This window comes from Saccopteryx leptura, chromosome 5, assembly GCF_036850995.1.
Source record: "Saccopteryx leptura isolate mSacLep1 chromosome 5, mSacLep1_pri_phased_curated, whole genome shotgun sequence".
Classification (NCBI taxonomy): Eukaryota; Metazoa; Chordata; class Mammalia; order Chiroptera; family Emballonuridae; genus Saccopteryx; species Saccopteryx leptura.
In genome coordinates, this window is record NC_089507.1 from 30,687,799 (window position 1) to 30,759,887 (window position 72,089).

General features: G+C 44.5%; 1 protein-coding gene across 2 annotated transcripts; it reads right to left on the reverse strand.

The window, feature by feature from the left end:
* Positions 1-4,159: 4,159 nt before the first annotated feature.
* Positions 4,160-37,722, reverse strand: BEND4 (BEN domain containing 4). Of its 2 annotated transcripts, none has more exons than XM_066384864.1 (5): positions 37,052-37,722; positions 27,743-28,309; positions 16,458-16,549; positions 9,934-10,174; positions 4,160-5,882 (listed from the first exon to the last, which is right to left on the reverse strand). In XM_066384864.1, the coding sequence occupies exons 1-5, from the start codon at positions 37,533-37,535 to the stop codon at positions 5,665-5,667; spliced, it is 1,602 nt and encodes a 533-aa protein (XP_066240961.1). In that variant the 5' UTR covers positions 37,536-37,722; the 3' UTR covers positions 4,160-5,664. The 2 variants fall into 2 exon arrangements, with proteins under 2 accessions (XP_066240961.1, XP_066240962.1); XM_066384865.1 differs by having other exon boundaries at positions 5,825-5,882; positions 10,005-10,174.
* Between the last annotated feature and the right edge of the window lie 34,367 nt (positions 37,723-72,089).

The window sequence follows — 72,089 nt, forward strand, 5'->3', positions numbered from 1 at the left end:
ATGCTCTTGAACTTAAACACACCCAGAGATGTTAAAGCCACGACTACAGGAAAGAATCAACAGACTACTGTATTTTCCTACAAAATCTTCACAACGGTTTTCATAGTGACACCAAAAATTAAAACCCTCTCTTCCAAACCAGATTCCTTAAGCCTAAGGCTACAACAAATGTGAAAAGTGAACACTGGCTAACTGATGCTATTTCTAACATCTAGGAGTGCCCCTCCCCAAATATTACTTCACTCAATTTAAATTTTGCTTTTATAGACCTGTATTTTTGTACTGGGGACCTATACTATAAATCTGAACAAATAATACATTTGAATTTATTCACTACTTTAAAAAACTTCCTACTCTTTATTGTAGGATTTTAAATAAGTGAAGCCTTATGCAGAAACCTTGGAAATTCCCAGAGGATATGTGGTTTATATGCTCCTAAGTGTCAACACACTTTAAAGGTGGTTTTAAGTAACACAAATATCAACTTTCCTTCAATGGCATAAATAAAACAAATCCATTCCAAAGTGTTGATGGGTTTTGAGAATTTTGCTCTGACTACAGGGAGAACTGAGCTACTCATTCTGCTTACTAAGCCTACATTGATCTATTAGCTGAGTATCTTGGGCAGTGTCCTTTATCAATCAAATAGGAATAACAACAGTAACAGCTTCAGAAAGTGATTGGAAAGTGCTCAGCAAAGTAACTGGCACACAAAAACTCAATGAATATTAGCTACAATTACTGCTGGTGTCCTCAGTGGTTTGGATGAGCCTGAATAGTTTTCCAACAATGGCCAAGACCGATGTGGCCACTTGGATTGGTGCAAGTATTCAAAGAATGAATAAGTTTTGAATAAGTCTCACTAGCAGATATATTTTCATTGCAATTTGGGGAACTGTGATTTAGTGAAAGCCTAGCCCCTAAATTAGCCAGCAATGGATTAGCAGAAGAAAAGTTAACCTGGTTCCTCTTACCACAAATATTGGTAATTTAGTGCTTTCAATACCCAAACTGATTAAGCTGGTCGTTAGATGAGCCAAGTCCAGTCCTTTCACTATTTCTTACAATTGAATATACTGTGGATAAAAGTGGTCTCCCATGTGTAAATATATCAGTTAGTTTGGAATTTTACATATCAAAGAAGGCAAATATTGATGGGTTATTTTTGCACTCCATGTAGTCTGATATCAATTCTTCATTCTCCTCTAAAAAAACAACATACAAATAGAAGAACCAATGCCATTGTCTAACAATGCAAGTAACTTTGCAGAGGGCCATCAGCTGGGTGACATTTTCTTAATTATTCCAAGAAAAGTGGTTATATTTCCAGTACTTACACCACTGAAAAAAGCCATCACTATGTTTACAAAAATGTATCATAATGATACACACTGCTGTTTAGACACGTTTACATTAGAATTCTGACTTGAGCATTCTATTTGACATTTTGCCACACAGTTTTGGTTAAGTGTCGCCATGTTACAGATGTCAGCCAGACTTGCACCATATGTGCAAAATCATTTTCTATTACAGTGCTAAACATTTGTATACGAGCTGTCAAAAAGCACATAGATCTGTACTGTGAAATGACACAGCACCAAATGAGAAAGCTATACATTTAAATCTTTTCTAAAAATGAAGTTATTTTAGGTTTTTTTAACTGATAGAAATCTAAGAAAAAAACTAAGGAGGTAGTCAGTGGGTATTACGTTTAGGTTCTAGAACATTTAATAAATGATCGAATCCAAATGAAGGCAATATTATGTTAGCTTTTCTGAAAATAGTGCACATTTCATTTTACTTGATGCTCCATCCATATTCTGATAGCAAGAGAAGGGAAGAAAACCATTAAAGGTGTGAGAAAAATGTAGAGATCATGAACTTGTAGATTCCCAAGTTTGGAATATTGTCCAGATTTTGAGAAAACATCTGGTATGACAAGAACAGTTACTGGACTGCAGGAACCATTCTATCAATATTGAACGCAGGGAGTAGTTAGATCAAGTACATTGTAATAATGGGTAACTCCCTATAATCCTAATGAAGGTATTTCTTAAGTCAATGTTTTTATGACCGAGGAAGGGCTAAGAAAGACCCAGAATATTAAATCACCACTTGCTCTACAGCTGTGAAGTAGCTACCTGTCTCGTTCGATTTCCCTACCAAAGGAGATGACAGCCATTTCCTGCAGATGCTCTAATATTATCCTCTACATTCCTAGTGACACCTTATGGAACACAAACAGTGACCATGACCGAAACCCTGTGGTGAAAATGAGGAACAAAAGAGTGATGTCCACAGGCTGGATGATGTATTTTCAAGTAAAAAGGGATGGTATGAACTTTCATGTTTAGTTTATTCTCAAAGCACTTAGCATTGAAGTTCACTGTAAGATTCTGAAGTGTGCACTTTCAAAGACAGTGAGAAATGTGACTTTAATAACTACTTGTAGACGACAGCTTCCCTCCAAGACTCCTGGCCTACGTCCTCCAGTGCAGCTCGCTGAAGGCTTGGCCTGTGAAAGCAGGTACGCTTTCTGTGACTGATTTTAATTTGGGAAAACTCAGGACACAACTTCTGACCGCTGGGATAAGGCCCACAGTTGGTCACTGACAAGAACAGCAGGCTCAGTGCCCAGTGAGGACCGGTCCTGCAGCCCAGCCCCGGCAGCAGAGCCCGGCTGCAGCCGAGCTGAAGTACATCCATCTATGTACACCGATGCTCAGTTAACTCAAGGAAGAGCCCAAAAGTGGAGTCTAAGTTTCTCGTTGTTAAGAGCAATTTGGCCAATTCCAGGCAAAGATGTAGATAAGTAAACCAAGAAAATAAGCCACATCTTCAGGTCTCCAGAGCTGCGACAGCAGCCAGTCTCCTTAGCTGTGAGCGTCTAACCTTCCCCCGCACACAGCCCACACTGGTCTCACCAGGAAATAAGGGAATGGTCTCTGCAAGCCCCGATTTAAAAACCAGGTGACCACGCAGGCTTCCCCATGAACCAGGGAAGACAGCCGCCTTCAAGGCGAAGCTCAGGTGGCGGCGTGGGACATGCACTAAGGACAGAGCGAGTGCCTAAGCTGACCCCAGGTGTGCGGTCCGCCCCGGGAGGCCAGGCTGAGGAAGATGCACGGATAACGGTGAAGAGTGTAACAAATCTCTGACCTGGGGGTGCGGGGACCTCCGGTAGTAGGTCCTAGTTCTAGGGGAGGCGCTAGAGCTGGCTGCGTGATGCTCAGTCATCCTTCTGGGCCAACATGAAGTTCCAGTGTTTTTGCAACGTGTGAAATACTGAAAAACAACTGACAAAGAAATAATTCACCTGGAAAGGAAGTGAGAGCAGAGAGACCAGGTGGGCCTTCGGAGCCGAGTCTGTGTAGGACCAGGTGGCTCGGGTGGCAGAGCTCCTCCCGGCAGCCTGCAGGGCGGGAACTGGCTCCTGGCTTGGCGCCAGCCCTAACCGGGGCCAACCCGCGCCTGCGCAGTGCGTCAGCGCCCTCGGCGAAGGCCAGCCCAGCTCCGATGAGCACAGACCGAGACGAAGCCTGGATGCGACAGATGTGCAATTCTCAAGATCAGAGAAAACCACTTAAAAAAATTGAAAGGCTTTTTTGTTGTTTTTGTTTTTAAAAGCAGTGGTCAAATACTGCTGCTATATAAAAACAAAAAAAAACAAAAAAGGACGTATTCAGCAGTCTGGATAGCTCAAATGCAATGCAAAAAGAAAAAAAACAACCAGAAGACAAAGTTAGATGGAGTAAGATGGATAGACAGGTGAGGTGATTGTGATCTTTTTTTTCCAGCCAAGATTTTAGGTCACCAAAGAATCTTATATAAGATATTGATTTCCTAGACCACTAAGACTCTTAAACAAGTATCCTTTTCCTTGAAGAGTCAAACACATTAGTCTCACAGTTCCCATAAGCAACACTGCGCTTGCCCTTACCTTTGCTTTAGAAAAGAAAAACTCAAAATTTTAGCTAACTTAGCCCTAACAGGATCAAAATATTACTTTTCCACACACCATTTATTTAACATACCTGACATATAAACATTAAACTTTTCAATGGCTGAAACATTGATCTAATAATTATTCAGAAAAGAAAAGGACCGATACTGCTCACAAAAACTAGGGGGTATTTTATCGTTTCCCACTCATTTTTGAAATACCCCCTAATTTTTATTAGTATATTTCTAGGCCTGTGCATATACATAGTTGGTGTTAATTACTGTATGTAAAGGATAATTATTTTACTTAGACCAAAAAAAAAAAACAACTTTCATAAATGGATGTTCATAAACTTTAAATGAATTTCCAACCAATTTTCAAAATCCTTAGTTATGTATGTAGATGACATTAACAGCCTTCAATAAACACTGCCCTTTTAGCCCTTTGTTTGTAAAGGATGGAGCAATCTGGATTAGTCTGATAGAGGAAGCTTCTCCCAACACCCTAACCTGAAGCCATCAGAAATAAATTCTGGCATCTCTAAAGCATTTGTGGTTCCAAAGACACTACTAATTTCACACACGGAACTCAGCAAATGAAACCAGGGAGAGTGGGTGTAGTAACATTCAAAGCAGGCACACAATTGGGACGAAACATTTTCATCGGTGACGAGAAAACAGAAGTTGTATGCAAATTCTAAAGATAACTAAGCACAGAAAGAACTTCACATTTCTGAGAAATGACAGACCAGCCCATTGCACGGCTGTCAGAACAGCCTTGAAGCTGGGTGCACACAATCCCGGCACATCTGGTCAATTCAGTGAAGTACCATCAGTCACACCACTTGTCTGGTCTTCAGTGCACTAAACAACTAGCTGACTGAAATGCTCATTGTTTAACCCATCGCTCTGACATTGTGTCAACAAAGCCTGATTTAAGGTTATGGGAACCGTGGATATATGAACCCACAAAATCAAGCATTTAACAATGATTCTGGACCTCTGGATGTTTCCTGACTGACATAATGAAACCTACTACTGTCTGTAAACGCCAGAGACTACACAGTGCCTTCCTCATCCACACGGTGGGATTTTCTCGGGGGGTAAAAATAACAGAACCGCAGCTGACTTCCACTTAATCACTGTCTAGAGGTGGCCTCTGTTCTCTGGTATCCATTTAATAACAGGTTCTGTCAATGTAGACACAGCATATGATGTCACCTACTCTATGTCTTTGCTGAGAAGCATGAATTCAAATCTTTGGAAAACGTAAGGATGACTTATTTGAATTGAAATCAGAGAGCGCTGTTCCTTGTCCCTTTAACTAACTCCCTTCCCCCCGTCGCAGGAACACTAACCCAACCTTCCAGCGGTGCGCAGGGAGCAGAGCTTACTTGAAGATTTCAGACAGGTGAACAGAAGTGTGCCTGTATTTTTTTCTCCACCCTCACCATCTAGCTAGTAATCTTTGAAAATCAACTGTAGTTTTTTCTTTTCACAATATAATATTCTGAAAATCTGTGGTAGACTCCACAGACTTCCCAAATAACCCTAAAATGAATTTCTATTTGGCAACGGTGGCAGTGGGTCAAGAGAGTTAAGACTGAGGATGTGTCAAGCCTGACAGAAGGCCATGCTGTGGACTCTAAAGGGATGGAACCAGGACATTCACAAGTGGAACTCATGAGAGGACTGGTGGTTACAATGGAGAGGTTCTGTCCACTAATCCCCAGACCCGTCCTGAGAATTCTTATTGAAGACGTCATCCTGGGAAGCCTGGTGATCGATCCCTTCATAAAACGAGCCTCCATTGTGCAGGAAAGTCCCCACGGCCCGCCCCTGCCGGGCGTGGCCCACAGCATCGCTGAACACTTTGTTTATCTGCTCCTCCGAGGGCATCCACCAGTCGGGGTTGGAGGTGCAGTGCATCCTAATGAATTCTGTGGGAATACACACAATAAAAAAAAAAGAGGAAAAACAGCTGGTTTTTGCAGAAGATTGCAAGAAAGGCTGCTTAAACTTTAACAAAAGCTCTGTAAGAAAAGCTTTATGAGAACTTTAATGCGATGCCATGATGATGTCACGCATTAGACCCAACCGATTCCATATACATTTTCTACCCATGCGCAAGAAAGAATCAAAGTTGTGTAAGGGAGAGAGAGGGTTATCCTTCTAAGAAACGTTTGCTATATTAAAGTCAAAGGTAAACTTGATCTGTAAGACATGGGAGGCGCCATGCTTTGTAAAAGTGAGCAAGTTATGTTTTCAAAATCCCTGTTGTTACTGCCTCACATTTTTAGAACGTTATCTCCAGATGCAAAGCAAATATCATTCGCATGGTATTCTTCAACCAGCTATTAATTTGTAGATTAAGTGCAATAAAATAACAAAAATCTCAACGAGTGAGAAATAGCCTCAATTTTAGTTCAGGAGAGGTTTGCACATTCTTACAGTGTTACACTATAGTCTTATATTCGTTTCTGTAATTGTGGTGTCTGTAATACGCACTGACAAATATTTTTCAAGTGAGATTTCCTCTAAATATTTAATTCACCAGAAAGTAGTTAGCGTGCCTGGAAGAGTGAATATATAAAAAATAGCTAAGAATCCAATGAAACAAACTTGGCTTCTTTTGGACCGAGCCCAAAGTAACCCTTCCTCTGTCTCGTCAGGGGTGAGGGCACATCCATCATTCCTGTGTAGCTCTATTAATATGAACAGCTGTAAGATGAAGTGAGCATTCTGAGAAAGGTTCTAAGTCAAACTGTTTTTTGCACAGCTGACTGACAGTTCAGACGACTGCTGTGTTCACACCGTTCCCGCTACAGAACAGTTCTGATGGGGCGACCAGGTCTGCCTGAAATTTCTTTGTGAAATCCACGCTTCCACCTGCCCTCTGGGAGAAGCTAACGCTTCCAAGCACCTGGACAGAGAAAGCTCGTGAGCGGACCTGTGCCCACCTCAGTCGAGGCCAGCTTAGAGAGAAGCAGGGTCACTCCAAGAGGGGTGGGCATCCCTGTCAGCTTCGTGCCTGAGGTGAGACCCTCACTCGCCTCCCGAGACCCAGCCCTGGTGGCCTTCCTGGGGGAAAGCATGCTGTTTATCCAGCTCCCCACTCTGCCACACTGCCATAAAGCTGACGGCTTATCCTGGGGGACAAGCCTGGGGAGCACTAAGGGACAAGCACCAAACCCAGGTCACGGTCACTAGTAATGCTGGGCAGAGAGAAAGGAGATATTCTGGGACCTCAAGGGCTCAAATGGTTCCTGCTCTTTTACTTGTGGTTGCAGCCAATCGCCACTGTCCTCCCCTCCGCTCCCGCCAGACTACTAATGAGCTCCAGGAGTCGGAGCTTTTTCCTGCCCCTCTTCTGTCCTCCTCGGGGCCCGGCTGTATGCTAGGTAGTCCGTCCTTGTTTAAGTAATGTCCCCATCTTTGTCCAGATTCCTCTCTCACAGGAACACAAGGAAATGGGAACACTCAAAGTGTCAATAGGCGGAACTACAGGCTAAAGGAGGATGCTGCTGCTACCCTGTGCTCCGTGAGAACCCACTGCGGTGACACCCACTCCAGCCTCCCCCGCCTCCGTGTCTACTGAGGGGACAGGACTTCCCTAATGCTGTGATGGACTATGCAAAGCTAAGAGCAGAGCTCATTCTGTTAAACAGACATGAAGCGTCTTCACAGGTCCTCCTACCTCCAGGGTCATGGGTCAGCCCAGGGTTGGGTTCTATTCCCTGGAACACCCTGCTTTCCATCACTAAGACCTGACGGTCTGAGGCTCCCTCAGCCACTGTGATCTCACTCACCAAAACCAGGACACCCATCCCGGGAGTCGCCTGGCCTAAAAGCTTCCGGGAGGGAGTCCCAGCTAGGTCACAGGAAGGCCCCAGGATTTCACCCTTTGGGACAGACGTGTAAATGTTCTAACCAGCTGCCCTGGACAGACAAACACCTCGCTTGCCTACATCCTCTCCAGTGGAGGCCGGTCCCTGGGTCCCCAGGATCCCCATGACCTTGTGCCCAGAGGACACACGGGCTAGAGGAGGCAGGTGCTGCTCAGGCAGCCTGGACAGCATTAGTGTCACGCGGGTCTGGCAGCATTCTCAGGGCTGTGACACTGGGGCTTTGGGATGTTTGTTAATGGCTCAGTCTCATGGATTTACTAGTTAAAATGTAAAGTGTTTAATAAGAATTTCTGGGCCCTGGCCAATTGGCTCAGTGGTAGAGCATTGGCCTGGTGTGTGAAAGTCCCAGGTTCAATACCTGGCCAGGGCACACAGGAGAAGCGCCCATCTGCTTCTCCACCCCCTCTCCCTCTCCTTCCTCTCTGTCTCTCTCTTCCCCTCCCGCAGCCAAGGCTCCACTGGAGCAAAGTTGGCCCAGGCGCTGAGGATGGCTCCATGGCCTCCGCCTCAGGCACTAGAATGGCTCCGGCTGCAACTGGAACAATGCTCCAGATGGACAGAACATTGCCCTCTAGTGGATTTGCTGGGTGGATCCCAGTTGGGCGCATGCGGGAGTCTGTCTCTCTGCCTCCCCGCTTCTCACTTCCGAAAAACACACACACACACACACACAAAAGGAAGAATTTCTGGAAAGGGACATCACTGTGTAGCCCCTTATCCTGAGTCCCTTAGAAGCCTCGTGGCAACTCCTGGAGTCCACATCAGGGGAGCTTCCAAGCCCACCACTGCCTTTGGTATTCTTGGTGAGTAACTCCGTCAGCTGTGATGATGTTGGAAAATAAAGGACACCAAGGCTAGTTGGCTTAGGAAGACCCTGAAAATTTCCATCATACCCACTCTGAGCAAGTAGACTTCTCAGACTGGCCAACAGGGGGTGCTCCAGAGCACCTGCATCTAGTTCATAGTGGTGTTTCCATTCTGGGTGGTTTTCTGAAGTATAGCCCACTGGCATCAGGATGACATGGGGCGGTCCTGAGACAGTAATGCCCGCCTCCCAGCCCTACTGCAGACCAGCTGAGTCAGAAGCTCAGGGGGGCGTGAGGAGTCTCGGCTGCTAAGTCCTGCCCAGATGCACTGCAGGCACACTGACAATCACTGTGGGCACCCCTTAAGGAGCATAGGAGTGCGTGTCCTGTGTGATACCCAGGGCCTGATCACTGTGGCTTCCTCACCAGAAAGCATTCTCACCTATGTTCAGGGTAAATCACTATTAAATCTTCCCAACCAGTAAAATTACTACTGAACTAGACAGGTTAATAGCTGAGCTCTCTGAAAGGAACTTTTTCAGGTGACAATGGTGTTCTTCTGGCACTCTAATGCTCCTAGCCGTCCAGGTCTGCCTGCCGGAAGCCGCTGGAGGAAATGGATAGCCACCCCCCCACCCCTACCCCCACCCCCCGCGCCCCCACCTGGCCTGGCTCACCTGCAAACTCATCGGCTGCCGACACTGAGGAAATAGTATTTATCACCTAGGCAGTGCTTTTAATACAACAATTTCTTTTTAAACTAATAGAATAAAGTCTGACTAGGCTAGTAATACTAAGGCGCTAAGGAAAATGAATTCTAAGTAAATTTAAGGAGTTGGGTCAAGTATTCTTGAGAAGGAAGCTAGACTGGACAGGGGCGGGGGTGGGCCACAGGCTGCAGAGGAAAATGGGCTGGATCACTGCACTAAAGATGACAAAATCCCATGCCTTCCCTTCCTCCGTGCACTTCCCGACCCTCCAGTTTGCTGGAGGCGGCCTCCTCCGGCAGCGCGGAAAGCCTGCGTTTGAAGCGTGAGCATGAGGTGCGATGCGATGCTTATGTGGCGCTCAGGACGCCATGGCTAAAGCAGAGGAGGGACTTTCAAAAGAACTTCTCGATACCAAGTAGATGGGCCACACGAAGCCTATACGGTCTCAGTGAAAAAAATAAAAAATAAACCAAAACACAGTCAAGGCTGAACAGTCGCACGGGGAGCCACAGCCAATGCGGTGAAATGAGATCACAGATGGCGACACTGAGCGGAAGGATGCAGTACCTCGGAGGCATGTTACTTTAACTGGATCCAGAGGGCGCCTCTCAGGACCTGTCTCTCCCGACTGCACTGACCTTTTCCTTTTCCCAAGGCCGCACGAGTACTTAAGCTCATCGGTGGTGAAAACAAATCTGATGAGGTATCGCAGGAGCCGCCTCCCGTCTTTCTTTGAAGAATTTACAGCCTCGTCCCACTGTTTGCTCGTTATGTAGACAGGATAGTTGTTCAGCAGCTGCTTGCTTCCCTGGAAGAGAGAAACGTTCCTCATTACCTCCTCAGCCAGCCCGCCAGGAGCCCGGGCCATCTCCATTTCAAAGGCTAGCCTGCTTTCTAACCGAGTGGCTCTGTGCTGACAATGAACCAGGTATGAGGAGCACAAGTAATTGTTCACACTCAGAACGGACACTGTTCAAATTACATTTGCATTTTCTATAACAAGAGCCAATGAGGTATAATGAACACCATTGAGAGAGGAGCTATTTATAACTTGCATTTTAACAGGTAGGTTAAAATGTGTCAAGATCCAATGACAGGGAACACTATTTAAATATAACCCGTAACTTTCCTTTTCGATCTATTAAAATATGCAGAAATGACTTTGAAGAGCGTGATCAAATAGGTCTCTTCATCCTTTGGCTGGCAGTACGTCCTTTTAGAAATGATGCCGGTGGTCTATTTTCATGGAGTAATACCTGTGTCTATGCACCTAACACTGGATAGCCATTGATTACACTCCAGTGGAAACAACATTAAAAAGGAAATTTTTAAAAAGGGGGGATTGTGGAAACTGAAAAAAAAAAAAAAAAAAGCTACATTCATAATGATGCAAAACAGTTTTCCTCAAATGACAGCTTTTGCAAATGCCACTGTCAACTCAAAATTTTTCTTACTTTTCACCTTCATAATTTATGTCTGCTATAAAATTCCCAAGCTAAATAGCTGCAGTGGGACTAATTAAGGGGATTTCTGTAACATTTATAAGTCATGTTTAGTCAAGTTCTGGTTGTCCATAAAATTCTACAGTCCAGGACAATTAATTAACCCATGATCTCAGTTTTAATGTACTCTTTCTCCAGTAATTAAGGTGTACAGAATAAAGAAGGGAAAACATAGTTTTACAACTCTGAATTTACTACACGTTATAAATTTGGCAATGTTCGGGTCTATTAGGGTTTTATTTCAAAAAGTGTTCTGTTTGGTTAAGCACTGAGAAAGGCAGTTGGTACAGAAGCCACTGGGACGTAGGCAGCCAGAGTGGCTAGGAATCTGTCGTCCAATCGGAAGCTCATCTCCACAGCATTTGTCCTTCCTTGATTTAGCAGTAGTGTGACTCAGTTTCCTTTTGAAGGGAGGATGCTGAGGCACATGGTTTGTACTTTGAATTTAGAGTCAGCTTGGGTTTGAAGTGAATCTTGGTTCAGGGTCTTATTTGTTGTGTTTCTTGAGCAAGTTATCACCTCAACTTGTTGAACCAAAGTTTCTCTGTCTGGAAAATGGAAGGAATAACTAAATTATCGTAGGTTTAAGACATAAGTACTTGGGAGCACAAATCAACCCTGGCTCTGTGTACTAAGGATGATCAAATAATGGACAGGAGCCAGAGGGTCCCTGCCCAGGCGGCTGGCGATGGGTGAGGGTGAGATGAGGAACAGGAACGGCTCAGGGCTGTAGGGGTGCAGACGGAGAAGTGGTGTGAAAGACCAGTCAGGCAGGGGGGCCAGGCAGCCCCCCCAGAGAGCCGGGGGGGGGCACTGGGGAGCAGAACGGGTCCCAGGTGGGATGAAGGTGCCCTTCAGAGAGATAAGGAACCGAGTATGTCTGGGAGGAGGTGGAGGCAGATAAGGAACAGAATTTCACTGTTTCCCATGCATGGGGAGGGAAGGGGTTATTGACTTCAGACCAGCTAACCCCTGGCCCTCAGGGCAGCCACGGGCCTGGGGAAGGTGGGACCCAGGGCTGGTTGCCTCAGATCATGAACTGTCTCAAAAGCATGTCTGCAGAAAAGTCTCACCAATAACTGTCCCCATATACTGAGTCACAGATGAGCAGCCTGAGGCTGCTGTGTGCACTGTGTCCCCCTGGCCTCTCTGCCTCTCACAGGCTGAGACGCTGGTGCAGCTACAGAGCTGGGCTCTGGGGCAGGCCTTGGGCAGGTGCCTCAACTGCTCTACACTTCAGCTCTCTTCTGTCAAAATAAGGGTAATAATTCCAGCTTGCAGGTTTGTGGTGAGGAGTCCACCACCCTCCCCACCAGAAAATAAGCCCAGGAGAGCTGGGATTATTATTTTCTTTATTCAACGCCCTAGCCCCAGGGCTGAGAACAGCACAGGACACAAGAGCAGGTGCAATACACACCTGTCAAATGACTGGTGCAGTAAACACCACCGTGATGGGCACAGAGCGCCCTCAACATGCTGCTGCAATGAAGAGTCCTTGCTCTTCTCTCTCTTCTTTTTAACCACTGCAGTGCTGGGCCAGTCAAAGAGCTTCTGATTATAACAAATAAATAAGCAGAGCTAAAGAACTTTAAGGAGACCACCAAAGACAGGGAGCCATTAAGGGATGCTGAAGACAGAGACCGCCACCATCCTTAATTGAAAACCATCTTCTCGGGTATGGTCTCTTAAGGACACCAGTCAGCCTTAGAAAAGGAGACAGTGCAACTACGTAGCTCTTACACCTCTCATTTCACACCGTACATGTTTTAAAAACAGCGTTCCCGTGGGTGTGTGAGTATGCCCAGCAAGCCAGGGTCCCGGGAGCTGTTTGGCCAAGGAGGTGAAATCCTTCCCCCGGTCCCACAAGTCAAAAGGCCGAGCTAGGAACCCTGCCCGACTTCCGAGTTCACCCTCAGACCGAGGTGAGGCTATTTCAAGACGGGAAGTACTTGAGATGAAGGAGCGGATGATTCAAGGAAGGAGCTTCCTCAACCCTTAAAAACACCTGCCCAGAGAGCTCTCTCCGGCTCTTCTGAAACAGAGCCACCCCCCAAGAAATGCAGCTCTCATAAAATGTGGAAATATCATTTGGAGGTAATTTTCTTCAAAAAGAAAGGAAAAGAGAGCAAGTAATTTACAGCTCACAACAACTCAGAATGTTCTGTGTTGTGGGTGAGATTTATTACACGTAGTTAATAGAAATAAAATGTAATACATAATACTAATGAGAAAATGCTCATACGCCTGACAAGACAAGAGAAATAATATAGTAATGATGATGATGAGTAATTAAAGTTTAAATAGCCCTATCCAGAGGAAATGCAGGTATTTCTCCTACTTTTATGTTTTTATAGAATTCTGACCTGCTGTTGAGTCAACGTTGGAAAAAACCCCAAATGAATAGTCCTCGTTTCGTCTTCACAGATGCCTAACCGGATGGAAGACACAGGTGCACACTAACTTTTCAGTAAGTTCTGAATTCATCTGGTGAGCAGAGAGGGGGTGAGGCAATCAGGGCAAGCTTCTTGGAGAAAGCGGACTTTTCAGATGTGCTTTTTGTGTCATAGAAATGTCAAGTTAAGAAATCGCAAACCCCATCCCAAAGCGTCATCAAAGGATTTTAAGCATGTGGCGTTTATTTTGGGCCTGTTCTTTACAAAGACAACTTCAGTGTGGAGGACAGAGAAGACAGAGTCCGCTGCCACAGTCCAGGCGAGAAGTGACGAGAGGGAAGTAGAGACACGAGGAGAGACTATTCGACATGGCTGTCAAACAAGTGCGCATCAGTGAGAAGGAAGAGGAAGAGTCGGTGGTGTCCAGGACCTCCAGCTTGGGGTGGGTGCGGCCTTGACTGCAGAGAACACAGGAGTCCGGGCGGGTATTCAGAGGTGTCTTGAGTTCGGAGTGCACGGCATTGCACTGCTGGTCAGGTACTGGACACGCTGGCCCAGAGCTGAGCCCTGGGGACTGGTGGTCCAGACCAAGGTTTAGGACTGGCTAACCTACACGTAGTTGATGTTCAGAGAGAGAACAGGACTGACTGACCGGAGAAAGGCGGTGGAGAGCAAGAGAAAGATGCAGGACAAAACTCTGGAGACACTGCATGGAACGCCCCTCAAAGCACCTGCGAGCCGGGCGGGGAACCAGCAGCCATGATGCGAGGGCCAAGACCAGGACAGCCAAGGAGGAGCGTGGGAGCCCAGAGATGACGAGGGCTGCAGAAAGGGCCCCGGGCTGGACAACTGGGAAAACCACTGAGGCCTCCTGCAGAGCACTGTGACAGCAGCAGAAATGGGGACAGACTAAAGGGAGAATGAGAATGAAGAATGAAGAATGAAATGAGAATGAAGAGGGTGGAGATAACGAACACAGACCGGTCTCTTGTGCGTTTCATCACTTTGCAAAAACGAGGTTGCTATTCAGCAAGTGCCTTCAATGGTAGGTCCAGGGGTGCCGACAGGACGAGCTCTGGGCCTGCCCTCTGGGAGGGGAGACGTGTCGTGGTGCAGAATCAAAGCACTGGTGGAGGGTTTGGGGGCGAAAGGAGGAGGAAAAGGCAATAATCGACGGAAGGAGAGAGGTGAATCAAAGGAAGGCTTATTTTCAGGGTGGGAAGACGTGAGTGTGTTTGATGCTCGGGGAATGACCAAGAAGCAGGAGAGGAGTCATGCACAAGACAAGGACCCACGACAGCACCAAGGCCCGGACGGAGGAGCCAGCGCTGGGCAAGACAGACGCGGATCAGTGGGCACTGGCAAGGGCGCTGCTTCCTGTGAGGTACGGGGGTGCACGAAGGTGGGACGAGCGGGACAGAATTCAGCGGACTGTAACGGGTGTCTCACTGTTCAGCCGACTTCAGGAGAGGGAGTGTGGTGGGACTAGAGACAGGCTGGGGCTGCAGGGAAACAAGGACCTTTGTCCTTCCGACAAATCACAGGAAAAGAGAGCAACTGGCCAGCAAGTCTTGGACCCCACGGAAGGCGAGAGCCTCAGCTGCCCTGGGCTGACACCACCGTCCCGTCCTGTCTCTCACGTGCGGGGGACTGGATGTTCACGTGTCCTTGTGTTTCTTCAGCCAGGTGGGAACAGGTGTGCAGGTGCATCTACTCAACGGGGTTAGAACTTTCATATTATTTTAACTAGACACAGGGAATGACAATGGCTATAGGACCACAAAACGACAGAGAGTCACCATCCTCCCACGACCAGCATGAATAACTCCCCTTGTCAAATGAAAAAATTTAATTACAGGGGGTCCCCGGGATACAACAGTCTCGACACTGGGCATTTTGAGTTTACAACCCTCACTCCCATAAACACTTTAAAAAATTGAGACGTGAGTGTTCAGGCAGATTTTGGAAAAGAAGTCATTTACCTTCCAGAGTAGCCTGGAATAACTCTTTAAGAAGGTAGAGAGGCCTGCAACAGATCCTGTACCCTCTACATCAGCTGCTTCTCCAGATGAAACACCTGTAGTACAGGTAGAATCACCTCCAGTGTCTCCTGCATGTTCCTTAGGCAATCCTGATTTACCTGACCCAGTGTCTCCAGCTCCTCCTGCAAGTCCTCCTGCCTCTCCAGCTTCCTCCTCCCAGTAGGTCACTCTCTCCCACCCTGCAATGCCCCTTCCAGTGTGCAAGCCGACCACAGGAGTAAAGGGAAGGAATTTTTTTTACACTCAGTTTTTGTCATATTTTCTGTGACTACAGTGTGGTGTGCAGTACAGCATACTTATGTCCTTTTCCCTTTTTCTGTGGCTCAATTATGTTTTTATGTTCTAGATTATGATTTTACAACTGTGTTAGGATAGGTAAGTGACTAAGGCTAGGGTGTGTTTCGACTTACACCAAAATTTGGGTTACGTCACTGTCGTAGGAACGGAACTATGTCGTAACCCGAAGACCCCCTGTACTTAAATCAACCGTTACCAATCCCTGACATGCATAACCCCACGGGGATACAGTGCAGTTGCTTCTTCCACTGGATTTAGGTTCCAAAGTTCCCAAGATGAAAATAATATACCCAGAAAACTAAGCCTTGAAAATCCTATAAAAATGTACGGTGGTGCCACAGATAAACCGTTACCATCAAAACAGACCACTTCTGCTCCACGCCGGAAGAGACTGCTGTCTTCCATCAAGGTCCAGAGGAACAAAGTGCTCATGGTCCAGGGGCCCTGATGTCTGCAGACACCTAGCTGAACACCCGCGTATGTCAGCGTGGGAGAGGGCACACAGAGAGGCATTCGGGGAATACGGCTCTGCCCAAGGGAATGACTGACCGGCCGGCGCCTCCCATCTCCAGCCCCTTCGGTGCCAAAGGAGCGGTGGACACACTCCCCACACTGTTTAAACGGCCATTTCTCTCTTACTCCCCTGGAGTACAGAGTTGAGTTTTTGTGAGTTAAACACATGCATCACTTTGCTGCATCAGTCTACATATCAAAGATGATAGACCCATACGCCTCAGAGAGTAAAAACTGTCTTTCGCTAGCCCAGCTGTGCTGGTATGAGTGAGCAAGCTGCCCAGCCGCTGTATTTTAAGGAAATGCCCAGTAGAACAACACTGACTCCACGGACGGAGACCTACCTCGGTGGGCTGGTCAGCTGGCTGCGGGATCAGGAGTTGGTTGTGATGCTGTAGCACCGTCTTCAAGTAATCCAAAACGGTCTGGCAGGGCACTGGGGGGGGAGGGGGGAGAAACGGCATGATTATACACTAGCTCTCGCCACGAGAAAACAAAATGCTTCAAGGTCTAAAAAGATTTCTTCCATAAACTTCTAAAAAGATAAAGTGACTTCTTTTCCAAAGGACACAGAATCTCCTTGCATTCGGCATCCGTAGTTCTTCTCAGTTTGTAAATGCAGAACAGATGCTATGGTTCGGGGAATGTAGGCTCAGCACCATCCCTGAAAACCTTCAGGTCCAACAATCTAAGATGCATCTGGATCAACAACAAAGACCAACGAACAACTCAGAGACAAGATTTGTCTTCTTTGACGCGAGTTGTTAACAGTGGTACCCAGAGATGCTTTTTAAAGATAAAGTACCAGAAACTAATGTTTCACTAATTTTTAATCAAAAACATAATACTCATTTTTAATGACAGGTTTATGCCTAGCTCTTCAGGAAGCAGGAACACCATGTAATTTAGTCCTGTTCCCAACAGGAGTACACCTGCCCACACAATTCCTCCTCTAAGTGTCCCATTCTCTCTCCTCTCAAGAAACGCAACCGATCCGGTCCAATTCAGACTTGCTTATTGTATATTTTATTAATTGTGCGTTATTTTTTTTGAGGCTTAGTCTTATAGAGTCATCGAACAATTATAACAATGAACAGATAGTAATCCAACAGAGAGCCTAACATTTTTTGTAGCGTTGCATAAATAATTCCCCCATCTTAAGATTTATGTTAGAGCCCTTTTCAGGAGTACTTAATTGTTTTTAAAGGCCTTGGTAGCTCAGTTACTAATCTAATTTATACGAATTATTGCCACTTTGTCTTAGCTGTGTGTTTTCTTAAGACGTTTTTTGTCCCATTAAAGAAAATAATGGGTATTTAACCTAAGCCCCAATTTTAAAGTATACCACTTGAGCTTTCTTTACTTAGTTTTTCTCACCACTTCTTTTTTTTTTTTTTTTTTAATGATAGCAAATAGAAACGATCATCTTTATCCACTCCTAACAGCTTTAGGGTTTTCAGGAGACATTGTGGTGGAACAAATCAGAAAACTCTATCAACATCATTTTGAAGATCTGAATGGTAGGAAGTAGGAATAGCTTAGAGAATTTTTCTAAAATAACGCCCTTTACAGGTCTGTGTCTTCCAGTCCTGTGTCACAGGCCACTCTTGAACCGTCATTTCAATCTAGTCTTCAGCCCGAAGGAGCAGTTGCTGAACAAGCACGAAAGTCAAGACGGCACAACCGCATCAGCGTGAAGTAGGACTTTCATTAAACGGAAGTGTAGGAGACCAGCCAAGCACCCCAACGTCGCTGCCTACGCTAAGTCTAACCTACCTTACTGACCCACGGTGGGTGAGAACAGTCTTTTGACAATGGGCATTAATTATGGGGGGAGAAAAAAAAGCAATAGACTGGAGAAGCTAAAACAGGTTTGTGTCTGAGTTCTGGTTTTCATTAGCTTTGCCAAGTGACACGGGCAAGGTAATACGTTGGATATAGTTTGGAAATTTTAGTGAAATGAGTCAATCCTGATTGAGTGATTGGGATTTAAATAAAACTTGTGATCCATTACCCATATTTTACAGTCATGAAGATAGATGTTCACGAAAAAAAAAAATGTTTAAATGAACACAAGAACGCTTGCAAAGCTGAACGAAATACGGCCATCTGTGACAACAGGGACGAATCCCGACAGTCTTGTGCTAATAAGCAAAATAAGGCAGACAGAAAAGGACAAGAGCCACATGATTTCACTCATATGCGGGATATGAAACAGAAAGCAACAAATGAACAAACAAAACCCTCATGAACACGGACAACAGTGTGGTGGTTACCAGAAGGGAAGAGGGTCAAACACATGGTGACAGGAGACCAGACTTGATGAGCACACGATGCAACATACAGATGATGTGTCACAGAACTGTGTACGTGGAACTCACATACTCTTAATCACCCCCTGATCAATTTAACAAAATAAATCCTGAGTATTCTGTACGATCTCCACCATGTTAAAAGTAATTACGTGGATGGAGAAGAGAACAGAAAGTATAAGCCAAAATGTTAATAATTAACCATGATCATTTTAGTAGCAGGATTACGGTAGTTATAAATTACATTTATCTTTTATCATTGCTAAAATCCGTTTTTTTCCTTTCTTAAATTTTTTTTTTTTTGTATTTTTCTGAAGCTAGAAATGGGGAGAGACAGTCAGACAGACTCCCGCATGCGCCCGACCGGGATCCACCCGGCACGCCCACCAGGGGGCAACGCTCTGCCCACCAGGGGGCGATGCTCTGTCCCTCCTGGGCATCACTCTGTTGCAACCAGAGCCACTCTAGCGCCTGGGGCAGAGGCCAAGGAGCCATCCCCAGCGCCAGGGCCATCTTTGCTCCAATGGAGCCTCGGCTGCGGGAGGGGAAGAGAGAGACAGAGAGAAAGGAGAGGGGGAGGGGTGGAGAAGCAGATGGGTGCTTTTCCTGTGTGCCCTGGCTGGGAATCGAACCCGGGACTTCTGCACGCCAGGCCGACGCTCTACCACTGAGCCAACCGGCCAGGGTCTCCTTTCTTAAATTTTTTAAAAATTTATTGATCTGGAGAGAGAAAGAGAAACAGACAGACCCAACATCAATCTGTTTCTGTGTGTGCCCTAGCCAGGGATCGAACCGGCCACCTTTGCATTATTGGGTTGACACTCCAACCGAGCTATGCGGCCAGGGTTAAAACCAGTTTTGAAAGATTTCTAGAGTGGGCATGCATTAGAATAATTTGAAAGTTGTCTGAAAAATATCCATGTAACTGCTATCTCCCCTTCCTTTGCTCTATGTTATCCTCAGCGTTGGTCATGTAGCCCTGAAGTCGGCTCTCCCGTTATTTACACCCCAAATACTTAGTCAACAGTGTGAAGCTATGGTCAACGCCAGCTGATTCAAACATACTGCCTTTACTGGCTATAGAGGGCTCTACCGTAGGCAAGTGGGTCCTGCAGTTGCTATGTGGGCACAAACTGAAGGCCAGGAAGATAAGGCTCAGATTCAGCCAACTGTTAAAACACGAGAATCCTCACTGCCCTGGGCCCTCTGAGGAGCCCTCCCCTCCCCTGCCCGGCACACTCCCAGCCTGACAGAGGCCCAGGCCTCCAGGGCCTCTCCACCCAGAGCCCTTGCTGTCACAGGAGTTGGAACATCCATCCTGACGGAGGGCTATTTGGAAAGTTGCCTACATTTACACAGGAAAGCTGCAGAATCAAGTGAAATGTTTTCTGTGAAAAAAAGAACAAAGAAGAAAAAGAACCGGTCAGTCTGGAAAGTGGAGATGGTTGTGCCTCTTCAAGTCGAGATAAAAGGGGAAAGAAATACTATCCTGACTCACAGCTATGCCATGCTACCTGCCGGGAGCCACACAGGGAGGACACTGAGCAGGGAAGGGGGCGGGCTCCTGTGTGCTGTCCTTCTGCTCTGTTCCCCTACAGCGCTGGGGACACGCTGTGAATTTCTGTGGGAGGACGCAGGGCCCTGAGACAGGAGTAAGGAGCCTGGGCTTCATGTGATGAGGTTTTGCTCAGTCCAGTCGACACGCCAGACACTGCTCCTTTGGCCCCCAGGAAGGGAGAGGGAAGTCAGGGCTCACGGCAGCAGAAAGATGGACAGAACTGTCAAGGAGGCCCTGGCCAAGTAGCTCCATTGGTTAGAACGTTGCCCTCATATGCCAAGGGTGTGGGTTTGATGAAGCATGGATAGGTGGGACAACAGGTTGAAGTTTTTCTGTTTCTCAAATTAAAAACAAACAAACAAACAAACAAAAAAAACCCCCAGAATTCTCAAGGAGCCAATTCATGCTCCAGGGGCCTTCATACTTGTCTCCTTCTGCAAATTTTACGCAAGTCAGTCTTACTGGAGAAGATACCGCTTCAATCCCGCTGGACAGGTTTCACTGACGCATTCTGCTGAAGTCAGGCCCACCTACTAGCTTAAACAGGTGAGGGAGCCAAAACTGTAGAAATTCCCCATTAAAGGAAACCAAGAATATAAAAGTACCCCAAATGTCCCCAGTTCCTACCTTGCTATTGATATTTAATCATTTTTCCTCCTCTATGTAGTGACATTTAAAATGCATATTAGACAATCCTGGAAAGAGTATAAAATACTCAGGAGGGATAAAACCACAAGCAGAAAGATCTTTTGGGTCAAGAAAGTTAAAAACTGAGAGGAACGGGCTGCAAATATTCTACCAGGTACCTAAGCTACCAAGGTGAATGTTGCTCTCAGACACCACTGGGTCCCCTGGCCTGGAGGGGCTGTTTTCATCAGGGTTGGGGTAAGTTAGTTAAATCCACACAGACAGGGTCTTCAAGACAGTCTAAGGGAATACTGGTACTTCCACTTCATTGACAGAAAGGCTGGGGAATGGGTTCTAAAGTAATTCTCGCATACTATGTTTTTCTCTTAATGTATTGACTGCACTTTGAACTGTGACCCTGGGCAAGTTACTTAACCCCTTGTAGCCCCTTGTTGTCTCGTCTGAAAAGCAAGGATATTACCTACTGCAAAGTTACTGCGTGAATTCACTGAATACTACATGTGAAGGAGAACGCACCCGGGAATACTGCCTAAGGTAAGCTGTCGGTATTCCATGACTAAGCAGCTGGGGATTTCTCGGAGAGGCCGCCTCGCTGACCTGCTGGCCTGGCTGTTGTACTGCCTGAGTGCAGCTCTCTCTAGGAACTGCTCCAGTTCTGTTTTTGCCTATATTAAGGGTACTTGGGTTTCGAGTGCTCAATTTTCACTGCAGATCGTTGCACTAAAATCTCGATCAGAGTTTCTCTTCTTGTTCCTCCAGCACTATTTATCCACCTTGCTATATAATTCTTTTTAAAACCCAAAACATTATCTCGAAATGCACCATCTACAATTTTATAGGGGGACTGAAATTATTTAGTGTCCTCGCAGGACCATGCCATCTGTGTGCTGATATCATCAAGTGTCCCATTCACAGCTTCTCTGTAAAGGACAGGCTCCTGAATTGTAAATATCGAGGAATAAACGATGAGCTTTAAGTGTTTCTCAGCCAACAGATGCATGGTTACGCTTTGGATCACGACAACGTTCTAATTTAACTGAAGTGTGTGGATCCTCCATGCCTGACACTGGGCTAGGAACTGAGGATACAAACACGACTCTGTCTCTGCCCTCAAGGACCGTTACCCGGTCTGCCTCTCCTCACTTCGGGCCACCAGGAGAGACAGACACACAGAAAGTAAAACCTTCCTCTGTTACGGACTTTAAAAGAAATATGCTTGATGTACTGGACGGAAAGTGGTTAATTCTTTCTGGGAACTGGGGAAAGGGTTGTTACAGAGGAGTGTCCCTGGAACTGGATACTGAAAGAGGAATCAAGAGTTTCTTGTGTGAGGAAATAAAAGGACACTATGTTCTCAGAAGGAATAGCCGGAGTGAGGGAAGATCAGAGGCAGAAAGCGTACAGCTACTCAGGGATTGCAAACTGTTCAATTGGGCTGGAACGCTTGGTGTTCGGTGGGAACTGAGGGTCACGTCTACAAGAATAGGCAGGAAAAGATCCAGGCAGTGAAGGGCCTCGTGGGCCACGCTGAGGGTGCTGGGTGTTATTCCACAGATCATGGGAAGCCTTTAGAAGCTTTTTAGCAGGGGCTGACCTGGGGATTTTCAGCGGGGGAGGGGCTGAGTGGGTTCCGCAATCCCACGTATTGTGAGGAAAGCAGAGGGGTGAGAGGCGGAACCCAAATCGATGGATATGTCTGAGCTGGAATCCACAGAAGAGACTGAGGGAAGCAGGGGAGAGAGATGCTTTAAGGATGGATCTGAGGCTTCTAACCTGGAGAACTAATTGGATGGTGACCTTTTTATAAGGTAAGAACACCACTTATGATCTAAGAAAACCACTTAAGATTTCTGTGTTATTAGGCACATCCCTGTTTCTTTTTTTCTGTATTTTATTTTTATTTTTATTTTTTTTAGAGAGAGAGAGAGAGAGAGAGGGAGAGAGAGATGGACAGAAACATTGAACTGTTCCTGTATGTGCCCTGACCGGGAATCGAACCCACAACCTTTGCATATTAAGACGATGCTCCATCCAACTGAGCCATCCAGCCAGGGCTCCTCTCTGTTTCTTAAAGTCGTTTTTTACTGAGTGTCTACTGGAATACTTAGTGGTCACTCAGTTGCTACTTAATGAACTTAATACTTCCAATATTCCTATAGAATTATTAACCTCATTTTACAGAAAGAAAGCCGAGGCTCAGAATGGTTAAGGGATTTGCCAAAAATCACAGCGAGCAAGTAGCAGGAACAGAAATCCAAACTCAGGTTTGACTTGAAATCATTCTCTTCACCTCAACTGTTCTGTCTCCTTCAATCCCACCTGCAGCTATTTAACAAGAGTTGTAATGACTTTTACCAAATTTTAAGTGAAAGAACTCAATTCTTTCTTCTCTCTGTTCCTCTCATTTGCTCTAATTTTCTACTCAGAATATATTTCAGGCCTTCACTGTCCGCACACCCCCACATTAAATAAGAGCAGTATGTCTCAGGGCCGGAAGTCGACCTGTGCCTAGTCCCACAGGTACTTCCGGGCACGTGCAGGTCTGGAGGGTGCTGAGAGCATAGGGGGGTTACTCGTGAAGCCACACTGCATTCACGCCAACGGCTTTTTGCCAAAACGACTATTACCCCCAAACTGACACTGATTTATCTTTTTAAAAATCTTACTTGTGGACTACTGGGATCAGAACCGCATAACCGAAGGTTAGTTCTCTAGTTCGCTGCAGTGGATCCGCTTGATTTGCGGATTCTGTATCTGCAATTTTGCCTACTAGCTAACCTGTATTTGTAATGGTCAAATCAATACTCATGGGCTCTTGCAGTCACTTGCAGATCACTGAAGATCTGAGTAGGCTGATGGACACGGACCCAGCTGAGGCTGGACAAGGTAACGCTCCGCCTCACTTCAGCTCGCACACTACAAACAAGTGTCTTTTCTACTCTCTGTTCTGTGCCACATTTTTTTTTTTGAAATTCTGTGCTTACTGTTGTTGATTTCGCTATTTAAAAATGTACTCCAAATGTACAACTGAGTGCGACCTAGTCTTCCCAAGTGCAAGGAGGTTGTGACATGCCTTATGGAGAAAATCTGTCAGATAAGTTTCATTCAGGCATGAGTTATCGTGCTACTGGCTGTGAGTTCAATGTTAATCAATCAACACTATATAGTGAATAAGGTCTTTTAAAACAAAACATACATAAAACTAGGCTCTATGTTGATCAGTTGATGAAAATGCTATGACTAGAGGCTAGCAGGAATCCAGCTCTGTATTTCCACTAGAAGTAATGGGTCAATATTCAGGGATCACAGCAACTTCATAGGACGTAAGTACCGTGAATAAATGAGAACGGACGGTTCTGAAGGTGGAAGAGAGTCATAAACCAGATCTGGAGTCAAGAGGCTTGGATTATATTCCTAGGGCTGCCCCGGATATCACCTACCCAGGTTTCAACCTCTTCGTCTGGGAAATGGAAATACTGCAGTTATGAGGATAAACTGAGATGATCGTTAAGTATACTTTTTAACAAGTAGGAAATTCTTTAATAAGACCAACAAGTATATCTTTCCTATCATGTGTCACAATTTTTTACTTAGGAAATTTTTTTAGATGACTACATTTTATGGTTCCAAGACCTGTATTTTTCATATTTTAAAATCTATGAACTTGGTGTTCTAAACTAAGTATACAATGTGCAATTACGATTTGTAGTGTTTTCTTCATTCATAGTGGAACATAGGGTACTGGTGGGTCTTACAGTCAACAGGGTCTCAATTTAGAGGAAATGATATTTTATGTCCATTCTCCCTTATGACTTTTCTCCACCTCGTGCTGGTTGTCAACTTTTTAAATATTTATACTGTGAGTTCTCTAGCCCGACACCCTCTCCACTGACGTGTCCCCATCCTTCCCCTTCCTTCCCCAATCCTGCGGCTCCTTGTACTCCTGATTCCAACATCCTTCCCTTTTGGAGCCTTTTCCTTTTAACCTAGTCTCGCTTTCTTTTAAAAAGAACATACATTTTTAAACAGAGTAACTTCTAACGTGATAATCTAATACAAAAGAAAACGTGCTAACGCTACTACTTTGGGGTAAAATATTTAATTGCCTAACTTTGGAAAGTTAGTTGGCAAGCACTGGCCAGAAGCCCCTTGCTTGCATGTAGCTGATGGTAAATAAGACTTGGCTGAATGTCTCACGAATAACACGGTCACACAGCCCCTCGCCAGCGGTGCTGGAAAGAGCCCCTCTCCCCAGCCTTTCTTTTTGGTAAGGTCTATACCACCTTCCTTCCCTCCTGTTATAGCTGCTAAAGTAAAATCATTTTTCCTGTCAACTAATGGCTTCATTTCTCTTGAACTTTCACTTCAAGAACTGATATGAATGCTTATTTCAGGAAGAAAATAAAAGAGACGGGAATCTCAGGGTTGCTCAGCAGCATGGTTCTGGAGTGGCAGCGAAAGGACCGAGGCACAGGGTGCTGGCTGTGACCCAGGCAGGCGCCTCCCCCTCCTCGTCAGCCGGGCTTCCTCAGGTCACTGCCGGACGCTGCCGTCCCCGGCATCGCCATCCGTCCTGCTTGGCTGTGACAAGAGTGACCCCACGACAGGAGGGTGGGTTCTACCAGAGGAAAGCCTCAGGTCCTTCCATGGAAATGCACTGGCCTCCAGGATGACAGAGGCCTACTGGGACCACTGCGAGGCCGTGACACTGCTCAGGGACAGTCGATCCCACATTACTGGAGAGCTACTGCTTGCAAAATACTCCTGTTACATGCAAAACCGGAGTATTAACCGGCCGCACTTTTCACCAAATGGCTATCTGAAAATACCAGGTCATCTAGAGTCTGGCTGGTTGGTTAGCCAAAACGGAGGTTGGGAGATGAGGGCAAGAGGGAGGTGATGTCTCTTTCTGAGTCCAGTTCTCATCTCCAAGTGACACTTTCAACCTGATGCCCAACGCTAAGGTGTCCCTAGGTAGTGAGGACACGTGTTACACAATCACAAACTAGTATTTCCTACTCTTTGACAGTAATCTTTTTTCTATTCATAACAGACAAACTGATTTTCATCTACATAGCTGGGCTTTGGTCTAGATCAGGGGTCCCCAAACTACGGCCCGCGGGTCACATGCGGTCCCCTGAGGCCATTTATCCGGCCCCCGCCGCACTTCCGGAAGGGGTACCTCTTTCATTGGTGGTCAGTGAGAGACGCAAAGCATGGCATCGCTCACATACAGTACTACTTCCAGTGACGTGGGATGCACGCCTCACGGCTCCGGAAGCACGTCACATCACTTGTTACATCTAGCAGTGACAAATATGGAACCGGACATTGACCATCTCATTAGCCAAAAGCAGGCCCATAGTTCCCATTGAAATACTGGTCAGTTTATTGATTTAAATTTACTTGTTCTTTACTTTAAATATTGTATTTGTTCCTGTTTTGTTTTTTTACTTTAAAATAAGATATGTGCAGTGTGCATAGGGATTTGTTCCTAGTTTTTTTTATAGTCTGGCCCTCCAATGGTCTGAGGGACAGTGAACTGGCCCCCTGTGTAAAAAGTTTGGGGACCCCGGGTCTAGATCCTTTAAAGCAATCATAGTTCTCCAAGTAAAATGTCTACTGATTCAAGTTCATGATTAGCAACAGGGCTGATATGTTTGCCGTAATACTAATTAGCCTAATATCAATCTGTGTCACTCAATGTCTGACCATAAAGAGGGTCAAGAAATGACAGCATTTTTGTCTTTCCGGGAAGTGGAGAAGAACAATGATTAGGGGCAGGTCAGTGGTGAGGTATTCCTAACGCAGACACGTCCTTTCTACATCAGCTGCCTAACTGAACAGCACAAAGACAAGGAGTCAGGGAAAAACGTTAACCTCTATTTAGACCTGGCCAGATAGCGTGGTTGGTTAGAGCATCATCCTGATGCGCAGAACTTGCCAGTTCAATCCCTGGTTAGGGCACATAGAGGAACAAACAGATCAATGTTTCTGTGTCTCTTTCTCTCTCTATCTTCCTTTCTCTCTAAAATTAGTAAATAAATTTTTTTAAAAAGTAACTTCTATTTATATTTATGTACCAGCTTTAAAAAGTTTAATTTTTTTTTAAGTACGCTTTCTTTTGAAGAAAATATATTCAATATAGTGGAACACATACTATGTAGTTAACCAATAAATTTGTACACTGGTGGATACAGGCTCAAAAACTGTTATCAATGTCTGTATGATTCAAGAGGTCTGAAGATATTGTTCTAGCCAATGATCTTAATATCTTTTATAAGCCACAGACATGCAGGAATAAATTCAAAGACATATGCAAAATACTTTCCAAATAGTAAAAAAAAATGGCTTTGCAACCCAGAGAAGAGCTGGCTGTGAAAATGACTTTTATTTCTCTGCAAATCTAATGTCTCTTAAGAGGCAAGGAAATGCCTCCTATTTAGCCAGGGGCACAAATAGTTTGGGATCAGCTTAATTACTGGTCTGTCTTTGATCTATTCCTTTTAGTTTACAGCTGCTTATTAACTTTAAGGGGGAGTTTGCATGCTAAAAAGAGACTCTGCCTGTTGAAACTTAGCAAGAAAGGTGAGAAATTAATGGAACAGAAGAGATCATTTGTTCATTACTACTTGAGCCCTGCCTCTCTGAAGGTATCATTTCATTTTAATTTCTGTCACTGATTAATAAAGCACATATATCAAAGTCTTTAAAAATTCAAAAGCCATTTTAAAGGAGCAAGACCACGTCCCTAAGGAAACTCAGGCTCGCAGTACTTGACCTATCCTAATCTCACTGCACCACATCTATCGATAGAGCACCTTATCATCGGACTATGGTCTTCAGGCCTAAACCCAAGAAGACCGTGGCTGAAACACAGACAGAACAAGGCTAGTGGCTAATCCTGAAACTTCTGTGTGTCACCGGTGGGCTAAGGGTATCCTGTGCATACCCATTTTTCCAACATTTTTACATCAGTGGTCAAAAACAAATCAACCAACCAACCAAACAACAAATATGTATCTACATGCATGAAGGCATACATACATACATACAGAGATCATGGAAAGGGAAGAGTTCCATCTGGCTTGTAAGGAACAGGATGGAGTACCTGGGATGCTCTCTAATTTCCTTCTGAGCTCTTCATTTTCTTGTTGCAATGAAATGACCTCATGCTCCAGCTCCTGGCACCTGGGACAGTAGCCTTCCTCTTCCTCCTCCTCTTCCTCCTCTGGCAGTGTGGAAGAAGATGGGTGCCCATGGGACTCAGACGTTGCTGGGGAGGTCCAGCCGCCTAGCGTATGCACGGGGGAGGTCGACAGAGGATCCACGTCGGCCAGGTGGCCGTACTCACTGACCGATGAGGTGTTTGGAGTTGGAAAGCTTCCCGAGAGCAGGTAATTTTGAAGGGAGTCAGTGAAAACTCTCAAAAAGGCAGAAGTTTGCTGTTTCCTTTGCATATATTGCATCTCTATGTCTATATTGTCTGAGGTCTGACTGTGGACCCCTTTTCCAACGTGACACTGATCCTGTCTTTCAGTGTAACTTGAGCCTTCCTGCTTTACGTAAGAAATCATGGATTGAGAATGGTTGGAGTCCAGAAGTTTTCCTCCACAATTTAAGAGGCTAAGAACTCGACTGCACTGCTGGGCAAAGGCATCCAAGATCACGCGGCTCTCTGTAACACGTGAGAAGACACATCAGAGACCAACAGCCAAAGACAAGGGATAAGAGAAGTTTTCAGCTTTCAGTTTAACATTCAAAAATGTTAAAAATATGCACATCAAGGGGACACAGAGAATCCACTTTTCACAGGATGTACAGCTTCCTGCTGTTCTGACGGGTGGGGAGCCTGATGAGCTGCCTCTAGCCCCTTCCTCTGGGAAACGGCTGGGTTGTGACTGGGGCACAATGTAGCAATTTCCCTCTCTGTGGCATTAACTGGCCTGCACCCGTCTGAATTCACACCTACGGCTTCATTAATGTCTTTACTCTAATGAATCGAGCCGAGCCAGCCACTGCAGACTCAATTCCTCATTGGTAGAAGGCTTAGAGCAATCATTACTTCTATTTCTGGAGTGCCCTCGTGCCCTTGCTATTAATCAGCTGATATAATCCCTGCTGAGAGCACGTTGCTCCCAGATGAAAACCGGAGAAGAAAGTGGAGTCTCTTTGAAGAGCTCACTAGACATCTAAGGTAAAACAAAGAGTGAGCCCATCAGGCAGCCGATGATGAGCCCCCAAAGCAAAACTATGTGTGCTATCCAATATCTGTGTCACCTACTCTTTAATTTACCTGCCAACTTGAATTTCTCATCAAGGCCAATGTTTAGGCTGATCTACATCAGTATCATCTGAAAAGCTTGTAGTTATTTGCCATTAGGTTGCCAAATCTCCTAAAACGGCACGTGCTGAGAATGCAGTTAGTTCACATACATGAATTCTATAGCATATTAACTGTTAATCAGCAAAAGCAAAGAGCAAACAGAAAGCAAACAACTTACTGCAAAAATAAAGGAACCTCTCCCAAATTGCGAAAATGCGGCTTAATGTCGTCAGTCTATCAGGCCTTGAAAATTCACCCGAAATATAAATGTCCCAAGGTGGATTCCCTTCTTAACCACCCCCCCAAACGGGCTACTTATAAATACTGACAGATACTCGTTTTAGGGCTTACAGAGTAGTATGAGGGTGCCTCTCCCCAACCCCCACCAGAACGATGGCAACAAACTCTTGGAGATTTTTGGTGCCAATACTGTATGTACTATTATTTATGATAGAAATGTAACTGGCAACTTGCTGTCTCTAAAAATGTTGACTAATTGTCTTTTTTCTCTAAAAACAAATAACCCCCAAAACACTTAAAAAATGAGATTCTCAAGGGCTTCTATGGGAATAGGGAACCAGAATAGCTGTGATTAGAAATTGATTTCTCCAGCCTGATCAGCTGGGCACTAAATAGAGTGTCAGACTGGGACACAGAGGATCCAGTTCAAAACCCCAAGTTTGCCGGCTTGAGCGCAGGCTCACCAGCTTGAGTGTGGGGTCGCTGGCTTGAGCATGGGATCATAGACATGACCCTGTGGTCGCTGGCTTGAGCAAGCGGTCACTCACTCTGCTGTAGCCCCCGTCAAGGCACATATGAGAAAGCAACCAATGAACAACTAAGGTGCTGCAACAAAGAACTGATGCTTCTCATCTCTCTCCCTTCCTGTCTGTCCTTATCTGTCCCTTTCTCTGTCTCTGTCAAAAAAAGAACTTGATTTCTCCAGAAAATCCTGGCTGGCTGAACAATGAAACCCCCGGAAGACCCCCCCCCCCCCCCATGAAGTACTTTATGTTCCACTTTGTGTTTTCTTCTTACTATTCTATCCTGAAGTAACTAAGGTATTGGGGGGGGGGGTCAAAGTCTCCTTTTTAAACAATTTAATTAGGATATATATATAAAACCCAGAGCATCAAAGAGGCACCCCTCACATCTCCCAAATCTATAAAGTGCTCCTGTTCCTAAATCCCTCTGCAAGGATTAGAAGTCAGAACACAGAGGCCAGTGCCCTGGGCTCAGGAGAGGCACAGACTGCAAGTGCCACAGCACAGTGGTCTCGGGCCGGCGCAGTACCTCAGGAGACAGTGACCCGATACATGCAGGGACCCTTGTAAAGCAAGTAAGAGTTCACAGCAGTTCCACAGGTACTTGGCTGGGGTGGGGGTGGCACGTGAGCTGACAGTCCACAGCAGTCTTCTCCTCTTGGTCTGGGGCTTACTCTCTCTTAGGAGCAGTACTGCCCTAGACACAGGCAGGAGGCCCCTGCCTAGATCCTCCCCTTCCAGACTTCCCTCTCCCTATGGTGAGGTACCTAAAATCCAAGAACTCCCTACTCAAACTGCTCCGAGGGCCTGTGCTGGTCTGTTCCCTGAGCCATCTTCCCAGAGAAAGACCATGGTGCCAGAGCTTGGAAGTTTGAACTGGGGCATCCACACGCGTGTGACTAGGGGTTCCCTCCTCCAGGAGGGAAGCTGGGGGTGGAAGAGGTCACGGGCTGGCTGCAAGCACCCAAGTCAAACCTGGTCACTATAAAGGTGTCTTTGTCAGGGTGGGTGCGCTGGACACATTTTAACAGTTTAAGTGTGATTCAGGCCTTTTAATTATTTAGATATATGATATGTAGGCCTGCATTTGTACTCTCATCTTAAATCCCACTAATAGTCAAAGGCCTGATGTTTTGCACAGTTATGTTGAGTGCTAAAGAAGGAATCAGATACTAGGCATAGTTTCAGGCTGCAAGGCTGGGGACTGGCTGAAGAAGGTGCCAACGGGCCCTGGCCGGTTGACTAAGTGGTAGAGTAGGATGTCGGCCTGGCATGTGGATGGCCCAGGTTTGATTTTCGGTCAGGGCACACAGGACAAGCAACCATTTGCTTCTCCACCCATCCCCCTTCTCTCTCTTCAGCTCCCGCAGCCACGGCTCAATTGGTTCAAGCGCATTGGCCCCAGGTGCTGAGAATGGCTCTGTGGAGCCTCTGCTTCAGGTGTTGAAAATAGCTTGGTTGTGAGCTTGGCCCCAGATGGGCAGAGCATCAGACCCAAGTGGGAGTCGCCGGGTGGATCCCAGTCACGGCACACAGGAGTTTGTGTCTCTATCTCCCCTCCCCTCCCCTCACTTGGAAAAGAAGAAAGAAAAAGAAGCAGCTGCCAAGGTAAAGATACCATTTACTACCGTTTACTTCATAGGAGAAAAAGGGATGTGGACATGGGAAGTAGCTTTTAACCACCAACCACTGGAACTGATGATGCCTCCGCCCCCTGCCAGGTGGAACAAAGAACTGAACTCATGATTTAAATCGGGAGGGACCTCAGATATTTGGGTATCTGACATGGGTATTTCACAATGACCAAAAACAAACAAGATAGTAAACAGTTCAACCATATAAATGGGGAGGTTTAAAATGCTGCCCTCTCATTTCTTTTACTTCCAAGTTTTTGTTCTTTTATTAGTAAAATCAAAGAATGATATTGATTGGGAATTTTAAATTCTAGCACACTAGCGATTTTCATTCATTTTAATCCTATAATCCCATTCTAGACCTTAAGTTGTATTTACTGTTTGCATTTTAATCAGCATAGTCCCAATTGATTTACAGCCTATACACCATTAACATAACTATCCTGATGAAAGGAACAAAATATGAAAGGAAAGGCTAAAATAGAATTATCTAGAAAGAACTGCTCAATATATTTATTCAATGTCCTATATAATACTCAGTAGTTTTAATCATATTGATAAATCACATCGGGGTATAGATTTAAGGGAAAAGAACCTGACTTAGGGACAAGTATGATTTGTTTTCCTAACTGAGGGATAAACTCATGATATGCTGAGAAAAAAATCATTATGTAATACCCTTCATTATGAGGATAATGTACTGAAGTGCTCTCAGAGTATCAGAGAATAGTGACCATCGTAAAACAGTTCTTGCCAGCATTTTTTAAAAATGCTTCATTCTCAGAACTGACACATGCAGAAACAGCACGTATAAGCCTTAAAGCTGAATTTCTTTTCAGTATCTTATAATATTTGAATAGTGTTTTAAACATCAAGACATTGAAGGATGTGATGAAAAATATTATTACACTTCATAGAAAACAGTAAATCTTTCCACTTACCGTATTTCCCCATGTATAAAACACAGCCTTTTCCCAAAAATTTGGGGTCTAAAAACTGGGTGCGTCTTATATAGAGGTTGTGGCATTTCAAATGCCATAGATGGAACTGAGGACGAGCCAATATATATATGAAGACAGTGATTCATCATCAGATACAGATGAGGACAAGCTAATGGATGGGAATTTTGACAGTGATGAGGAGTTGTATGAGTTTTATGATAAATGACACTTGAGTTCAATAACTTTATGTAATACATTTCTTTTTCCAAATTTCGGGCCCCAAATTAAGGTGCGTCTTATACATGGAAGCATCTCATACATGGGGAAATACGGTAATACACGTTGCAGCCAGCAATAGCTTTCCAGACAGAATATAATTAGAAATGCAAGTATTGTGCAATGCCCATTATTGCTAAGAAATGGAGAAAAGTTGTTTTCATATGAACGCAATTGAATGGCCACTGATCCATGATTCTTAATTGTGTAGAGTGTGAACACGTATTTTGAATTTAACAGTTTTTCCCCCTTAGTCCCCAAATGCTCCACTCAGATGGCAGAGAAGTACAAAGTGCAAAGGGGCTTTAAAATTACTTATTTTATCCCTAATGTCCCTAAAATCAAACACATTAAATGTCACAGTCCCAAACCACACCAAAATGGTCGCTTCTTTCTAACTTATTTTGCTGTATTGCACAGTCTGTTGGGCAATAATATGCTGTAAGCTGTACCTAGTCTGATTCCAAAATCTGAACCCATGATTATTTTTTTAATTAAAAAAAAATCATTCTAGAAATTCTTCTGAACTTAAGTGGTTTAATCCATCTTAAAACCGAGAAGTGAGGAAGAAGAGGGACGGGAGTTCAGCCATCAAACACAGGCTCCCCACTCTAACGTCCTTCCTGGTAAGGAAAGCCCTGAACGGAATCTGCCGTCACAGCACATCCCCAAGAGTGCTGTTTCTATGAAGGAGATCACAGTAGTCAAGATTAGTGGTAACCTTTTGATTTTAGCCCAGCGAAGGGTGAAATATATTAAAAATGCAGAAGCAGAAAAACATTCTGTGACCCACTATCGTGCATCCAGAGTTTAGCTACCCAACAGATTTCCAGCTAGTTCAAAATAGCTAAATTTCCTTAAAACATTAATATAACTTCTTTTAAAGAAAGCACTTCATGGCATAGAAGATAGAAGTTAGAAAATGAAAGCTTCTTTGGAAGCATCACCCGTCTTAAATCAATGACCTACGTCTTCTAAAAAAAATACCATCCCCTCCCTTTTTTTTCCATGATGGCAAACATCAACACAGCAAAAGAGGATGCAATTTTTCTAAATAAATAAATCAATGATGTGTCAAAAATTAACAGATGAGTTAATATACTTGGTGCTATCAAAACCAGATGGTGCTTCCTAATACTCATCCTGCTCAGTCAATCCCTGAATATTTTCTGGACCATCGGTATATAAAATAGGATGCTGCTATTTGTGATGGCAAACAAAAGCAATCATGCCTGCCAAGCACATACTATAACAGGCAGCATTTCAGCTCTGCTAGACAGAAAGTAATTAGAATGCTTTTAATGTCCAAAAGAATGATGCTGATAGGCTGCCACAGATGTGTAGATTTATGAATATTTATATGGTGGTTTATAGCTGACACTTTTATCAGTTGAAGAAGATAAAATATCTGCCTGACTCAAAAGCTTGACAGTCAGGTTAATAAAATCTCATTAAAGAGAATGACCTATGCAATTATATAGGATTTATTGTAATTCATTTTTGATTGTACTCTGCTTAAAGATGCAATTTCCCATTTCCTGATGCCAAATTTAGGCTGCATATCAAGATCTACGTGGGTTTTAACTCTAAGCCTCCCACAGCGAAAAAATATGCTTTTAAAACCATGGTGTATTACCCCTTTTAAGGAAAATTATACTCTTCATGAGATTTTATTAGGATGTTGGGAAAAAAAAGTCTATTTTTAATCACATATTTCTTCTCTCAATAGTTTAGGGCCCTTAGATTTACTTCAACCCTTTCATGTTTTCACTGCATTTACTCTGGACACCGTCACCCCTCTCCCATCCTGGACTCATTTAATCACATGGTTGTTCTGTTTTCAGTGTGCCAGGTGGTCTGAGACTCTGTAGTGACACTTCTGTGAGGGGGCAAAAGGCAAATCACCCTCCACACCCCCACAAGGTACACATAAATGGCATCCCTCTGTGCACACACGCTCATTGGTTCAAAGTGGAACCACTAGTTCTTCACAGAGCCAATCAACTCACCAAGTGACTGTCCCTCTGATGGCCACTCACACCACTGTGCCTGATAAGAGATGGTTTTGCCTCCCAGTGATTAACATGACCACAAATTCATGACATCTAGTACTATGGGCTATGTTTTTGATTTTTTTTTTTTTTGCCCCAGACCATTTTCCTCACTACATTAAAGACACCTACATTTAATTCCCATCCCTCCAACAAGCAGGTGTCACTCTGCCCTTGGTGTTATAAAGTTTACCTTTCTAGGCTTTATTTTTTAAAATTAAAAAACAACAAGCCTGGTACATTCAGGAGCAGCTCCATATTCCTGTCTCTCTCTCCCACCTCCCCCCCCCCCCCCAAAAAAAAAGCCTTGACAATAAAAGAAAGTAAGAAATACAGGTTGTTTGAGGGCCACTGACAAGCCCCTTTTTAACTTCTTTAGATTCAGTCATGTAATTTCCACCAGGGGACAGAGACAAAGTAGATTAAATAGGCTATTAGAAGAAACACTGAAAGAGAGCATTTAGAACACGGTGAGAAAGAAAAGGAAAAAACAAAACAAAACAAAAAACTCCTTAGGAATGAAAGCATCAGAAAAGTGCCAGAGTAGGAAACACCAGACAGGACAGCAAGTGACTAGTGCAGAGACAGAAGGGAAAAAAACCAAGGTTAAAAGGATGCGTAAAAGTGGAAATGAGGAGATAAATTTATAATGTAGGAAAGAAAGGCAAAAACTGAGAGTCAGCCAAGACCTCAAGATGAAAACAAGATGACAATAAAGCCCAACCAGGAAAGAAAAAGAAGGGGGAAAACCAGGTTGGAACCGAGGTTATGCAAATGATTAAGCAAAACAGAAAATGGGAAAAGGACCTAAACTTATGAAAGACGAAATAAAAATATAGAAAGATAAAAAGCAGAACTGGGAAATAAAAATGGGCATGAGCAAGTCCAAAGAGAAAGAACACAAACCTCTTAAGAAGGTAAAACAGAAGAAAAATGAGGAAAATAAAAGTGTGTGAGTAATCTCAGAATATAAAAACACAACAGAATATTGGGCCAAGAGCAACTGAAGAAAAAAAAACCCCATATACAAGAGGGACACTCACATAAGAACCCCACTCAAAGCAGTCAAACATCTCCAAATCTGTGCGGTATATAACACAACAAGTCTTCACTATAACCTGTAACTATTGTAGATCTTCTTCCTCAAAATCAATCCTTCATGTGTCAAAATATTGACAAACAACAGAACATTAGCGTTAGCACCTATAACTCAGAGATAATGCTCATATTTTCATTAGAAATAAAGCCTGAGATTCACGCAGATGCAGAATTTGGGAGGGGGGGGGGGAGACTCCAAAGTGGCATAAAAGGCCTGAGCAGGAACTTTCAGTTTTGATGAGCCTGAAAAACGTGGCTGCGCGTCCTCGAGGAGCAGAGAGCGCAGTTGGACGCAGGCTCCAGGCTCTGGCCTTTCCACCAGCCCATCCCTCTTCCCGCTGCCGGGCAGGAGGGCTGGCCTTTTCACGTGGGGCCGCCCGCAGGCTCCGGGCAAAGGAGAGGCATCTCGTACCCTGGGATGCGCAGGCCCCAGGAGACAATTCCGCAGGCCCCGGCCCAGAGGCTCCGGGGCGGGGGACTCCACGGTGCAGCAGTGTCCCACCCGGCGGGGGGGAGGTGAGGATAGGGTTGGGGTGGGCAGCGGACCTCGAGCGCCCGGGGCTCGGGGCGAAGTCGGCCCCAGGGGCGAGCGCCAGTTCCACCTCGAGGCGGGGACAGACGAGCTGGAGTCTGTCACCCGTCGGCTGGGACTTTGGGCTGGGTGGCGAAACAGAGGCAGAGACAGCGCGCACACGAGAGCCAGCCGAGTAGACCGCGACACTGAGTGCATCAAAGAGGTGGAGAAAAAGAAGACCAGAAAGCAAGGAAGAGAGAGATGGAAAACCAAGCGGAAAGAGGGAGATAAAGAAAAGAAGGAGAAGGAAAAAAGTGGGGCAGCGGAGGTTTTAAGGGGAGGGCGTCCCTGAGAGCCCCCGGAGCCGCCTGAGCCTCTTCGGGAGCGGCCGCGGCTGTCACTCTAGGGTGTCCGTCCTTACTCCCAGCCCGCGGCCTCGGCACCAGAGGGGCCTCCCGCGTCCCCGCCCGAACGATCCCTGCTGCCGGCCGACCACCGCGGCACTTCTTGGGCGCCACGCTGGATCCAGCGGCGGAGCCACCTGTTAAAAGGCGCGCGCGCCGTCAGAAGCCCGGAATGCGGCGGCGGCGGCGGCGGCAGCGCCGCGGAATCCTCCAGAACTTGCAGCCGCGCGGGGGAGGCCTGGGGTGCGCTCCGACGCCCCGACTCTCAGCCAGGTGTTCGCCCCCTACTCCTGCCCCTCCCGCCAGGCCCGTGGCGCAAGAGGCTACCGGCCGTCCCTCGCTCCCTCTTCCCCGGTCCCCTCCCCTCCCCCCGGCCTGGGCGGGAAGGAAAGTTGCGCCCAAGAGTTGGTACCTGCGCTGAGCTCCAGACTGGCACCGTCACCGCTAGCGCTGCTGCTGCCCGCGGCGGCCGCCGGGCCCGAGCCGTACCGGACGACGGCGGCAAAAGACGAAGATGAGGACGCGGCGGGGGCGGCGGGCGGGGGCGCGGGAGTTCTCAGGTGGCCCTGGGACGCGGCGGAAGGCGATGACGACGAGGCGGCGGCGGCGGCGGCGGCCGCCCGGCCGGGCCCCGGGGGGTAGGTGCTCTGCGCCTGGAACTGCTGCTGCGGCGCCGGCGGCGGCTCGCTGCTGCTGATGGAGACAGCGGCGTGCGGCGCGAAGGGCGGCGGGGGCGGCCGGACGTGTGGCAGCTCCACCAGGGTGGGTCTCTCGTAGCGTTTGGCCAGCGCCGGTCTCTTGCCGGGGAACGTCTTGAGGACGCTGTAGGGGCTGCGCTGCTTGTAGATTTTGGGGACGCTGGGCCCCTCCTCCGCCGGCTGCATCTCTTCCTCCATGCTGCGCCTCTGGGCCGGTCCCCGGCCGCACGCCCCCTCCCCGACCAGCGCCGGGCTCCGAGGGAGCCTCCGCTGCCCGCCCGCCGGGTCTGCCCGTGCGCGCGCGTGTGGGAGGGTGTGTGTCTGTGCCGTGGCCGCCGCCGCCGTCACTGCCGCCTGTCGCCAAGCCTGGCATCGCTGAGCCCCCGCGCGGGGGGCTGCCGCCCGAGAGCTGATTGACAGGCCGCCTCGCCAATGCCTGGAGGGAGAAAGGAAGTAAAGAGCAAGTGTTTAGGGTAATATCTGCTAATGATAATGGGGGAGGGGGCGGGGCCTGGCGCCGCCACCGCCCGCGGGGTGGGCCAACCTGGTGTGCGCCTTCGACGGGGAAGAGGGAAGGGGACAGCTGGGGCGGGGGGGGGGGGGGGGGGGGGGGGGGGGTAGCGACCTGATAACCGGGCGAGGTTTCAGCCAAGGCGAGACTTCGGAGTCCCAGATGTGGAGTCGAAGCTTCTGCTGCGGGCGGCGTCCAGCTTCGGAAACGAGATCCTAGCGCCCCCTACGCTGCCCCAAACTCTCGGCGTTGCACCGCGTGGCTGGTGGTAGTTGGGACGGACGGGGCGGGGTGGCTAGAGTGCGTGCGTGCGTGCGTGCCTTGGGAAATCATTACGCGCAGTTCTTCCCCGGATCAAGAATCGCTCCCCTAACCTTCTGAAAGAGCATGTTGAAGGCCTTGACCCAGGTGGTTTCCACGCCTGCGGTTCTGCCCACAGCCAGCAAGCGGCCGTCGAGTGTCCCCATTATTTTGTTAGTTCCCTGTATGGGATCTGAGAGTGCATAACAGAATCATTTCCCCCATTCTACAGATGGGAAAACCGAGGCCCCTTGAGGAAATAACCCAAAGCCACACGGATATACCTATATAGATTATTTGAATTCATATTCTCACTTCTTCTCTTAGCAGTTAGTGTCTGTGAAACTGAGACTAAAATATGACCTGGCAACTTAACTCCCTTTGGGATGGTGATAAGATACTTTAAAAAATGTCATTTGATATATATGCATATGTGCTTGTGGGACATATGCAGAGTGGCTTGGTAGCTCTCTGCATTGACCAGCCAGTTTCTCTCTGCATCTGGAGCCACTGGGCCACGGGCTCTGGAGGACACACAATTTAGGTAGTTGTTTGGATGAGAGAAGAGCCACTGTGGTTTGCAGGAGGATCCCATGAATGTAGAAATGTCTTTAAATCGAGAGGATTATCCTGGCCTCTCCCAGCCACTTTTTGGAGCAAATCACCTCTCCCCCAGGCCAGCTCCAAAACCACAACCCCGCCCAGGTTTGTTTATCTAGCCTTCAGTCTTCCTTCTCCAGGTTCGAATTTTGGATACATCTCCTTGATGTATGACCCTCATTTCTCCACTCTGAATAAAATAGTTTTCCTTTTAGTCTTGGGAAAGTGACCCATTCCTTTTTCTGGGGGTACAGGTCTTTGGTCTCTCAATTCCCACAGCTCCTCCCTTCCTTTGGAAGCCTTCTCTCTTTCCTGGTTCTGTGTTCCTCCACCCTGATAGTCTCCCTCTCTCCTGCAGCCTTCTCAGAACGTGCTGTGGTCCCCCCCCCACCTCCATTTATTAGAGATGAAATAAATAATGCCATAAATAAAAGTATTTGGGAGTCCAGGAACTGTCAGGGCTGATTAGGGCATAGAGGACATTTTCTTTCTCATTATGCAAAAGCATTTCATGGGGAAATAAAAGAGGTTTCATTGTAACTCATGCATGTCATATTTCAAGGAATTCAAGATATTAATCATATTTAACATTATTTGCAACGTTTCTCCCTGGCTTCTGAAAACTGCTAAATGAGGACACGTGGATCGCTAGAGAAAAGGGAGACAAGCAGGAGAGGGACAGTTAAAAAATAATGAAATGCTGGTGAAAGACAGGGAGAGAGAATGAGATGCCAGGAAGATGTTTCTTAGGCACATAAGTGAGAAATGGGGGAGCTTCTTCTGAGATGTGAGACAGCCCAAATTGAATGATATACTGGAGGAAATACATGATAACAAACCTCCCCACACTTTCTTTCTGTAAAGCAGTTCTGAATTTTGCATTGAAATGTTTCCCTCCCAATTTACTCCCAGATAATTTGCTAGTAAGTCCAGGCTTTTCAAAAGAAATCATGGTAGTTGCAGTGTGTGTGTGTGTGTGGGGGGGGGGGGGGGCAGGGGTAGGGGAATTAGAGTTCTTTACTGAAGAAGTAATTTACAATATCTGGAGCTTTCCTTTTGCTTATGTATTTTTAATTTGTATCATTCTCATCACTTAAATCACCTTAAAAGACTGGGAATAGTACAGCTGCTGTTATATTTTACCAACTGGAAGGATCTGCCATCCTGTACGTCAAAAAGTGGTTGTTTCTATAAAACTAAATGCGAAAGTTAGTGGTTTACCTTAAAAAAAAAAAAAGTGTGTGTGTGTGTGGGAGGAGGGCTCCTAGGGGAAAAATATTATAAATTTAAAAATTATCAGCTTTTGGATCCTCATGTTAGCAGTCACCTATGTGGGGGTTCATAGAAAACTGAAGTGCTTAAATAATCACTTTTTAGAAAATAAATGGACATTTATTCCAAGTGTGGACTTAAACTCAATTTTGAAATTGTAACTGACCCATTCATTCCAGTCTGGGATTGTACTTAGCTGAATATTGTACATAAATATATGTATTGAAGTGTTTATAAAATCACTGGTAGCACTTTGTAAGCTTTTTTTTCTGTAAGTTATAGTCTAAATCAGTGATTTTCCAACTTTTCCATTCCATGGTACACATAAACTAATTACTAAAATTCTGCATCACACCAAAGAATATATTTTCTGCAGATATGATGAAAAAAAATGGTATAAGTTTCATTCATTCACACCAGATGGCTATTGTGTTGGCTGTTGTCATTTTTTTATTTGACAATCTAAGGGAAAAAGGTCAGTGCCTCTGAAAATCACTGGTCTAAATGATCAGGTGGTGACTTTCCTGATATCTTCTCTTTAGGGTCTCATAGGGGCTGATAGTATGGTAATTACACTCATGTTTTAAATCTTTTTAGATATTTACTCTTTATCTCAGGAAAATAGTGAACTTTTAAAAGTCAAGTGGCTATTTATGGACAGGGTGATTTTTTGATTGGCAGCATGTCAATTTCTTGAGCCATCCAGAATATAGCTTTTAAATAATGTCAGCCATGGGAAATGCTTTTTATTGCACCAATTTCAATGATGTTTAATGAGCTTCTGATTGACTGTTTGATCTCCCAATGTTTTGTGCTACTTTTAATTCATTTTGTATAATAGGGAAAAAAAAAGTAATTGGAATAAAATTTTGTGACAAGATAATGACCTTCCACTTTGAAATTAAATGTCTGATTAGCTTCAACATTTTAATGCAGAGATGATATTGCAGCAGGAACAGTGGTGTGCGTGCTATCATTTGGTGGAAAAAGACTGAGGAATACTTCTGTGCGTTTCCCGCTGAATAGCAGAAAGGGGTGGTGGCCATAGAGTCATAGACTGATAGTGCTAGAAGGACTTGAATGGTTTTTTATTTTTGTGACTGAGCTTATGCGTACAGCTTTCCAATGACCCTGTCAAGTGATTGCATAAACAATGCTTAGAAACCTCCAGTGAAGGGGACCTTCCTACTTCCTGAAGCATCATTCGCTTAGGGAATTATTCAACAAATATTCATTCAATGTCTACTCTATGTTAGGTATCTTTCTATATACTGGGGATATAATTGGACAAGATTCTAAAATCCTACTATTATGGAATTGGGTTGGGCAGATAAACAAGTAAACTAGAAACTAACTGAACCCTACTAACATATTTATGTAATATTTGATACATAATAAATTTATTCTTATAACTTATAAGAAATATGTAGTATACTTATATAATAAATATATTACAATATATAAAATATACATAATACATACTGCTATTATTGTTTCAGATAGGAATAACTGATGAAAACAATAGGCTGGGGATGTTACTTTTGATAGAATGGTTTGAGAAGACCTCACTGAGGTGGAGCAGTTGAGCTAAGAGTTTTCTTACGCTTATGAAGAAGAGCCACCCATGAGAGTAACTGTCCAGGTGGAGGGGCAGCAGCTGCAGGAGCCATAAGCAGAAACAAGCTTGATGTTCTTAGGAAGCTGAGAGAAGGGTGAATGGTCGGAGTGCCCAGGTGAGGAGCACAGTGGAGAAGTGAGGCTTGAGGGGCAGGCTGGTACCCGGCCGGGCAGGGCCTTGTCCATGGGGGAAATGTTTGGTATTGAGTCTAAATCCAACAGGAAACTTGGAAATGTAATGCTGGGGAGTGAGACGACCAGATTTATGTTCTCAATAGATAATTTTCAGAAAAGGTACCATCATGAATCTTATACAGACGTAGACATGAACAGATGTTAAAAATTTTACTGAACATGCTCCACGCCCTCATATTATTCAGAGGGGAGAGTATAAAATGCACAGATTGAGATATAAGGAATGTTCAGTTGAATGCTTTTTGTCCACGTGTATACTGTTTTTTGCACGGGGATTGTGGGTGAAGAGGGGGATGGGAACCTCTATTAGAACAGTCAGCATGTATCTCAGTTACCTCTCTAAACTTTCAAAGTTGTAGAAATAGTTCCACGACAAGGAAAGAGTACAGTCAGGTAACTGGGAAGGAAGGGTATGCTGTATGTAGATGAAGCATACTTTCCCACTGACACAAAATTTGTTTTCTACACTGCTTTCTTTAAAAAAACACTTTTTATTTTGAAATAATTACAGATTCACAGGAAATGGCTCAGATAGTACAGAGAGGTCCCCATTACCTTTCATTCATTTCCTCCGATGGCTGCATTTGTTTTGTAACTATAGTTATATAAATGGAATCATGCAACATGTGATGTTTTGAGTTTATCACTTAATGTTCCTGAAAGCCATCTGTGTTGCATGTATTAATAGTTCCTTTTTATTGCTGAGTAATATTCTATGATATGGGTGTACAACAGTTTAACCATTTACCTGTTGTAGGACATATTGGTTGTTTTCAGTTTGGTGCTATTACCAATAAAGCGGCTCTGTGCAGTCATGGACATGTGTTTGTGTGGTCATAAGTTTTATTTGGGAGTAAATGTTCAAGAGTGGATAGCTGGGTTGTCCTACAGTGTTGTTTATTTTTGTGACAGTGACAGAGAGTCAGATAGGGACAGACAGGAAGGGAGAGAGATGAGAAGCATCAATTCTTCGTTGCGGGACTTTAGTTGTTCATTGATTGCTTTCTCACATATGCCTTGACTGGGATGCTCCAGCAGACCGAGTGACCCCTTGCTCAAGCCGGCGACCTTGGGCTCAAGCTGGTGAGCTTTGCTCAAACCAAATGAGCTCGCACTCAAGCTGGTGACCTCAGAGTCTTGAACCTGGGTCCTCTGCATCCCAGTCCGACGCTTTATCCCAGGGTTCGGGAACCTATGTCTCGTGAGCTAGATGTGGTTCTTTTGATGGCTGCATCTGGCTCACAGACAAATCTTTAGTAAAAAAAAAAAAAAATAACGTTAAAAATATAAAGCATTCTCATGTATTACAATCCATTCATTTCCTACCACTCATGTTCATGGTAGTGGGTGGCTGGAGCCAATCACAGCTGTCCTCTGGACAACACCAAATTCTTATTGGATAATGCATAACGTACATGGGTCATTGTATGGCTCTCACAGAATTACATTTTAAAATATGTGGCGTTCATGGCTCTCTCAGCCAAAAAGTTTCCCGACCCCTGCTCTATCCACTGTGCCACTGCCTGGTCAGGCATCCTACAGCGTTTTAAAAGATTGATTCTGCTTTGTGAACAATGGACTGTGGAGGATCAGGTTGGCAGCTGGGAGATGATTTATTTTCCGGTGATGGAGTGTCCCTCTTAAAATAAAACCATATGTCTTGGGCTCCCACAACACTGTGGCTCCCATGGGCTCTGGTGCCGGCTGTGCCCCCTGCTGTGGGCAGAGGCTTGGAGGACCCACCACCAGGCTGTGGGAGAAGGCCTATCTCCCCCTTCCCCCCACCTTCCCTGGGAAATCCCTCGAGGGGCTGGGCTTTTGTCAGTGCCTCTGCCCCACCCACCCCGTGTCCCCAGCCTCCCAATCCTATCCCATTTGTCTTATCTCTAACCTTGCCTTCTACATGTTCGACTGTGGAAAGGTTTCATGAGTTTAAATTGTCACTTTGAAATAAATGGACATTAAAAAAATAAAATATAATCATATTTATCCACATTCCTCCATTGTCTTCTTCCTTCGTAGAGTAAATCCCAACAATTGCTTACTTCAGACAATGATCTACAACCGTTCCTGCGTTTCTGAGCTCAGTTCTTCTACCCTCTCCCTCCATCACTCCTCCAGCCTTGCTGGTCTCAGACAGGCCCCAAATGTCCTGCCTCAGGGTGCTTACTCTCACTATTCCTCCTGCTTACTCTCAATATTCCTCTGTGTAACTTCCTACCTTATCTGCTTTCTGTCTGAGCTCTAGAATCTCTTTTTCAGGGAGGCCTTCACTGAATACCCTATGACAATTGCACCCCCCCCCCATTCAACCTCATTTCATTACAATGTTGATGAGGGGGGAAAGATTGATTTCCCGAGGGGGTGTGTGTGTCTGGTAGGAGGGCATCCTGGGCAGCGTGGGTCCCAGCATTAGCTCCGCCAGCTGCAGCCCTGAACTAGAATACTGGAATATACAGGTTGGAAAACACTGATTTTACTTGTTTTTATTCATCTTTCTAAAATGTATTTTTTCACATTTATTTCAATGTGTAATATTAGAAATGTTTTGGGTCTTTATTTAGAAGTTTGGTGATGCTTTTGTGACCAGAAATATTCTATAGTAACTCATGTCTATATTAGCCTATAGTAAAACTGGTTTCCTTATACAGTGTTTTGCAAGAACCTATCTACAGTGTGAAGTGCCTACATACTGCACTCCCTATCTCCTTCCTATCTGGCACTTATTACCATTTGTCATACTGTATATTGTGCTTGTTGGTTGTTTATTTCTCCTGGCTAAAATGTAAATTTCTCAAGGGCATGGATTTTTGTTTGTTCTGTTCCCTGCCGAGTCCTCAGCATCTAGAATAGAGCCTAGCTCGGAATAGACAGTGTAGCATTAGTGACAATGGAAGAAGGTAGACATAAGTAGAACTTATTCAAGATGTGGTCTATTCCATTTTACTCATCTCTCAGCAGCAGAGAGTTTTTTCTTGTGTTGGACCCAAATTTGCTTCTTCGCTTCTCCCAACTCTTGGCCCTTGGGGGCTTTTCAGAGGACATTTAATCCCCTCCCCAACATCTTTTTAGAATAAAATCTACAACAGTTTTTTCTTTCCTTTCTGTGTGGTTTCTAGGACATTTTTTTTTTTTTTTGGACTGGATACATCCTTTTAAGGATTGAAAAGGACTGTTATCTTGGATTTATTATTTTTGTCACTAATAGGATTCTATATTCATTAGAATTCTTTTAGTAGCAAGTGACAGTAACCCAACACAAATGAATTAAGCATAAAGATGCTTATAGCTCACATGACCCTGGAAGACTGGAAGTATATCTGGTGTAGAGCAGTCATGGATATCCCTTGGTGTTATTAGAAATCTACCCTCTCTATTTCTCAGCTTCAGTTTTCTCTGTGTTCATTCATTCTCTGGTAGGCTCTTCCTTTGTGGTACTTAACTGGCCACCAGCTGTTTGTCACTTCTGTGCAAAGAGAGCAACTCTCCTAGCAGCTCCAGAATTGACCATCATTGACTAATTGGTTCTTGGTAATGGATTAATTTATTTGTTCGTTGACCCTTCCAGTGTGATGATGTTGGGACTATTTCCCTTACAATGAAAATAACTTAAGAAAAAGGGATTGCCTGACCTGTGGTGGTGCAGTGGATAAAGCGTCGACCTGGAAATGGTGAGGTTGCTGGTTCGAAACCCTGGGCTTGCCTGGTCAAGGCACATATGGGAGTTAATGCTTCCAGCTCCTCCCCCCCCTTCTCTCTCTCTGTCTCTCCTCTCTCTTTCTCTCTCTCTCTGTCTCTCCCTCTCCTCTCTAAAAGGAATAAATAAATAAAAAATAAATAAAAAATTAAATAAAACGGATATGATATTAAAAAAAGAAAAAGAAAAAGGGATTGAAGAAAATTTAACTTGTCAAGACTTTTCTGTTTAATCAAGGTAGCCAATACTCCTTATCAAACTTAGTATATGTAATCTTTTATTCTCTATTCTTTTTTTCTTTCTTCCAATTTCTAAAAGAATTTTTCTCGTAAAGAGTTGAAAGCATCCTGAACAGAAGAAGCATAAGCTTTAGATATTTACTAGAACAAAGTTGAATTACGAAGTTGGAGTTGAAAGTCATTAAGAGAAGGTTGAGGAGATGTAGTAACAAGTCAAACTGTGGGCAGTTCAGTTTCTAAGAAGAATATGCAGTGTCCACCAGCAGGATCAACTTCCATTCTGCCCTCTCTTAATTTTTCTGGCTGAATATTTTATAGTAACAGGCAACAATCAGTTCATAATATTAATTAGTGTTGAAGCTAACATTTTATTTCATAGAACTGGAGGAAGACCAACTTCTATGGAGAAGGTTCAGAACTGAGCCAGTGAAATACAATCTTAAATATTGGCAGCTTGAGGTTTTGTAAGATCACACATTATATGTTTTACTGGAAATTTTACAAATTAATCCATGCCACAGATAAGCCAACCAAGAAAGCACCTGGATTTTACTGGTGTCCTGGTTGCCTGGAGTATTTCATGGTTTGCTAACAAAGCTTCTGTAAATACACATTTTTCGGAAAACCAATAGAAATATGTTTCTGCTGCAAAAATTGTGACAATTTTCCGACTTCTATAAATGTCCAGGCAGCTGGGCTTTTCGGATCCTGTTTTCTAGGCTAGGAAAAAGGAAAGTCTTGTTAGTTTTTTCTCTCTTCTTTTTGTCTTTAAAGAGTAGTTGAAAATAAACTTCTCATGTTGCGTGAAGATCAGCAGTGACCCTTTAATTTACTGTGTTTAGGTTATTCAAAATTTTGGGTCTTTCCCCTCTACCACTACAGACAGCATCAAAGGAGACTGATTGCACAATCATAGACTTTTCTGTAAGAGACTATTGTATATTAGTTTCCTAGAACTGTTATAACAAAGTATGGCAAAATGGGTGCTTACACCACAGAAATTTATTGTCTCACAGTTCTGGAGGCTAAAAGTCAGATCAAGGTGTCGGCTAGATTGGTTCCTTCCAAGGGCTGTGAGGAATACACTGTTTGACTCTTCCCTCACTTCCAGTGGTTGGTTTGCTGTCAAGCTCTGGTATTCCTCAGTTTGTAGAAACATCATTTCCATCTCTGCCTTTATCTTACATGGTGTCCTCCCTGTGTGCCTGGCTCTGTGTCCAGATTTCTCTTTGTGGTACATTCTTACTGCAGCCCTAGAAAACTAGTACATATACCATATAGGTAGATTAGATGATAATTTATATTAACCAAAACGAGTTATGTCATAAAGGTCAAGTGTTTTATTTTAAAAACCATTTCTACTAGAATTGTATGATTTAATATATATATAGACAGAAAACTTAAATGCACACAACAGGTATGCACACTTGGGTACAAACAGTAGGCTCCTACAAGGCTATAGACCACAGGGACCTTAGATCGTTTCCATCACACCACTGGAGATGTTCAATATGCTTTAATGAATTCCAGCATAGTCCAGGAAATGCTGAAGGAAAGTTAACAATGGGCTAACACCTCCATGCCTTCTCCCCTACTCCCAAAAGCAGATAAAAAGTTATTTTAGTTGACTCAAACATAAAAATTATTAAAAACTTATATAAATATGTTTTTAGTCAGCTAATCTTAACGTTGGCTGACTTAACCTTGGCTGGGTGAATTTTGAAAAATGCTGATGTCCAGATCCTTCCTCAGACCAATGGAAACAGAATCTCTCGGATGAGACCTTGGCATTGGTCTTTTTAAAATCTCTTTGGTTGATTTGAATATACAGCTATCTCAAGCACCATTGCTTGAATGAATGGTATCAAAGTCATCACTTGGAAAACCAGTCCACATTAGGATGTCTGAGCATTTTGCTGTTTCTGAGCAAACAGGGTCTCTTCTTGTCTCTCCAAAGACAGACTAAGTTACTGCAGTTAGACAGCAACCATATCAGCCTGAAGGCTGGGCTAAGTGGGGAGTGAAAGAAAGAAATGGGTTGACTGTAGAAGACAATAGAAACTAGCAAGGTGACAGGTTCACTGGGTATAAAACTCAGTTCTTTGTATGAGGGAAACACCTTCAGCTCAGGCAGGCACCTTGTGTGAGTGGTCAAGGCAGCAATTTAAACATTTAGTCTTTATGGTATGATTCTTTTGGTTGCAAGAGATAGAAATCCAGCTCAAACCAGTTAAGGACAAAGGGAAATTTATTGGCTCATTCAACTCAGACAATTGCTAACGGTATATAACATGAAGGAAGAAAGGACTGCAAGAATTAGAAAAAAGTGCTCATGCCTGACCTGTGGTGGCGCAGTGGGATAAAGCATAGAATCGGAACACTGAGGTTGCCGGTTCGAAACCCCAGCCTTACCTGGTCAAGGCACATATGGGAGTTGATGCTTCCTGCTCCTCCCCCTTCTCTCTCTCTCCTTCTTTCCCTCTCTCTCCTCTCTGAAAATTGAATAAAGTCTTTAAAAAAAAAAAAAAGAAAAAAGAAACTGTGAAAGGTAATGTTTAAAAAAAAAAAAAGAAAAAAGTGCTCACTGATTTTCTGTGCTCCAGGATTTTCTGTCTCTCCATCTAACATGTCTCTCCATGTTGCAGAAAACATGGCCAGCAGACACAAAGAGTCATCTTCCTGATAGAATTCACAACAGAAAGACAGCTGCCCTGGCCCTAGCTGGTTTGTTCAGTAGTAGCGGGTCAACCTGGCATGTAGAAGTCCTGGGTTTGAGTCCTGGTCAGGGCACACAGGAGAAGCGACCATCTGCTTTTCCTCCCCTCCTCCCCATCTCTTCCCTTCCTGCAGCCATGGCTTGATTGATGCAAGCATGTTGGCCCTGAGTGCTGAGGATGACTCCATGGAAAATAGTTCAGTTGCGAGCTTTGGTCCCCAGATGGGCAGAGCATTTGCCCCAGTCAGGGAGTTACGGGGTGGGTCCCAGTTGGGGCACATTCAGGATTCTGGGAGACTGTCTCACTATCTCCCCTCCTCTCACTGAAAGAAAGAAAGAAAGAAAGAAAGAAAGAAAGAAAGAAAGAAAGAAAGAAAGAAAGAAAGAAAGAAAGGAAGAAAGGAAGAAAGAAAGAAAGAGAGAGAGAGAGAGAGAGAGAAAGAAAGAAAGAAAGAAAGACCAGTGCCTTGTGCTATCCTTGGACCAATCTTTACTTGGGAGAGAGGGTTTTATTATGGGCAAGGCCTGGGTCATAGGGCCACCCACTGGTACCACACATGAGGTGTGGTTCCCTAACAAAGGGATGCCAGGTAGACAGAAGCAATTGCTCTCTACTGACTCTTTAACAGTGAACTAATATGCTCCTCTTTCAACTTTTAATGAAAGACATTTCTGTGCCATAGAGATGTTCCTTAAATAAGGGAAAGAGCCTTTGGAATTATAAGAGAAAAATAAATGGCAAAAGAAGACAATCTTGAATGTCAGAAGCAAGAGTCATATGGTTTTATGCTTTGCTATCTTTCTTTTCTAGTTGGTGAAATTTAGGAGGATGGATCTGGACTTGTTTGTTCACAGACAGATATACGTGTACAAACAATGACTTGACTTGGTCTGGAGAGCAAGTACCCATATGGTGTTTTCTGTAATATGCAAGACAATAGTTGTTACTTAAGTTACTTTTCCTTTAAAGAAAGAGCCTAGTGGTTTTGTTTTGTTTTTTTTCTTCAAATGGGTCTCCTAGCTTCATAAGAAAGGTCATCCACAAATTCAAAGATAAGGACAGTGGCTGTGAGCCCTGCTTTGGGGAGCCCCCATCTTGAACCTGTAGGGGCATGTGGTTTCACCCTGTTGAAACTGTCAGAGATGTATTGGATTTCCAAGAACATAGACACTGATTTCAAGTGTAGATTCTTTTTGTATGAAATAAAGTTGAGGCCTGACCTGTGGTGGCACAGTGAATAAAGCGTTGACCTGGAATGCTGAGGTTGCCAGTTTGAAATCCTGTACTTGTCTGGTCAAGGCACATATGGGAGTTGATGCTTCCTGCTCCTCTCCCATTCCTCTCTCTCTCTCTCTCTCTCTCTCTCTCTCTCTCTCTCTCTCTCTCCCTCTCTCCTCTCTAATATGAATAAATAAAAATAATTTAAAAAATAAAAGTTGAAAGAGATCCTGTTTTATTGTTGTTCTTTTTCTTTGAAACTTATACACTGCTCTATGTCTCAAGTGTCTCAGTTCTACCAGTGTCTCATTTCTAGCACGGGGGTCGCTCTGAATAAAAGTCTGAGTAGCACAATGTGGAATTACATTATTGAGGGCTGTGCTAACTAGCCATTATTTATGTGTCTGAGGAGCAGGAGAGCACAGAAATTAGGAGTGTGAGCACTGCAGCCAATAGTGTGGGTTTTTTTGTTTTTAAAGATTTTATTCATTTAGAGAAGAGAGAGAGAGAGAGAGAGGCGAGGGGGAGGAGCAGGAAGAATCAATTCCCGTATGCTCCCTGACCAGGTAAGCCCAGGGTTTTGAAATGGCGATCTCAGCATTCCCAGTCAACGTTTTATCTGCTGCGTCACCACAGGTCAGCCTAGCTTGGGTTTTATGTTGGCTCTTCTACTTCACAGCTTTATGTCCTTGTACAGTTTGCTTCACCTCAGTTCCTTGGTTGCCCCATCTATAGAATGGGAATAATAATGGTGCCCGCTTGGCAGCATTGTTCTGAAGACAAAAGGAATTAATACATGGCACATAGATGGAACCTGGTACACAGGAAACAATAAAGGTTAAGTCTTACCATTGCCTTCATCGTCATTGAGATAAAAATGGAATGAATTATTATTATTATTATTATTATTATTTATTTATTTATTTTTACAGAGACAGAGAGTGAGTCAGAGAGAGGGACAGACAGGAATGGAGAGAGATGAGAAGCATCAATCATTAGTTTTTCGTTGCACATTGCAACACCTTAGTTGTTCATTGATTGCTTTCTCATATGTGCCTTGACCGTGGGCCTTCAGCAGACCGAGTAACCCCTTGCTCGAGCCAGCAACCTTGGGTTCAAGCTGGTGGGCTTTTTGCTCAAGCCAAATGAGCCCGCGCTCAAGCTGGCGACCTTGGGGTCTCGAACCTGGGTCCTCCGCATCCCAGTCCGACGCTCTATCCACTGCGCCACCGCCTGGTCAGGCGGAATGAATTATTTTTTGATATCTTTATCCCAAATAAACAATGGCCCAGGAGAAGGATCTTCGTAGCTTAGGCTTCTCTCCTGGCCTCACTCTAAGCCAGGGGTCGGGAAACTTTTTGGCTGAGAGAGCCATGAACGCCATATATTTTAGAATGTAATTCTGTGAGAGCCATACAACGACCCGTGTACATTACGCATTATCCAATAAAAATTTGGTGTTTTCCCGGAGGACAGCTGTGATTGGCTCCAACCACCTGCAACCATTAACATGAGTGGTAGGAAATGAATAGATTGTAATACATGAGAATGCTTTATATTTTTAACGTTATTATTTTTTTTTATTAAAGATTTGTCTGTGAGCCAGATGCAGCCATCAAAAGAGCCCCACCTGGCTCGCGAGCCATAGGTTCCTGACCCCTGCTCTAAGCCATGTGAAGATCGCAGACTTTGGATCCAGCAGCCCTAGATCCAAATATAGGTTCTACCACTTACTGGCTCTGAGTCCCATTGTGAAACTGGGATGACACTGAGCTCACTGCTCTGCTGGGCGGGCAGATCAAGGAGACCATGTTGGCCAACTGCCCCAGGCCCAGCGTCAGTGAGTGGCCACCAATGCAGATACCCTTCCGCCTCTCTTTCCCCCACCGGTAATGCTGCAGCAAATGGAAAGCACCTTAAAACGTACTTGTGACTTGTTTCTAAGTCTCCCATTTTGTTCCTGTCTTGCTCTCAAGGTTTTGCTATTCCAGATTTCAGAAAATGGTTCAGTTGCCAAAATTGGTTGAATGAGCTACTTTTAAAATTAGTCAATTGATAGCAAGTACTGCTTTGCAGAGTGATCCTAGCAATTCCCCTTTACAGAACCATCCTATACGAGAGTGTTGGGGCCAAAAGAGGAGGGTTTATGAAATGCACATCATGAGAACTCCTTTTACCGTCCGCACCCAGGAAAACTTCTGTAGCATATAAATCCCTTCCCTTGCTCTGGATTTAGAGCATCAAGATAAATCAAGACATCGATCGTCATCAAATAATCTAACACGGAGGTATCCAAAGATAGAGAAATTTTAATTTACTATTATTACTCACTTCAACAGTGAATTCCCTTCTTGGGCTAATGGTTTAGTCCTATCTGGTGGCCTCAGGTTTTAACCTTAACTATTTCATTTAAATTCAGTTCAGTAGCTCATGTTTATGGATAAATGAGCACAACAGTAAAGATCAAAAGCAAAAAATAAAATTACTATGGAATTTAATATTTCAGAAAGCAGTCGGGTAAATGTTAGCAAAGTGTGGCGTTCGGAAAGAAAGGCCCGCACTTATGATAATGCGGCTAACAAGGAAATGAGATTGACACAGCAATTCTCTGTTTTTGTTGTCCCCCGAGGATAGAGATTATGCAGTGCATGTTTCTGCTTTTAGCTTCTTTGGTAATTCCTATGGTGAGAGACTACACTCTGCATATTTGTCAAGGTTGCACCGCTGTAAGGCCCTGAGTATTTGAGGTAACACATTACACACCGTTCTTATAGGAGCCTTGAGCTCCATCCACTCCCCACCCCCACCCCCACTGCTCCTCCACCCCAGGGCCCCCTTCCCAAGACTAATTTCTTTATTTACGTTCAGTTACAAGGGAATTCCACAGAGGAAACATAAGTCTATCTTAACAACAATTGTTGCTGTGAGAAATGTTGAAACAGTCGGCCTGATGACAAAATGTTTACATTCTTTATTTGATGTGTCATTGTAATACTGAGGCCTTTTAACACCAATTGAAGGTAGACCGAGAACAGGAAACTGTGGAAGACCAACATGGATTTGAGTGACAAACTACTTAGGCTTCTATTATGACAAAGGAACATTGGATTGGATCCAGTGCCTCTTTGATGGTATTGTAGCTGAATGATTGGGCAGAAGTGTTGTCAATAAACCGAGCTCTGGCCATTGAAGGAGCAAAGGGCTGTGCTGATTGACTTGGCTGGGAAGGTCACGGGGTAACACATTCACCACCAGCCTATCAGTCAAGGCTGTGGCAACTGGAACCCAGTACCCAATGCTGGCAGGACTTCTTCCCTCTCCATCCCTGCTTATCTCAGTTTCCCTCTGTGTCACTCTCTTTTTCTTCTCCTAAGCTCTGCTTGGCCACCTGTCAGCACACAGCCACCCTCAACCTCAGCTGAGTACCCAGGCGGAGAGAGCTTCTTTCAGCCGGTGCTGGTATAGAAATCCCAGGCACGGACACTGATTTGCTCTTCTTCGGGACATATGCCTTCACCTTGGGCCAATCAATATCTGCTGTCAAAGGATGGCTATTATGATTGGTTGATCTGGGTCCGATGCTTACCGCGGTAGCCAGGTAACAGAGAGTGTGTTCCCAGGAGAAGAGGAATGAGATAGTGGTTATTATCGTTACCAGGGAATTCCATGATGTCAGTTTACTCCTTGACTGCCTTATACACATATCATACAGTCACAAGAATGCATCATTTATCAACCAAAACAAGTCTGTACTCCCTGCAAGAGAAACTCTTACTGGATCCCTTCCATGGCGGGGGCTGGCCCTGCCTGGCATGGTCTGGTATCTTTTACATGTCAGGTGACCTCCAGGTTCTTGATTTATGCAGGAAAAATTTCAAGATCTGGTGAAAGTGAGAACAAAGCAAGTTTTATTCAGGTAGAGAAAAAGAGGCCTGTGCGGGACCCCACTCTGAAAGAAGTGAAAAGTATGCATCTGAGTGGATGCAGGCCAACCCATGAGTGAGTTACACATGTGGTCAGTTAGTTCTTGGGATTTTATGTGTTTCCAAGGTGGTGGGGGTGGGGGGTGGGGCTGTCTCCAAGTTTAGTGGCAACAAATTCTGCCTCCGCATTATGGTTGGAGGATGGGTCGTATTCCTAATATAATCTGTTCAGGAAGTTTCATAGCATTGGTCCCCCTGAGGGAGGGCCTTCTACTTGGGGTGTCAATTTTTATTTTAATGATAGTATAATGAGCTTTGGGGTCTTCTCTGGTCAGTTTCACCTCTATCTTGGATTAGTCGGGCTCTAATTGGTGTTTGTTATCCACCTTCCCGACAATGGTGATTTAAACCATCTGCTTTCGGCATTTTCAGTGAGGGAGGATGGGATAGGGTCTTGTGATTTATTAGCTGGCTGTTAATTGCTCAGCCATTTAGGTCGTTTGTTTAACCATTTGTCTCAGTTTCCTCATTCTACTTGCCAGGGAATTTTCCTAGTTTTCCCTAACCTGCCTCAAAACAGCCTAATGTCACATCCAGTTATTACATCTAGTTGCAAGGGTAGCATTTCTGGGCAATGTCTTTTCCTCTAGGTCAAGTTCAAGCATGGCTCTTTACAGACTGGCACCCTATAACTAACCATCCCCAACAAGATCCAGCATATAATAATAATGGAGACAAAAGAAGACAAATGCAGTAAAAACTCCCAGTTAGAAAAAAGAGAAAATGGAAAGCAAAATACAGCGGTCAGCGATCCTTAGACTTTTCTGTATCCTGCTAGCCAGGGATAGCAAGGAGCCATTTCCCTAGCAGTGCAGTCCCTCCAAAAATCCAGTCACTTGATTTGAAGTGTTTTCACTGGCAAGCTTATATTTAAACAACAGAGTGTGTATAGCACTCTTCTTTGAGTAGAATGTAAAGCCAATAGCCAGGGCCACCATCACAGCTGCCCGGCCCATGCAGGTTCGCATTGGATTCGGACAGTTGGTAAAGAAACAATGGAGCCAAAAACTGGTGGGCCATCATCTTTAATCCTAGCTTGCACCCGGCGGGCAAGTGAAAACACACACTGGGCTCTAAAACCCACTCATTCAGTGCTCACAAAGCTACTGACTTATCTGAGTTTCCTAGAATCAAAGGTTTCTAGCTCACCGGACTTATTCACCTCTGTTCCCCTTCTCCTTGCACAAACTCTGCACAAACTGGCTTCTCACTCAACACTCCGCCATCTTGGCTGCCTCTCCTGGCCTCCTCCACGTGGTCTCTCTGCTCTCTGCTCTGCTCTCTCCTCTAATGCTAATCTCAGGAACCGAGAGAGCAAGCTCCCGTTCTGCCTCCATTTTATAGTATAGAAAGCAAAACCTTTAATCCAATATACAAAATAGGGAAGTCTCTAATACAAAGTCACTTATCTGAGGCATGATGGGATTGCACCAACCCACATCAAAAACAGTGGGATAGGCTTAGTCCGAAAACCAAGCCCCAGGCTACAAGGATCCTGCCTGCCCACAGCCCGCCCCCAACACACATTAATATCACCTGGGCAACAGGCCTCCACGTGGGCAGTGCCATCTTTAACAAAGTGAGCATAATATATTTTATCTGCCTAACAGTATAGCACTCTTCTTTGAGTAGCTGTAGAAGATACACTCCGATCTCTGGTCAGTGCCTTCCACAGACCGGTCAGTCTATGGGCTGGATGGTGTGCTGCCAATGTATTCCAATCCAAACCGGGCTTCACTGGTCCGTGACTCAGGAACTACGTTCAGGTGTGCTTGGATGACAAAACATTAGCTTCTCAGGGACTTTCTCTTTCATGTGAACTGCTAGAATGGGGATACATATTTCTACAATTAATACATATTTCTCTGCCTCTAAAAACATACGAGTAACCTATGTTCACTGCAGAAAAGGAAAAACTACAACTAAACAACCACATAAAACATTACCCATAGCACCACTATCCAGGGCTGGTGACTGACACTTACACCCTTCTGGATGTCCATTTTTAGTATGTGCATGTGTTTGTGTGGATGTCTAGCAAAAGTGGAATCACGTCACACAGCTGGTTCAAGCCCGCTTCCCTCCTCCTGCCTTTGTAAGAGATGATAGGATGACTGAAGGGAGAGGAAAGAGAACCGACCTTTTGGAGTGCCTGAGTGTGTGCACCTTATCATTCAGTCAGGATTATGGACCCAGGTACATAGGAACAAATAGTGGTCCCAGCCCAGGACTCAGCCACTGCACCCTGCCTGACCCACCCCGCCCCCCTGTCCCCTTCCTCGCCACTCCTGAGAGATAGTTCCTCTTGGTAGACTCTCCCTCCAGCCTTCCCATCTCTCTTCACTCTCTGATGGAGCCCTCTGATGTTTCTGTTTGCAGCTTGGGAGGAAGTTCTTCAGGGACATTTCCATGAGCTGCGGGATGAGTGGGATGCAGGATTTGAAATCATTGTCCTGGAATCTTTAGCACCAAGGGTCGCCATCAAACATCAGAGGAAGTGCTTAGGCCCTGGCAGGTAATATACTGTAGTCTGGGGACACCAGTCCCTGGGCCCTCATCAAGACTGCATTTGGGTCAGGTGCAGTCAGTTTGTTTCTTCCTTTTGCCTCCGCTCCTGTTCCTCTCGGCCACTGTACCCCCAGACAGCTGACCAGATCAAGTTCCTGACTCAGGCATGGGCATAACCTGACTCACTGGGGAGCGGCAACCCTACTCCTTCCCGTCCTGCCTTGTGTCTCTGTTGTATGTTTAAAATGACAGAATTGCTGTTTTCAGCAATTTTCCAAAATGACCTCTCAGCCTACTTTTGAAAATCTCCTTGGGGACTTTGAAGTTGAGTCGGCAGACGGATAGGAACTCCTTGGGAGTTCGAGTCTTAGTCTTCTTTGGGGGCTTTGGGTTAAACACATCCCGTGCCTGTGCTGCTGCTGCCAGTGTGATGCTCTTTAAAGGAAGGCCAGGTCTTGTCAATTCCTGCTCAGATCCACAGTGGTTTCCCCTGTCACTCAGGCCAAAGCCCTCGCAAGGCCCGTCTGCAAAGACCCTTAGGGTCCCCACACCCCTTCCCTCCGGTCTCACCCTCCCGCACTCATCCCTCGCCGCCCACACCAGCCTTGCTTTTCCTGGGGCACGTGAGGAGCAGCCACATTTCAGCATCTTCCTGCTTGTTGTTCCCACTGCGTGGAACTCTCTTCCCTCTGGATCCACACAACTTGCTCCTTCAGCTTTTTTAATTCTTTGGTCAAATCTTCAGTGTGAGTTAACCCATCCCTGAGTGAGATCTGAAAACTTCACCTCCTCAGTGAGACTTGTGCTGCCTGTAAAGCCAGTAGCCACGGCCACCATCACAGCCGCCTGGCCCATGCAGGTTCGTAATAGATTCAGACAGACAGTAATGAAACAAAGGAGCAAAGAACTGGTGGGTCATTGCCTTTAATCCTAGCTTGTACCTGGCGGGCAAGTAAAAACACACACTGGGCTCCAAAACCCACTCATTCAGTGCTCACAAAGCTACTGACTTATCCAAGTTTCCTAGAATCAAGGTGTCTACCTCACTAGCCTTATTCACCTCTGTTCCCTATCTCCTTCTCTCTGCACAAACTGGCTTCTCCTTCACCACTCTGCCATCTTGTCTGCTTCTCCTGGCCTTCTCCATGTGGCCTTTCTCTGCTCTCCTCTCTAATGCTAATCTCAGGAATCGAGAGAGAGCAAGCTCCTGGTCTGCCCCACTTTATAGTATAGAAATCCAAACCTTTAATCCAATATACAAACAAGGAGTCTCTGATACAAAGTCACTTATCTGAGGCATAATGGGATTCCTCATGAGAGCGTAACACCCCACATCAAAAAGGGTGGAAAAGGCTTAGTCCTAAAACCAAGCCCCAGGCTACAAGGATCCTGCCTGCCCACAGCCCGCCCCCAACACACATTAATATAATCACGCCCATCCCAAGCAAGAAGGGCAACTAATATCACCTGGGTGACGGGCTTCCACGTGGGCAGCGCCATCTTTAACAAAGTGAGTATAATATATTTTATCTGCCTAACACGCCCCACACTCTCTGATGTCCCTAATCTGGCTCCCAAGACTGTTAACTGATACTTCCCTGTGCTGCTACGGCCTATCTCTCTCTCCCTAGCTAGGATGTAAACCCCATGGAGACAGAGTTTTTATTCACCGCATTATCTCCAGCACCTAAAACGGTGCCAGCCTCAATAAGCATTTAGAAAATGAATGACTTGAAGGCAGTTTCCTCAGAGGCTAAATGATCATCGTCTAGAACCCTGTCTTTTTATAAATACAGATGTCCACTCATTCATGGAATAGGTATCTTTTTGTAAATTGGCTATAAAATCAAATCTCTTTGCCCCTTGGTTTTCATTACAAAATTAAAGATGTATTTTCATGGGGAAAAAATATTGCCCAGGAGATTAAACAAGGATTAGGAAAACTTCCAAGCATTTGACATTCCAGGCATCATTGTCGTGCTGTGTCACTCGCTACTTTGGCATTCACTCATCAGTCCCTGCTCCTTCGTAGCATTTGCAGCCCATGGTGGTGATTCTAACGCAGGGGTCCCCAAACTTTTTACACAGGGGGCCAGTTCACTGTTCCTCAGACCGTTGGAGGAACAGACTATAAAAAAACTATGAACAAATCCCTATGCACACTGCACATATCTTATTTTCAAGTAAAAAAACAAAACGGGAACAAATACAATATTTAAAATAAAGAACAAGTAAATTTAAATCAACAAACTGACTAGTATTTCAATGGGAACTATGGGCCTGCTTTTGGCTAATGAGATGGTCAATGTCGGTTCCATATTTGTCACTGCTAGCCGTAACAAGTGATATGATGCGCTTCCGGAACTGTGACGCGTACATCCTGCGTCACCAGAAGTAGTACTGTACGTGAGCGTGAGCGATGCCGCGCTTTGCGGTGCCGCCATATACAGTACTCCAGGAGCAGATGCATCCTGTGCTCCTCTCACTGACCACCAATGAAAGAGGTGCCCCTTCTGGAAGTGCGGTGGGGGCCAGATAAATGGACTCAGGGGGCCGCATGTGGCCCGCAGGCCGTAGTTTGGGGACCCCTGTATCTCTCTCCAAAGAGGGAATGTTTTTTAAACGTCAGAATCCTTTCACTAGCTAGGATGTAAACTCATCATGTTCAGAACTTTCTTCTCTTTATGCCTAAAGTGGAACGGTATTACCCAAAGGTTACCAAGCATGCCACCTCACAGCTACAAATGAAGTCCCAACAGTGTCAGTTTAGATTTCTTCTTCTTACTCTCACTTCCCCTTCATAGTCTCTTGTCCTGAAAACATCTCACCTAACAAATATTTCTTGGCATCTTCACAGGTGAGCCCCACAACTTGGATGTCAGATAGAGGCCCCATGTCATGTCCGCCACGTTCTTTGTTTTTGCTTTGACTCTTTGTAGGTGATACCTCGTGCCTAAGACACCACTCGAGCACTCGCACCTTCCTTAGTGGCGGTGGTGTCTGTAAGGTATTTTTCCCCGCCGAGAAGGAAGGAAGAGGCTAGAGCCACAAAGTGTGGAATAGCAGATGGCTTTATTGGGTACAGAGTGCACATCCCGCCCGGCAAGATTCCCTGGCCCCTAGGAAAGAAAGATGGAGGAGAGATGGAGGTCAGGGAAGTTGCACAGATTAAACCACGTGGGAGATATTTAAAGGGTCCCTCTAGGGAAGTGGAGCTACTATGATGTGGTGAAATTTCACTGGCTGGCAGAGGATGCTTCTCTCCAAATGGTTCCTGGGAAGCTTCCTTTGGCGGGCTTGATTGTGGGCGGTCCTAGCCAAAGTGGGCGGGTCTGAGTTCCCCATGCGACCATCCCCCATTATCCACCGACCTTACAGTGTCCAGGGGGCGCTGCTGCTTCCTGATGCCTCCGGGGCTGCCAGTTCTCCGGGTGCCCAGGGAGGTCTCACGTCTGAGATGTGGAGGAATGACCCAATGCCAAGGGTATTCCTGCATTTGACACTTAGAAGCACTGCTTGGGGTTTTTTTTTGTTTGGTTGCTGTTTGTTTATTGTCTGCTTGAGGGTTAATAATGATCGTGGACCTGACTTGTACCATTCCTACTGTTTCAAAAAACCTGAAGTTATGTTTTGATCAGAACTCAAACCCAAGATTCCATGAGCTTCCTGACCCTGTAGGCACCTGCAAGGATTTGAATTATCTCATTAGGGAGGTTTGGGAATGGGAGCCTTGAGAAAATGACCCACGTCTTTCTCCAAGTATCACTGCTGTTTCTTGTGTAGGAGAACTGTTATCCTAATAAAGCGGGACTGTTGTAAGTCTCCATGGGACTGTCAGCACATAGTTCGGGTTGGGCTCTATTCATGTATTCCTTTATTCACTAGATTGACTGCACGCTCCATGCTAGATGTTGGGGATACAATAGTGAGCAATACAAACATGGCTGCTGCCTGCCTGGAGCTCCCCTGGAGCTTGGTAAGGAAGACAGATATTAAACAGGTCAATGTTGCAGTCTGAATTGGGAGCATTAAAGGAAAAGTACAGGTTTTCTGAGACCGTATGGGATGGGGACGCAGGGCAGCCTCCGGGGTTGTGGGAAAGTAGTCAGGGACGGCCTCCCTGAGGGCTTCATGGGAAGGGAGGCTGAGACCTGAAACGTGAGTAGGAGTTATCTGTGGTGAAGAGAAGAAGAATGTTCCAGGTAGAAAAACACACGGCATTCCTTTTTTTTTTTTTTTTTTTTTTTTTTTTTTTTTTGTATTTTTCTGAAGCTGGAAACGGGGAGAGACAGTCAGACTCCCGCATGCGCCTGACCGGGATCCACCCGGCACGCCCACCAGGGGTGAAGCTCTGCCCACCAGGGGGCGATGCTCTGCCCCTCCGGGGCGTCGCTCTGTCACGACCAGAGCCACTCTAGCCCCTGGGGCAGAGGCCAAGGAGCCATCCCCAGCGCCCGGGCCATCTTTGCTCCAATGGAGCCTGGGCTGCGGGAGGGGAAGAGAGAGACAGAGAGGAAGGAGGGGAGGGGGGTGGAGAAGCAAATGGGCGCTTCTCCTGTGTGCTCTGGCCGGGAATCGAACCCGGGTCCCCCGCACGCCAGGCCAATGCTCTACCACTGAGCCAACCGGTCAGGGCTGACAACATTTCTTAAGATCAAAGTTTAAGGGATCTATAAATATGTAAAACGTCAATTTATCAATAGCAAAACAGCTGGCTGCAGCATGTTAACCTCAGTGGAAACGTGGGTTGTAGTAATGCTGCCTGACTTTCAGTGACTCAAGCCACACTCCTTCCCACCCGCTTCCTGACCTGGTAAAACCTGTGTTAAGTGAGTCTTAGTGAGAACGGCAGGGCTTTCTGGTTGAACAATTTTTTTGGCGTAGTTTTATTTATGTAAGTCATTTCGGGAATCTAGTCTTTTACATAAGTCATGGGATTTCGTGGTCTCTAAGTAGGTTCTCAAAATGATTGTCAGCTTTGTGCTTTGGTAGCCCGGTTAGCCCATGGAAAGCCCCTGAGTGTACATCGAGGGAAATCCCTAGATCCTGAGTCGCAGATAGAGAGAAAGAAAAAACATTGTATTAGAAAGGTGTAGGAGACGTTGGCCATCAGGCCGGATGACACGGCTTGATGATGAGCACCATTCATGTCCTGTACACGGGAATGAACTTTCTGGGAACTGACAACTTCTCTGGAAGGGGCAGGTAGGAACAGGAAGTCAGGGATTCCTGGCCCCTCCCCTTTGTGTGGAAATCTTTGGATCTGGTCGATTTTTTAAGCATCATGGACTAAAATCCTGATGGATGCCAGAAAGAGACATCCAACAATAGCTTTTGTTTCTATTATTCTCATATCCTTTTTGATATTCTATGAAGCTTTTGAGTAAAAATAATCTTCATTCATGTGGTTCATTTCCAACACTCACAAATCCATCCTGAATCTAAGCCTAAGACACAAAATTGGGATGTCCAAACCACTTGTGCTTTTGGCTGTTGATGTTCATGACACCTTCGGTGTTTTTTTCATGCCATTTTAACAGAGCTCCCATGTTTGCCTGTAGACTAGTATTGACTTACATGTCGCAGAAGTTTCAAACTGCCTCGTAAACCATGCATAGGCGTCTCATTCGTACATTCAGTCAGCACATATTTATTGAGCACTTAGTATGTATCAGGGGTTACTTTATGAACTACTGGTGAACGAGACAAATTTCCTGTGCCAGTGAGTTCACATTTAGTCGAGAGACACAGGCAATAAATGAGTATACACATCAATAGAGAAATATGTCAATAATGTAAGTGCTGAGAAGAGAAAATGGTAAGGACTGAGGGGTGGAAAAGTGCCACTCTGTACAGGCAGCCAAGACGGCCTCTCTGAGGAATAATGTTGTAGCAGAGACCTGTGGTTTGTGAAGGAACAGCATTTTTCATAGAGGGAACCATACATGCAAAGGAGCTGAGGAGCAAGTATGTTTGGTTTGTTCAGGGAATAGGAAGGTTAGTAGTGGTCATGGAGTGGGCACTGAGGCCGTGGTGGTGGTGGGATGGTGGTGGGCGGGAAGCAAAATGTGTCAGGACGTAAATGGCTGAGAAGTCAGAGACCAGACGTCGGGCAAGCTATGGGCTGTGGGCTTTAATCTCCATGCAGGGCGGGCAGCCATTGGAGGGTCTTGAGCATCATCTATGATATGATCTGACTTACGTTTTGTTCAAGAGATCCTGGGGTGGCAGAGACTGTGGCTGTTGGGCTACTGTGGTTGTTTTTAGGAGAGTTCAAAGACTCCTACCTTCCTTCAACCCAGGCTACCTCGCCTTGATCTGTCTTACATACCTGGCTTCTGGATAGATTTTTTGTGTGTGTTTAATGAAAGGTTCTTATTGATTAAAGAATTTCTAAAAAATCATTGTTTTATAATTCCTATGATATTTATAAAAATGAGTGGCAAGTAAAAAAATTAAAGTGATAGAAAAGGAATGTCTCATACACTTCACTTCATTAAGACAAAGGTGGAAACTACTCCAAAGGCAGGTGTAGTCGTTCTGCTTCAAAGCCGCTGGAGCATCTGCTTAGAAGCCAGCTGAGTTGTTCTTTTGTATTAACTGCAAAGGAAATGAGCACAATTAAAGGTAAAGAGTATAGCCTGAGCAGTGCAATGGATAGAGCAACGATCTGAGATGCTGAGGTCCCAGGTTCAAAACTCTGAGGTAGCTGGCTTGAGTGTGTGCTCATCCAGCTTGAGCGCAGGCTCCCCAGCCAGAGTGTGGGGTCATCGACATGATCCCATGGTTATTCACTTAAGCTCAAAGGTCGCTGGCTTGAAGCCCAAGGTCACTGGTTTGAGCAAGGGATCACTGGCTCGGCTGGAAATCACCCCCCACCCCAATCAAGGAACATATAAGAAGCAATCAGTGAACAACTAAAGTGACACAACTACGAGTTGATGCTTCTCATCTCTCTCTCTCTTAAAAAAATAAAATAAAAGTAAGGATTATATAGGGAATTTATACAACTTTTTAGTTGTGTGTGAATAGAAGTCTGTTCAAAGTGGGTGGGTTGTTCCCATATACTTTTAGGAACGTGTTGTCAAAGCGGGGGTTGCCTGCACAATCCAGCACTGAGGCTTAAAAACACACGATGTAAATTAACATTACTTTTAATAAAACTTGTTATTTTTGCTTCTTTCCCTTTATATTCCATTGTAAATGGGAAAAAACTCTAATGTTTGAATTTTTAAAAATTGATTTGGAAGAAATTTTCATGAATTTTTATATTCATTATCCTCGAGAGATATTGCTTGTTAAATTGTTGCCTGACATTTTGAGTGACAACAATGTGGTAGGGCCTGCATTTTTAATATGACTGATGTAAAAAGACAAGTCCTTTAAAACTCGGAACCGAGGCAAAAGTCTGCTATTATTTATAGGAAGCCTGCTTCCTCCTAGGCTCCGTTGAATGAACGTTTCTCATGCATCAACCCTTGTCATCTCCACAACCACTCCACACTTGGCATGAAGTTATCCATGTTGCGGATAAGGAAGGGGAGTCCCCGAAAGGAACGCTATGGACCCAGCATTAGAGACGGAGTGGTAGAGATGAGCTTGGGAGATAGGTCAGCCCTTTGCTGCTGCGGGGGGCCATCTCCCAGGACGGGAAAGGTGGTTCTTCTGGAATGCTCTAGCTGGAGTTTAGATCTAGGTGACAGAGAAAGTCACATCCTGTGAGCCTTCTGTGAAGCCTGTCTTCACTTGAGCTCCTCATCTGGTGACTGCATAGCAACTTGTTCTTAATGCTCTGAGTTATGGAACTTTAACTTATCAGCCTTTTTGTGTTCTTTTGGGAATGGATATTTATGGTGTGAAATAGATTTTTTTAATTATATAATAAAAATATCAGAACTTTGATATCCATAAAATAATATAATATTAACCAGCCAACTGTGTCCCTGGCTATAAATCCTTGATACTGAGGGACATTGGTCAAACCTTAGAAAATTGAGAAAGCCAAGAATATGGGTCTTTAAGATGTTCACTGCTCTAATAAATTTATTCCATAGTACTGAAAACATAAAAACCTTGTCTATCTATTTTTTGGGCCTTAAAATGTAAAAGAAAAAGAAAATAAAATGAACTTGATTAAAAGTTAGATATTGACACTAAGGGGGAATGTCTTGACATAATTTGTGTGAATGCGTTTAACTCGCAATGCATTCATGAAATGTGGATGGACTCTCGGTTTCTTCCGCTGGAGTAAGTTGCACTGAGGAAGGACTGAAGCAGCCCTGGGTCATTTCCTCTGTGGTGTCCTCTTTCCTCTTCTCTTTCTCTCTGGCTCTCTCTGTCTCTGTATCTCTCTCTCTCTCTCTCTGTCTCTGTTGCCCTCCCTTCACCTGAAAGAAAAATAAAAAAAATACACAAGGCTAACCAACAATGTATTTAAAAAGCAGAATAAAAAATGGGGTCCTCCATAAAAGTGAAACTAAGAGACATTGATAAGAGTGTGGTGGTTACGGGGGAAGGGGGAATGGGAGAGGGAAAGGGGGAGGGGGAGGGGCACAAAGAAAACAAGATAGAAGGTGACAGAGGACAATCTGACTTTGGGTGATGGGTATGCAACATAATTGAACGACAAGATAACCTGGACTTGTTATCTTTGAATATATGTATCCTGATTTATTGATGTCACCCCATTAAAAAAATAAAATTATTATTAAAAAAAAAAAAATGGGGTCCTCGCCCAGTAGGTTTTAAAACACATTGAAAGTTTGCAAATATTAAAACAGTGCTTGGTGAGGCACCAGGCAGCAGATGATGAATCAGACTATTATAGAAAGGTCAAGAAACAGACTTGCTTCCGGTTTTAGTAAAGGAAAACAGAATCAACAAAAGAGTGACTGGATGGAGTATTCAAAATATAATGTTGATATAGTTTTTTAATTCCTTAGGAAAATAGAATTACAAAGTATTTTCCCACTGCATACATAAAAATAAATTCTATTTGGAGAAGATTTTAATATAAAAGCAAAACTCCATAAAATATTAGAACAGAAGTATCTTAAGATGGTAAAGGGCTTTTAAAATATAACTCAAAGCAGAAACAATAGCAGTTGATCAATTTTATTAAATTTTAACTAAGAACTTCTATATGATTAAAAATATAATACCCAATCGAAAAGCATATAAACTTGTACCAAAATGTGCAATCATATAAAAGTTAATACCCTTATTATATAAAAAGCCCTTACAGATAGAAAAGATCATCACCCCAATATCATAATTTAAGTCCATGAACAGAAATTTCACTGAAGGGACCACTGTTTAGTATGTGTTTAAAAAATACCTTTGCCTGACCTGTGGTGACACAGTGGATAAAGCGTCGACCTGGAAATGCTGAGGTCGCCAGTTCGAAACCCTGGGTTTGCCTGGTCAAGGCACATATGGGAGTCGATGCTTCCTGCTCCTCCCTTCATTTCTCTCTCTTCCTCTCTCTCTCCTTTCTAAAATGAATAAATAAAAAAAAATAAAATAAAAAATACCTTTAATGTCATGAGTAATCAGATATATGCATATTGAAACAGAAAATTCCATTTTTTGCACTCAAGCTGTCAGAGATCACAAAGCTATATTTAGTCCTGCCTGGGGTATAGGGAAATTGGTACCATATAATATTTGTGGTAAAATATTTGGCAATGTGCATCAGAAACTTTGAAAACGTTTATAGCTTTCGATCCAGTAATGTCCAAGTATTTATCCTAAGGGAATAATTAGAAATGTGAACAAAGATATTTTTGTACAAAAATATTAATTATGTCATTAAAACACCAATGTTTATTACTATAGGAAATTGTTCACGGGAAAATTGTAAGTAAAAACAATGGTCTCATTTTGATTAAGCACAAATATACATATACACACACGATTACTGGAAGAAAATACATCAGATTAGTAGTAGTGATCACTCTGGCGTTATAGATGACTTTTATATCTATCTTTAAACTTTCGTGAGTTCTCTAAATTTCTATCGCGTGCAGGTATTTCCTCTACACTTAAACGAAATAGAGGAATATATACATAAAAGTTCCTTTTCTTTGGCTTCCTACAAATTTGAAGCAAATCTTCCTTGGATGGCTACCCAGTTAAATTACCAATCTTTGGAGCTGCAGTGTGAATTAATTTATGTATCTTTTTCTTTGTAGCTAAGAGAGGGGCGCTTGGCAAGGAAATCAGAGAGGGAAGGCACACCCAGGCAGGTTGTTTTATGCCCTGAGCACTTTTCCCCTTCTTCCTTAAAAAGCAACAACAACAACCTATTTTATGATTGCATTAGTATATACATAAACATAACCCCGGGTGGGGTGTACTCATTTTTGTTTTCTGATTTTAAAAGAAATGAAATTAAAACATTTTTGTTGGTTCCTGAAAGGATCATGGCTCCAGACACTACACTAACTGCATAATGGCGGAGTCAGTGCCGGGACCCAGGTGGGAGGCTCAGGGGCACAGGGGCCCGGGTTTGGGGGGTGGGGATGAAACGTGGAGGAGCAGGGTTCAAGAGACAAGGTGGAACAATACTGTTTACTCCATTGAGTGGCCTTGAGCCGCTCGAATTCCTATGAGAAATAAGTTTCTGCTGTTTAAACTACCCAGTGTGTGGCGTTTTGTTATGTGAGCTCTAACAAACTACTATAAGCAGTAAAGTAGTTTTTGTTCCAATGATTTCTGTATTAGGACGATTTTCTAACAGGTAGGGAAAGAAGATCCCTTGAGGAAGAAGTTAATTTTTCTTTTTGAATTCACATGAAGATGCCAGATAGGCCAGTAGTGACCCTGATAATTACAACGCCAGATGCTTTCTCTTATGTTATCTCATTTAATTATACACTACTTTATAAAATAAGAGCTTTAAGATAGACAATAAAAGAAAAAGAAACTCAAAGAAGTTCAGTAACTTTATCAGCATCAACCACATGCTGGTAAGAAGCTGATCAGAAATTTGAATTCAAATCAGTGGAAACTCACATTTCCCCTCTCATTCTACATCCCAGTACAAATCCTGGTATAAAAGATGCCATTAATATGAAGGGTGCTTTCACTCTGCAACAGACACTCCATGAGACGCTTTCACATACAATAGCAAAGGAGGTCTTATCAACTGGTTAAAGGGGACAAAACTGAGGTCCAGAGAGGTTAAGTTCTTGCAGGAAGCAACCCCGATGGAGGAAAAGACACCCAGACAACGTGATCAAGGAAGTAGAATTTATTAGTAGCCAGCAGAGCATGTGAGACTAGTAGCACCAAAAACACAAGCTCCCAGAAGTTAGATTTCTTACATCTTATATACCTTTACAACTTTAGCTCTCACATCACAGGTGCCTGATTTCTTTGACTTGTTTGCAGACCTACGTGACTTTTGTGTCTCCAGGAGGGGAGGGGTATGGAGGAGGTTCCAACTGTTTGTCCTTGACTATTCATATAATCTATTCTTCTTGCTGGTGCTGCAAGTTTATTTCAGGGAACTGATAACAAGAACCACAGCTGTGGTTTGTTACTTTTCAAACTTTCTCAGTCAGCCTGTCCTCCTTCAGTTTATAACGCTGAGGTCACTGGCTTGAGCATAAGATCACAGACATTGCAGGCCCCCTCCCCCATTGCATTTTCCTGGTTTCTCCTCTTTCAAAGTGACTTGCCCAAGGTCACATAGCTTAGCAAGTTGTAACCTTTCTACTGCCCCTTCCTCCCTCTCTTCACCTAATACCCACCACTGAACTTTCCCTCTTCTCACAGGCAGCTGTCCTAGGCAATTCATAAACACAAAATAGTCTTTCTCCTGTTTAACATATCATTTATATCTTTCAGCATAATCACCATTATCAAAAGTCATTGACAAAGTAAATAAGGTAGCAATTGTCTGATAATGCATTTTCTCCCAAAAAATAAATAAATGAAGATCAAGTTAGATTAAGCAACAGTTGTATGTCATTGAATAAATTTCTAGCTCTTCTTGATGCATATAATTTTTATTTGACTTATGAATTTCACTCTAAAGATTAATTTGGGCCTCTGTAAAGAGCATAAGAATTAATATTCAGCCAAGATATGAATCTTTTTTTATTATCATTTTAGTGAATATCAATTTGTTAAAATATTGTTAAGTGCAATTTGTTACTTATTCACTCCTTTTCTATTCTTGTTGAGACATTTGAAAATATCTATATAAACACTTTTTGTCAATACTACCAAGATTTATATTGCCAAGTTCCTGTAACTGTTATCTCTGAGAGCCCTATGAATCATGCTATATGATGTGAGATTTTATTGAACTTATGTAATCGAGAAGTGATCAATTAAAAAAATTCACAGCGAGTTTTGTCTGCAGCGGGCCGTGTGTAGAAATGATTTCTAGCTTGAAGAGATAACCAAAACACTGGATGAATCCTCGTGTTCCCTGGTCTGGTTTGGAGGTGTTTCCAGGTATTCCTGAACACCTTTCCCATGGTGGTCACTAAGCGGAATGCTGCACTAACAATACCTATTAGCCAGATCTTTAGAAATGGGATTTATTTGTTTCTCTCCTCACCCTCCACTCTCCACCCCACCCCCACCCCCACCCCGTGGTTCCCTAAACAAAGTATCACAGAGTAGCTTAAACAACACAAATGCATTTTTCACAGTTCTCAAGGCTAAAGGCTGGAATTCAAGTCACGGCCAGGATGTGGCCCTTTGGCAGTGCTGAGGAAGAATCTGTCTCATGCGTCTCTCCTGGCTTCTGGCGGTTTGCTGTCCCTTGGCTTGAAGACACTGCCCCCAGCTCTGCCGTCATGTTCATATAATGTTCTCCCTGTTTGCATTTCTGTGCCCAAATTTACCTTTTTCAAAAGACAACAGTCATATTGAATTAGTGTGACCTCATCTTAACTAATTATACCTGCAAAGACACTACTTCCAAATAAGGTCACAATCCGAAGTCCTAGGGATGAGGACTTCAACATAGGAATTTTGGATGACACGATTCAACCCATACTTCTTCAACCCTCTCAAATTGGCTCAATATATGAACATGCTCTACTCTCTCCCTTCTTATAAATAAACTAAGATATAATAACATCTACTATATCTTAATTTTCTCTACCCTTTCATAGTCAACGTCTCGAAAGAGTAATCTTCATCTATTTCTTCCTAAACCCACTTTAATCTGATCTGGTACCAAACGTCCTCAGCACTGTCACCAACAACCGCCTAACTTTTAAATCATCTTATCTTTTTTTTTTTTTTAAGATTTTTTACTTATTGATTTTAGAGAGAGAAAATAAAGCAGGAGGGTTGAAGAAGACAGAAGCAGCAACTCATAGCTGCTTCTCATACGTGACCAGGCAAGCCCAGGGTTTCAAACCGCCGTCCTCAGTGTTCCAGGTTTACGCTTCCTCTACTGCGCCACCACTGGTCAAATGCATCTTACTTTTAAATCCCAATCCCGCTAAACCTCTCTTTGGCTCTGAAACTGAATTACATCTCCGTCAGGAACTGCATCATTTCTTGGTGTCAACATTCCTATCCTGAGATGTCCCCTTTCCTGCTCCCAGGTGTCCCCCGCCACACCCTCCGGGAGCACAGTGAGAATTCTGTTCTCCGGCCACCTGCCTTCTCACCACTCTTGTCACTCACCCTTGCATGCATCACCAGCCACCTCCTGCTGATCAATGTCTCAGTCTTCCCCCTGAGTTCTAGGACATCCCTGAGGACTTTACTTGTCACCTCCTTCTGTGTTTCCCAAGTCACCTAAAATTCAACATATCTAAATAGAAAACTTTCTTGTCCTGTGACCCCTGAAGAATGGCATTACTGCTGAGCCAGATGTCCTGGTCAGAAATCTGGGAGTCACCCTGCCTCTAGTTAACCACGCCAAATCTCAAACGGAAATTCATATGGATTCCAGCATGCCTTCCCACAAAAGGCCTTGGAAGTGAAACATACAATTCAGAACAGGGCTGAGCGAAGACTCCGCTGTAGCCTAAAATTTAGACTGTTCTCATAAGGACGGACAATAGTCTGGAGCCTGGACGGTTAAGATCAAGGTGTTGGTTGGTTTCTCCTGAGGCCTCTCTTCTTGGCTTGCAGAGAGCCAACTTCTCACTGTGTCCTCATGTGGCCACCTTTTCAGTGTGCACAGGTCATTGGTGTCTCTCCTTTTATAAGGTCACCAGTTTATTGGATTAGGATTCAAGTCCTATGACCTTATTGAATTTTAATTACTTCCTTAAAGCCCTATTTCCAAACACAGTCCTGTGGGGAGTTAGAGCCTCGACTTCTGCATTTGGGAGATGGGGGATGCAGTTCACTCCATGACACTACTATCTGCCAGAAAAGCGTCCGAATGAAGATGCAGCTCTGTGGTGGGTACGCTTGAAATGCGGTGCCTTTGTGAGGCGTGCAGCCTTCCGCGCCTTCCGCAAGGTGGACACACAGTAGGCACTCTTCTTCCCTCTTCCCTCTATTTCTGCCTTCCTCTCCTCCTCCCAGGCACAGCGTTCCCACTGGTGGATCTTGCAGCCTTTTGCGTAGTCTTCATCTTGAATGGAGTTGCCACAACCTCTAATGAGGAGTGTATGGGGAGCAAAAGTTGTCAAGACTGCTTTCTGTCAGTACATTGATTTTTCACACTCACCCATGGTCAGGGTTGACAGTTTCTCTCTCTGTTTCTCTTTATCCCACGACCTCCTCGTCTCCTCCAGCCAGTTTGTGAGCATGGAACTGGAGGAAACGAAAGGAGGTTCTCAGTGGGAAGGGCAGGTGCACTTCAGGTTGGCGGTAGGTTAACGAGGAGGCAGGCAGTCGGGTGAAGGTGAACTGAACTGGACCAAGTGACAAAGAGGCTGCCCTTTCATCTTGTTCCGCCAGCTCTATTCACTCATTGGAGACTTTTGTCATGGCCAACAGCCTTTCTCACGCTAATGCTTGTCATCATTGATGATTTCAACTTCTAAGAGTTAATGCAGCCTGACCTGTGGTGGCGCAGTGGATAAAGTGTCAACCTGGAACACCGAGGTCGCCAGTTTGAAATGCTGGGCTTGCCCAGTCAAGGCACATATGAGAGTTGATGTTTCCTGCTCCTCCCCCCTTTCTCTCTCTCTAAAACTGAATAAATAAAATAAAAAAGAAGAGTTAATCCATTTTAACACCTGACCTAATCACTCTCATCTCTATTCCATCTAAACATCAGTCGTCATCATATATCACCGCCATTTCCAAAATTACTGCTCGTTCACCCACTCACCAGTTGAAACCTCCTGTACTTTCGGTTGTCTTGCTCGAGTCCCTGCCATAACAATTCTTTGGTGTCATCAAAGTCTCTGGTGTGCTGATCAAACTCTTTTCTCTGTATCTTAAATTCCCCCCTGCCCTTTCCTTTCCTCATTATCCAACTTAGAGTCCATGGCATGTCATGATAATCAATGCCTTAGAGATAATTTGAATTTCCTTGATTCTTTTATCTTTTGTCACATTTACTTGGCAAAATTCTGACCTTGTATGAATGCAAACATTTGCCTTCTCTCTAAAATGAATAAACTCTTCTTTATTGGTGATGACACCAAAGAATTGTTATAGCAGGGACTCGAGCAAGACAACCGAAAGTACAGGAGGTTTCAAGTGATGAGTGGATGAACGAGCAGTAATTTTGGAAATGGCAGTGATATATGATGATGACTGATGTTTAGATGGAATGGAGATGAGAGTGATTAGGTCAGGTGTTAAAATGGATTAACTCTTCTTTTTTATTTTATTTATTCATTTTTAGAGAGAAGGCAAATGCTTTTAGAGAGAGAGATAGGGGGGAGGAGCAGGAAACTTGCACCTGAGCACCTGGGCATTGCCACACTGTGCCATGTGGCTGTCCTATCTC

Bases quoted from the DNA above. Each gene is read 5' to 3' on its own strand.
- BEND4 (XM_066384864.1), bottom strand. From the start codon at position 37,535: ATGGAGGAAGAGATGCAGCCGGCGGAGGAGGGGCCCAGCGTCCCCAAA. The intron at 16,550-27,742 runs GTACTCCATCCT...CTCCCCCCCCAG, and splicing joins GAAATTAGAGAGCATCCCAG to TGCCCTGCCAGACCGTTTTG. The intron at 5,883-9,933 runs GTACTGCATCCT...GTATTCCCACAG, and splicing joins TAAAGTAACATGCCTCCGAG to AATTCATTAGGATGCACTGC.